Genomic DNA, 70,764 nt, shown 5'->3' on the forward strand with positions numbered 1-70,764 from the left:
ATCCCACAATCTTCTCACCTCCTTTCAGGATCTTTGCTCAACTTTTGGTGACAAGTTTCCCGGGAACTTGAGAAATTTCGCGCGTTCTACGCGTTCAAACAATGAACTGGTTGAAAGGAATTGGATTCTTCTTCCGCTCTCGACTCGACTCGACTCTGACAACAGTTTAGGATTTCGCTGGCAGCTGCCTCATGCCTCATGCCTCGTGGCTCATGGCTCATGGCTCATCCTCATCCCGCATGCCTCTCTTGTCAGCGGCTCATTTCTATTCTTTGGGTATTTTCTTGGGCTGTTTTCGTTACAATTTTAGATTTTAGATGCGGGCTCCTGCTGCTGCTACTGAGTTTCATCTTTGAGTTGTTTTTTTGCGCCGAAAAACTTTTGTTTACTTGGCAAATAGAGAGGACTTGCAACCACCCACTCTTGCAGCCCAAAACACCCACTCGTGCACCCACTTTCAGCCATAGACAAAGTTGCCTCATGGCTGCCAAAAACTAAGCGACTGTTTAGTTGTTTCCCCTCCTCCCTCCCCCCTACAGTCTCTCTCTGTGTTTCTGCAAAGTTGTGTAAAGTTTTTGTTGCAACAAAGTTTTTGTTATGCTTCCTCCTCGCTGCCATCATCGTCATCATCACGGTATGGTTGTTGGATCTGTTGTACTTGTTGTACTTTCTAGCAATTTTTTCACAGTTGAATTCACAGAAATTTGTCACGTTTGTTATTTTTGCGAGACGAGTTTCGGTTGTATTTACCCAACTGATTTTGATAACATTCGTGCCACATAGGAAACCCATTTCGAGCCAACTCTTTGCCCCGTGCGACGACAGATGGGAGACGGGCCACGGGCCACGCCCCGTGAGCCAATGCGCCCATAAATCGCAAACACGAGCATTTTGTCCTTTATAAAGTCTAATCCGCATTTATTTTATGCTCGGCTACAAATCGTCGCTTTAATAGTGTCACCATGAGTTATTGGAGCAGATCCTCCATATCTTGCCCCACCATATGCGTCTCTCTTTGTGCCCTCTTCCCTGCTCTTCTCAGAGGGATCTGCCCCAACAAATAACAAAAATAAATGCATGCATTAGTTAATGTCCAGTCGTTGTCGCTGTCCCTGTCCCCATCCCCATCCCCATCCCCAGTGCCGGCCCCTCCTCACACACACACACGGGGGCAACAACGGCAACCGTTTGAGACGCGGTTCGCAGCAGGATGCAGTTTATAAGCGAACCGAATCGAGCATCCAGTTGCTCTTGCCCCCACTTGCCCCACTTGATGCCTCTTGTTGTTGTCGTCCGTCGCCATCGCCGTCGTTGTCGTCGTCGTCGTCGTCGAAGGCGGCGGCGTCGCTTAAGCCAATTCAAAACGGTGGCCGCTGATCTGCTACTCTGCTCTGGACTCCAGCTCCGATTCCGATTCCGATTGTGATTCCCTCCTTACCCCCCAGCAGCTTCAGGTCCAGCTTCATCTCCATCTCGATCTGGAGCTTCCAACGGTGGACGTTGCTCGCGTATTACATTTCGCGCTCGATAAATCTCCGCTGCCTGCCCGCCCGACACATATTTCATATCAACGCAGATACTCCCCAGAATAGTGGTTCAAAATATGATTGAAAAATGCTAAAGAGGAATGTTGAATAAAGTAAAACTAAGTTCTTTGTATATTCGATACTCGAAGAGAAGATTTCTTAAGTTTCCAACAAGTAAATAAAGGGAATATGTTATAACCAAAATACTCCTCTCAGAAATTAATTCCTCTCCATCACATCTCTAATTTATTCCAGCCCGTCCCAAATCCTATAATTCTAGTTCCATACAAGATTTTTACATTTCCAACTCTAAAGGAAGAAATTTTGGAGTTTCTGAACCTTTGAACCCAAAGAGGGTTTGGGAACTTCTTCACATAATTGGAAAATCAGATGCACTGGTACTAACACTCCTCTGAAAAGTCCAATTCGTTCCTGTAGGTATCCCCTTTTGAAAGGGGCTTCCAATGTTCACCATATCTCAACCCACTGTGCGTAGGAACGTCGCGCGGTTGCGCATCATAAAGCAAATTTCATTTTGAATTATTTTCTTATATTTTCCTTACTTATTCCAGCGATTCTCTCTCTGGTTTTTTTTCGCCCATTTTGGCCAGCTTGTTGTTGAGACGTATTGTGCTCCACAGAGCGGTGGTGGTGGTGGGGCACGGCTCTCTGTGCGGCAGAAAGGTGTTAATGATGATCATCATTATAGTCATCATCATCTTCAGGAAAAGAATCAGCAGCATATAGACTCTGTGTGCTATTGTGTGCATGTGAACATCTGTGTGTGGTGTGTGGTGTGTGGAGTGCGCGTGTGTGTGTATGTCAGCTGCCCCATTGATGGGGCAGAAACGTTCAGAACGTTCTTAAGTAAAATTTAGGAGCTTTTCGGTATCCTGTCTCACTGTCTCCTCCTCTGGAGGACTGTGCGCACTTTAAGTTGATTTGCTGTGGCGATCATAATTCACTCGATGCCTCGAAAGGATAGCCATAGCCCCTTGGACGCGATAACTTAGGGATTTCAATATGAACGGGTATGTCGGCATCTCATGAGTTGAAAATTGTCATAATTTATGAAATTAAACCATGAAAATATTTACTCATCAGTAGCTCAAAGGTAGAGTACCAGAATGCAGATTTCCAGGGGAGTAGCACGAGTCTCTCTCTCTCTCTCTCTCTCTCTCTCTCTCTTGGTTGGTGCCTTCCTCATTAATTCGGAAAGTGAGGCAAAACCTCGAAGACAAAACCAATGTTGTTGCGGTGGATATGCTGCAGCCACCCGAAAGTGGCTAATAAAGCAAATCTTGTTGACAATACTCGATGGTAGGGACTGCTGCTGCTGCTGCAGCAGAACTCTGTCTGCTTTTGGCTGAGCTCTACATGGAAATTTCGCCAATTAACACCTTTTAGCATGTTGGCCAAAAGACGACAACGGCAGTGGTCGATGCAGCACCAGCAGCAGCAGCAGCAGCAGGAGGCGACAACAACAGCAACATCATCGAATGCGTTAATTAAAATTATACTAAAAGCGGCAACAGCAGCAGCTGCTGTTTCTGTTGCTTTTGCAGAACAGAGAGAAGAGGCAGCAGCAGCAGCAGCACCACCACCATAAGAATGAGAAATGTGGCAACACACGAGGCGGCACACAAACATTCGCCTGTCGCTCAGCTATTAATATATATAAAATGGCAAATATACGATTAGCCAACTTTTTGCGTACCCCTGCAACATGTTGCTTCCCGACTGGGGCGCATAGTAAATATTGACAAGCAGCGGCAGCAGCAGCAGCAGCAGCAGCAGCCTGCAACAGCAACAGCAACATCCACCGATTCGATCCGTAGAGGCGATCCGATCCGATCCGATCCAGAGACTGGGGCCAGAGCCAGAGCCAGAGCAACATGAATATCGCACCTTGTAAACTCATTTGCGCGTACGTGTTGAAACAAATGTTTGCGGGGGGTATGAGTAAGTAAAATAAAAAAATTGCCATCCAACAAGCCAAAACAACAGCAACATCAGTGGCAGCAGTTGGTGATTGCAGCGTGACACGAGGAGGAAATCATAAATGCTCTCGAAGAAAGTGATTTCTATGCGTTTTTCGGACTGGCCCAGACTAGACTTTTGCCACGCTTCCATCTCAAATCAATCATAATCAACAGCAACATTTAAGGCAGTGAAAGCTATAGGTAGGAACATTGACATGAAAGATACGCCAATCATTCCAGACTGAAGGGCCCTCTTAAGCCCTTCCGTTTACTCTTTGAAGCCTTTAGGGTTCTGCTAGTCTGGTCACGCCCCCATCTTTAGTGGCACAAAACAACAGCAAACAGACCAGTCCCCGTCCCGCCGGCAACAAATGTTGCATTGGCAATTGCCATAAGTCAGACAGCGGCAGTCAGCGGCAGAAGCAGCAGAAGCAGCAGCAGCAGCAGCAGCGCCCCAGAAGAAACTGCAACTGCAACTGCAGCGCGGTAGCAACATGGCCACGCCACAGGAGTGAATTTCATTGCATGCAGTTTATGTGCGGCCTAATGGGGATGTTGTTGTTGCTGCTGTTGCTGTTGCTGTTGCTGTTGCCCCTCCTGGCGATGGTGATGGTGATGGGAAGCCACCAGCAACACGTCCATCTTCATCATGGACAACGGGTGAGCTCTGCTCTCCTGGCTTCTGTCTCCAGGTTGCTGCTTCCTCGTTTGCCCTGCTGTGCACTTGGCGTTTGTCTGGTTTTTTTTTCGGCACCATGACACCAGCAGAGCAGCCCACAATCCCCGCCCCGCCCCGACCCCCACTGTCCACCGATCCCCTCCACCTTTATGCAAATGCTGCTGCTGCGTCTGCCACTGCCACTGCTTCCACTGGATCCACTGCTGCTGCTGCTGCTGCGTGTCAATGCAAACTTTGCTGACTTGCATGCGAATGTTGCCTGCACAAACATTGAGGTGTACTGCCAAAGTTGTCGTCATACTCGTAGTCGGAGGAGTCGCCGTTGTCGTCCATGTCCATGTTGTTTCTGTTGGTCTTGTCTTGTGCTGTTTGTGTTGCAGCAGCAGCAGAAGCACAAGCAGCAGCATCAGCGGTTGTGGCAGCCACCGCCTGGCTTGTTGGCCTGTGCGACCACAGCTGGGTGTCCTGGACGCTGCCGCGTACTGTTAAGCAAACTCTGAGGCAAAGGGCAAGGGATTCTGCAATGGAAATTGGACTTGGCCCATGGCCATGGCCCAGAGGATTGAACAGAAGCCCCAGTGTGCGTATCAGTGCTGTTACCGAAAATGTTGAAAGATAAAGTTGAATAAATAAAGCTGTTATAGGAAAGGAGATAGCACCTACAGGGAGAGCCCTCTTGGGCGGATTTCTATGAGAAAAGAAACATAGATTGTTATCGTATAAGACCATCTGCCAAAGGATCTTTGTATATCACCGTATTCTTCCCAAAGCTCAGCCTCAGCTTAGCGTTTTTCTGGCCATTCTCCGTCAGCTCTTTTTGGCTATAAATTAACAAAACCCTCAGCACTGATGTGCGTAAGTTGTCGATGCCTCGAATACCTCTTCCCTAGCCCCCAGCCCCCCACTTGGTGTTACATTTTTACGTGCTCCAACGCCCAATGATGGCACACAGAGCGCTGCTGCTGCTGCTGCTGCTGCTGCTGCTTCTGCTGCTGCTGATGAAGAGAGTGAGGAAGCTGGACAGTTGACCACCGGCCAACGCCTACGCAGGCAGGCAGTCGGAATGGGAATCGGAATCTGCGGGGCACTGCAGCATGATAAATGTCCGATCCCCTGCCTAGGTGTAGCACGGCTCTCTGTGTACGTGCCTGACAGGCAGGAGACAGGGGCCTTCCCAGAGAGGGCTCCGCTTACCCAAGAATGTATCTGTATCTCAGGCTGAGCATAACTTTGGGTTACCTTATGGAGTGTGCCTTGTGCCTTGTGTGCTGTGCCCCTCGAGTGAGACGCCTCTGACTGGCAGAAATAGAACGTGTGCCAGCGCGAGTCATGTGGTGAGGATTTTGGCACCGAGCTTTTTGCGCCCCCCCAAAATCAATTAAAATGCCAAGCGGCATGAGTCACACGGCACGCACACAGCCGGAGCAGACCCGGAGACCCATCAGCGCTGAGGTTGGTCCTCAGAAAGTGTTGAAAGCCCTGGCAGAAGGCTGGCCACCTTTTGTTTGGGACCTCCTCAAAGGCTGATCTGACGATGACGACCATGACGACGACGCTGATGATGCAGATGCAGATGCAGATGGAGATGGAGATTGAGATGGAGATGGACCTGGCGATGATGGGCCAATAGCCAGAAATTACTAAGCTTATTGCATGGGGGCATGCGGCATACGGCATGCGGCATGAAACGAGCGTTGAGTTGTGTTGTCAGTTGCATATGGTACGAGTATAAAAATTTGCATACCCAATCATCGAGAGGCAATCCTCACACTTGACCCCGTTTCTTGACTCCAACTCCGGCACGTTCTGTAATCGATCATCAATGCTTAAAGTGGCCGACGCCGCCGCCGCCGCTGTTCATCAAAGATATACATATGTATATCCAAGATCCAAGATCCAAGATCGGAGACCAACAAAGCGCATACCACAGATATCAATTAATTTCAGCGGGCCAGGCCATGCCAGGCCGGCCCAGGCCGGGCCAGGGCAGCGCGTGAAGCGCGGACGTGAAAAGGCCAACAAAATCGTAATAAGTCAATGCCTCTGATGGACACTGAGACTGAGATCGAAGTTCTGGAACTTGAGACCTTTTTCACTGCCTATTGATAAACACACAAATAATTTTGTAGCAGGATGGGGACTCTGTCTCTTGTGTCTCTCTCTCTATCTCTATCTCTCACTCTGCGAGGCGAGTCACAATCATCATCAATCGGTTAAGAAAATATTTAACAAGTGTTTGAATGATTTTGAAAAATGATGTGCAGCATGTGCAGGAACAGCACCAGCGACAGCAACAGGCCAACAGACCAACAGACCAACAGGCAACAGCTTCAGCCTCGAGACCAAAGTCGTCTACAAATTATTGCACGCGATCGCTCATTTCCAGCAGAAATAACACAAACACGGCAGCAGCACCAGCAACAGCAACAGCAAGAGCAACCAGAACCAACAGCACAACAGGCCGACCGGACGAGGTACCAGGAGAGGGCCCGAACAGGCAGGCCCGCGGAGCAGGCAGGCCAAAACTCGAGTTGCCAGTTTCCAATCTTGAATGCGATGTAGATATAGCAAATAAGATATGGCTGGGGCATGTCATGAGGCTCGCGACTGTGAAAACATCTCAATGGCAAAAGTATCACATCATTCATAATTTCATTGCCGTAGAGAAGAGCATGGGATCTCGTACTCGTATCATGGGGATCAAGATCGAGGGCACGGCAGGGCAGGGCAACAGAGGCAACAGGGGCACCACTGGGAATTGAGTTGTTGTACGTTGCTTGCCACGAAAATCTCTCGCTTCAAGTGTTGAATGTTTGCTCAAATAACAACGAAAACAACAACATCAGATACAGCAACCAGGCAACAGATCTCAAGATCTTAGATCTCGCTCTCTGTCTCTCTCGCTCTCTCTTTCTATCGGTCTCTCGGGAGATCTCTTGGGGGCGCGGTGAAATTTGACAAATGAACCGAGGAGCCGAGAAGCCGGAGCCCGAACCCGAACCCGAAAAAAAACGAATACGATATGTATAATACTGATAGCAACCGTGTTTTCAAGTCTGTAGCCCGGAGTGATCATTATTAATGATGACGATTTGTTGATATTTTTGTAACGTACTGTGGAAAGCCCTCCTCCGTCTGCAATGCGATCGCACAATTATAAACCAACAACAGAAATTACAAACAAGTGCAGTCCCCTGCAGACCAGACCCTGTTGCCTGCTGCCTGTTGTTGTCCTCTCCAAATGTCCAAGTCATGGCCACCACCACCCGCCCTCTCACATTCTCAATCGAATGCCCCTTTTCGAATCTCTCAATCTTCTTCGATCCCAATAAGCATGATCATCATGATGATCTTCCACACAAATTGCTTTATCCGAACAGCTGCTGCTGCTGCTGCTGATGGTGCAGGCAGGAAATCTTTGCATAATCTAGGCTTATAATTCAATTAATACTCGCACTCGTCCCTCTCTGTGCACTTAACGCCCAAACTTGAAGTGCAACACTAGAATCCAACCACATGACTGGCAACATGAGTGTCCGATCGTCCGAAGTGCTGCAGATGGGAGATGGGATGACGGCCAAGATCGTCGTCACACTGTCTGCTGCAGATGCTTTAGTTGATCCATCGGTGAATGGGCACAGGTACAGGTACGGGTACAGGTTGATGATGGAGCTGCACCGGAAATCGATTTCGAGTGTTGCCCAAAGAGATCGGTCGGCATTAGCATTAGCAAATGATACTTCTGATGGGAGTGATAGAAATTAAGGCATTAGCAGGCGATTTCTATGGAAAGAGTTAGGGAAAGTGAAAGATGTTCTATCTGAAACATTCCCCAGAATGCAACCGATCTTTTAATTATGTTTGTGCTTGACCGCCAACCAATCCCAGTTTCATATATAAAAATCACATCATGGTTTCTTTAAAAAAATGCTTTTTGCTTTCTATTCTTTCTTTTTAATTGATTTCGGTTCATCATTAATTGTATTTCTTTATAATTTGTGTTAACTAAATGTTAATATTTTTGTTTTAGTTTTCTTTTCTTTTCATTTCGTATCCATTGCGGCTATCATTACTATTTACAAATGCCTGGACAGCTACGACAAAGGATACATCTATATATATTTATATCGATTTTTATACATTTAAAAAACAAGAAAATAAACAATAACAACGTTTCTCATGGTAGGTATACGATATTGATAGGATAGGCATACAAAAAAAAATATATTTTACAGGAGCCTTGGCAAGCAGGATATCAATCTTACAATCTAAAAAAAAAATATTATATGTAGATCCATTTACGAGGGGCGAAACACTTAGCGACTATCGAATATTAAACTAAATTAAATTTAAATTTCATTTAAATTAAATTAACTAAACTGCAGCTTCTTACACTACAATGCAGGAATGCTTGTTTGTTTGTTTGTTTGTCTTTCTGTTTGTTTGCTTGTTTGTTTGTTGGTTTGTTGGTTTGTTGTGTGGGTTCTCATGAGATTGCTGGTTCGATGCTGAATGGATGCTCAAAGCCTAACTGGGAATGCGCTATGGTATCGTGTTTTTTGTTTAGCTGGGATCTTTTCATTTCATATGCAAGCTTCACATATAATTTTGACTAGGAAAGGACGTTTAGTGTTTTCATTCGTTTTTGATGGTGTGCTTTGAGGGGGTGTGTATGCTTTAGATACTTCGAGGAGGAGTGCCCCCGCTAGCGATGGGCTCGTGCTGGCGAGGACTGCTCTAGTCACACCTCGCTGGGCATGCAATGCACACTCGAGTCCTGCGACATCTCATCCATGGAGGATTCTACAAAGAAATATTAGGAAGATTAGGAAGGCTTCTTACGTGTCGAATAGTTTAAGGAAGGTAAGGAAATGATCGAAACCAGTTCAGATCGTTAACTACTGCCACTACTGCCTTACCGTGCGTCGGGTATAGACCCGCTTTAGAGCCGTTCATATGCATTGGATTCTGTGCGTTATTCTGAAATGAATACGTTAACTGCAGGTTAATATGACGCGCAAATGAGCTTCCTTCCGGTTCGCGTACTGCAATCAAAAATCGTTTGTTGAAAGGAGAAAAAAAAACAGAAGAAATTGTGAATACTGGTGTTAGCATCTTATACTCTTTTCTTGGATGTGTGTATTTTGTCTGTACTTCAAGTGTCTGTCTCTCTTAGATATGTGTGCTACTGTACGGGATACAGGACAGGATACAGGATACAGGATGGTGGTTTCTAGTACTACTTTGGTCACTTGGAGGGGTGTGGGTTGGGGGTCTAGGGGGAGAGCATGCTGCACTAATCCACTACTTACTTTTATTCTTACCAGCATGTATGTGTTTTTTCTGACGCGCACGCGAATTCTGGAACCACACTTGCGTCACACGCTTGCTCAGACCGGTCACCGATGCAATGCGCTCCAAATCCTGGCCATCCGGATTACTGTCAATCTGGAAGTTGGCCTGCAGCACTTGCAATTGCTCCTCGGTGAAGGTGGTGCGCACACGTTTCGTTTTACTCTTGTGATAGCCATCACCGTCACAGCCTTCTACAAGAAAAAGAGTAAAGAAAAAATGAGAATTCGAATAAGAATCAGAATCAGACTCAGAAACAGAATCATAAATGGGTATCGTAGGGCAAACGACTTATTGCCACTGGACTTAGGGTCTAAAAGCATTTTGACATCCAACCAAATTGAAAATGTCAAAAAGTGTTTATAGTTTATAGTACTTTACAGACGGACCATCTTGGTGGTCTCTCCGTGAAGAGAGTATTGAGTGGGGGAGGGGGGAACGACATTCTCAAGCCGATCACGTCGCCTCAGCGCCAGAGCCAGAGTCAGACCTGACCTGAGACCTGAGACCTGAGATGAAGAGTTTGTGTTTTACGAGTGTGACACGATTTCATCAGGGAAGAAGGTCGGTCCAGGTCTGGTCTTGGTCTTGGTTTTGGTCTTGGTCTTGCTACTGGTCTGGCGACCGACTGGCGCTAAGTTCTTCCTCTGTTTCTCTGTTTTCACTGTATTTCAAACAGTGAAGCGTTCCAAATTGGCAACCGATTCGGCCACTGAAGCGTGCATCATGTTTTCGTCTTGTTTTTTTCGTTGATGTTTTATGCTCTTTAAGAGTTCTGTTTGGTTTGGTTTGGTCTGGTTTCATTTTGTTTCTGATTTTCAATTCGCTTACCGTCACTTGAGGTGGTGCCACCCTCGACCGTTTCCAGATAATGAGCCTTGCAAAGCACCCGGTCATCCATGAGGGCAAACTGTTCCCCGGTGGACAACTGGCGTCCGCACTGATCGCAGGCAAAGCAGGCCAGATGAAAGACCAAATCCCTGGCACGTCTCACCCAGTCCGAGGCGGAGATGCCGCGACAGCATTTCGAGCATTTGGCGCCAAAATTTCTGCAATTAAAAAAACGCGAGAGCGGATATTGTAATCAGTTTTGCTATAGCCCATAGCCTATATACATATGTATGTACATCGTACGAGTATTCCTTGGAATATTGGATTGATTTTCCAAGCGGAAGTAGTGGTCGGGTCTGCCTCTGCTCTCACTCTCTCGCTCTCGCTCTCTCCAGCGTTTTTCCAAATGAGTTGGCAACTTTTGGTAGCTTATTGTTAGCCTTTAAGCTTATTTTTACAACAGCCCCCAACAATGTATGGGGTATGTGTATGGAGCATGACTCGGACGTGAGTTTGTGGACCTGGACCTGGCTTTGAGTTGGGTTTGGAGCTGGAGATGGAGCTGGAGCTGGAGCCCTGTTGGATGATGTCTCCATCGGGCAATGCACACTTAAAATTCTTAACTTGAAAAATAAATATTTTTACAGCATCTCACGGCGCGTCTGTTTGTTTATTTTCATTTGGTTCGACGTCGACACCGTTTTCCTACGACTCTCTTTCTGTGCCTCCCATTCCTATCTTTCTCTGGCTGTATCTTTCTGTGTATGGATGTATCCGTAAGATACTTTTGCTTGCAAGTTGCATACTGCTGGAAAAGTTTTCATTTTGGCTGCTGCTGCTGCATCTTTGTCGTTGTTGACTTTATGGATTAAGTCGCAAACGTTGTCGAATTGTTACAATTATCTTTGGAACTCTGAAAAAGATGTGTGGGAAAACTATTTGGAAAACACTTGTGCACACACACACACTCACAATACGAGATGGCAAATCAATTGGAATTTCCCAAAACAAAACCCTCGCATACCAAAAAAAAGCAGGGAAAGTTCATTGAGGAACAGATGTGGCATCCACATACTCGTAGTAGATGGTAAACTCACTTGCTGTAGTCGGCCTTGCAGTAGACCTGCCTTTCCCGGATGAAGCACGACTGCTGGCGGTCCAAGGGGCACATGCACATGCAGCATCTCAGGCAATGGGCGTGCCACGAGCAGCCGCCAACCTCGAGAAAGAATCGATCCGAGATTGGTTCGCCACACGCTGCGCAGGAACGCAGCTCAGTCTGAAAAAGAAGAGAGCCGGAAAAAATGGTGTTATTCGATTATTAGTTAGAGCTTCTAGCCATACTACATACTACGAGTACAATGCATATCGATCTTCATCTGTTCTATGCAAATTGTCACGGCTTTTTGATCAGACACCGCACCACGCACAGAACCGGATCGGATCGGATCGGACGGGATCGGATGGGATGGAATGGAATCGAATCGGATTCCGTAGTACGATCTCTGATACACTCTCTATGCGAAACCGTAGCGCCCCGTCGGACTGTTTCTTCTTTTGTTGTGCCTTCAAATGAAATCGTTCAATAAATCTGGCAAATGTCCCGGCGGCTTCTGTTTTATTTCTCGGCTGCAGCATTTAACTTATGTATATTTAAAAAATCTCAATAGCCACAAAAGACCAGGCCAATAACAGCATCGCATCGGAAATCTTATCACAGACGAGTTTCTTTCGCTTTTTTTGTGTGTTTTTTTCTTGGTTTTTGTTGTTGTTTTGTACGTATTTGTATTTTGGTGTTGTTTTGCTCTTTTTCCAGAATTGAACCATAAATTTAAAAATGTTATGCTAATTGTTGTTGTCCGTGTATTGTTGCTGGTGCGACGGCAACTGCTTCAAGTCCCCAGGCCCAGGTCTACCCCCAAAATGTGAAATTTATAGACCCATCTGCGCGATCGATCTTATGAATATTCACGATCTCGCCTGCATGTTACGCCGTTTTAAATGAGTGTTTCAAACAAATTTTATTGCGTTTCATAAAGTACCAAAAGACACCGAACCGAAACCAAAAACCCAATCCAAAACCGAAAACCGAAACTCAACCAAAATCCATATAGACGGAGGGATTTCTTAATTGATTTTTTAGTGCTGCCTCGAGACAGCGATGGCAAGTGTCGATTTCGACAATTATTTTAACAGCTGCAAAATCTGCATCAAATTGCAGTCACTTATTTATGGAGAGCTTCAATTAGGAGTGTATTATCCCCAATATGTATAATTCAACTGGAAGAATATCAAATAAAATATAATATATGTATTTAATGGGTATGCCAAATTATTATTTCAAAGATGTCGGGGATGTTGGCTTAATGGGGGGCTCAATGCTTGGTATCAAGGATTGGAACGATAGAAATAATTGTAGAAAAGAAGATTCATAGGTTACACGATATTCCCATCTCTGCAGAGTTCTCACAGCTCCCATATGTTGTACTTGCCCCAGAAATTTCCCAAAAACTCAACTATCCATCACTACACATAATTAATTTCCCATTAGTCTGTCCACCTAGTAAGCTGCCATTGCGAGAAAATTTCCCATTTAAACTTCAATGATAATTCTCTCTCATTATCCGCCACTTGATGATGCAAAAAACATTTCAATTACTTGATCTGGTTATTGTTGATTTTGATGAGCAATTTCGGAGCGCATCTTTTTTTTCTGTATAAATTTGAATGCAATACTTGAAGCATTTAATTAATGGCCAGCGTTTTACATGTATGTATGTATTTTCAGTCATTAATAAAAAAGTGAGGGGAATGAGAAAGAAAAGCCAAATAAACCGCGACGGCAACGGCCACAAATTGTTTTTCCATTAATCACAACAAAATGGTTTCATTTTATTTTTTTAACATACCCTAGAAGAGGGCATTACGCTTCTGGACCAGATATTTGCAGCGACGGAAGGGAACAGAGGGAACAAAGGGAAGAATTTCCGAATATGTATGTTCTGGACTGAGATCAAATCAATTGAGATTATAATTCAATATAATTCCTCTGTATTACGGCTGCCCGTCTTCTCAAGAATCGTGCAACATGCATTTGCAAGGGTATCCGCCGCTTCGACTCCTTTGGCTAGCTTTCCCTTACTTGCCGCTTTTTATGATTTAAGCGGTAAATTGCTGTTGGCAAAACAATTGTCGTTTAACTTTTAACGGAAGCCGATCTGATGTTAACCTGGCTGACGAATGTGTCTTTTTTTTGCCGGCAACCACAAACGGAAAACTGCCATTGACAGGGAATAAATACCGAGTATAAATTTAAACAAATAAATACATACATATTTAAACAGAAACTTGCGGCCGTGACTAGGCCCAAAGGCGGCACAGCAGATCAAAGGGCCCCGAAAGCTGCGACTAAAGCAATTAATAAAACAATACCCCGAACCGAAAGCGGCCGAAAGGTGAAAACCCAGAAGCCGCTCCGGAGCGGTACTCGTACTCGTCGTAATAGATATCTATGAGAATAATTTATGACAGTCCGGCCGAAAACTATCAGATACAAATGTATCTGCGACAGGGCCCTCTGGGCTGGACTGAAGGGAGGTTGGGCTCGGTTGAGGTTGAGGTTGAAATTCCATTGAAATGTGACAGAAATGTGCAATATGGACGCCATCATCAGTGGCGCAACATGTGTGTATCTGTGAGATACATGTGTGCGTGTGTGTCAGCTATAACTACATCCTAACATGGCCGATGGGCTGCTCATTTCTTTGGTGTGCGCGCGCCTGCCCCCCGGCCCCCGGTCCACGGTCTACGGTCCCTTGCCACTGCCACAGCCACTGCCACAACCGCTGCCATTTAACTTTTCAACTGTGCTGCTGCGTGTGACACGTTTAATGGCAGCAGTAGGCTGCCACTTTGCCTCACTCCCCTAGGGGTCCCTACTCCCAACTCCCATCCCCTACTCTCCTCCGTCCCCTCAACGAGCCTGCGCGTTGACTGAAAATGCCCCTGCCCCTGCCTCTGCCTCTGCGCCAGCCTCTGGCCCTGGCCACAGGGAGAGCCCTGCCACAGCCTGTCACTTTCGTTTAACTTTTCACATTGCGCGCCCGAAAAACACAACCAGGAGCCGCCGCAGCCTTGCCACGCGGGGTGAGGGGCTGCATTCGGGGTGTTTTTAGCAATTTGTTTTCCCAACGCCCGTTATAACACACAGACACAGGCACAGACACAGACACACTCACAGATGCAGATGCAGAGGTTGTGGCAGATCCAGAGAGGCTGTGTGGCAAGGCCAGACATTGACTTGACTGGGACCAAAAAGTACTAGCCCCGTCTTCTGGTGGTTCTGGTTGTTGCCATTGTTGTAGATACATATGCAATTCTTGTTGTCATGTCTATGCCCACTTTTGAAAATATGTCAGATGTCAGACAGCGACAGCGGCAGAGGCAGCGGCAGCGGGACGGACAAACAGACACACATATCCCCGTACTCGTGGAGGGAGGCGACACCCATTTGAAGTGGCATTTTTGGCGAGCATGTCATTTGACTGTAATTTACTCGTGAGTGTCTCTCGTGTCTCCTGCGGTTGACTCACGTGAGTGTTTTTGGGTGTGAGATGCATAAATCTATCTGCCCATGAATTTCAAATGGGTTTCTCGGTTGCAGAAAGTTGAAGCTTAGAATTCGTTGAAAGTTATGCGAAGTGTGACACAGTCGGAAGTAAAGGCAAATGCTTTACTAGGGCACAGATTGAGTTGAAATGAAGGCAGTTTTTAAAGCACTTATCTGTGCCAATGTCCAAAAATTCACACATTATTCTCGCCCAGACCCCTTGCAGCTGCGGTTCGGATCCCAGAGATCCAGAGATGTACGAGTTCGAGTACGTATGTATCAAAGATTTCCCGAACCGATAGGGAGCGATGAATTTGCCAGATCTCTGCGGGTCGTAAAGTCCCCCAGTTATCTGTGGGACTGTGGCTAGTTCTGTTTCTTTTTTTCCTGCCTTTTTTTATGATTATTATTTGCTATGAATACTCGTACTCGCACTCGCAGTCGCACTCGCAGTCAGTGTTATATAAGCACTCCCTTTGACTGGCCCTCATAAAAATTCCACAATTTAAAACTTGCACCTTGCAACTTTTGGCTCGAAATGTCGTAAATAACACTGTCGGGCAGCCATATAAAGGTGGAAAAACAAAAGGCAAAGATAGAACTATAAAAAGAGACAGACGACAGGCGACAGACGATGCGAAGGGCGGCGGGACGCTGAAGAGTAGGCAATAAAATTTACAATCTGCCCCCCCTCCTGGGATCCACAAAACTGTGTGTGTGCGTGTGTGTGTGTGTGTGTGTGTGTGTGTGAGAGTGGAGTAGAGAACGTGATCCATTGGGAGATCGGTAGTTACTGCAACCGGTAGCCGAAAGGGCCACAAAGTATATCATCTTCAGAAAAAGAGAGCTCTCCATCCTCTCGAGGGAGACACGCCTAGAAGATCGATTACCCGTAAAACACACGACAATCCGACAATCTTCACGTCATTGCGCAAATTGAGCGATCATCATCATCACACTCTGAGCCGATCGATGGATCTATGAATCAATGAATCGCCCGATCGATGGATGGATGGACGGATGGAGGGATGACAAAAGCCCTTGACAGACTCTGCTGCCACACACTCAATTGGTTTCTGTGGTTGTGACTTGTCATCTCTTCGCCTTGGCCATCCATCCACCGTGAGAATGTTGCGCTCCCAAAAAAAAAAAACACAAATGAAAGAAAGAAAGAAATACTAAAAAAAAAAATCACCCAAACAAAGCCGCTTGATAGCAACAACATTGACAATGGGTATATCTTTCAGCTGATATCGAAGCAGTTATGACAACAGCTTGAGCACTTGTCACTTGAACAGATTTTGGCGAATGTTTTCCTAAGGCCTTTCGATCTTACGATCGCCCGAGCTCGATCGCTGGTATTTAAGCTGCTTTTCAATACAGAAATTCAACAAAGTACAGCGCGTACAACACCAACAGCAAATTGCAGCGAAGGCTATATAGCCAAGCCGTAATAAAAAGAGCTCAACAATAAAACTCTATATATACTACCAATATTTGTATTGTGTAAACTCTTTTTAGTTGATTTATATGCCATGAAAATTTTCAACGGGCGTCTGTCAAATAAATAAATATATATAATTTTTTCTGGTTTTTGTGTCTGGTTTCCTTTTTGTTTCGGTGACTTTCGAAAAAGGCGTATCGCTTTTTAATTAGAGCTACTTTTTTGTGTTATCAGGCTGCGGCTAGGCGTGGGCTTCATTGTATTTAATATACATCGAATTATGCTAAAATATTACTACCAAAAAAATAACATTTTACACGTCGGCGTTTGTTTGGCGTTAAGTTCAGATCATCGCATCGTATCTGATTGTTATTTAATGACCCCACGAACTGCTCTTTATGAATGGACGCCCACGATCGACGACAGAAAAAAAAGAGAATCATCTGTGGAATATCCATAATACGCGCACGCTCCATAAATTGGATAAATGTTTACAAATATTTCATCGGGAAACGGTTAATGGTAATGTCGCTGACGGGACTGGATGGGTTCTTTTCCTCTGTCTGCCCCTTCCTTGGCATACACTATTACTCGTATATATATCTGTAGTCTATAGCTGTGCCTGTTGTCGCGCCCATTGATCCAATCAAATTGATGGGCGGCTATAACAGATGCAGGGAAACCGACACACAGTCACAGTCACAGCGACAGCGACAGCCAAAGCCACAGCCACAGCAATGAAAAGGGCAGACTTTTCTATAGGAATACAGTGAATACTGACTAAAGTTTAGGGAGATGGTGCTATGTGTGGGATTCATGACAAAATGACTCAATGAACATATGCATATATGCATGCTAATCGGTACTTTGATTTCTAAGATTATCGACTTATTAGTTTGCCAGGCATCCATTCTGTAGCCCAGTGGACAGAAGTTCTATAGAAGCACAACGCTCCCAAAAATGGTTCCCCATCCGCTTTGCGGGTTCCCCCTAAACGAATCCCCACTGTATGCTGCATGCATCTGATGCACAAATCCACTGCACAAAACATGTTACGACTGTATATATGCTGTGTGTGTGTGTGTGTGTTGTGCATCTCTCCGGCAAACTTAATTACCGCTTTATGTCAATGGTCCAGCGTGTTTTTGCTAAATTTATCAGCGTTATTAAATTTTATCACTGGCGACAAAATGTGCATATGCCATTCAATTTTCACAACATATTCGCACATCGCACGCACACCCAGGCCTTCAGGAGAGAGAAAGAGAGAGAGAGAGAGAGTAGAGTGTTGGGGGCCTTTCAGCCTAGGCAAATATTATGATGGCAGACAGCTCGTCGCACAGATAGCAGCTCCGAAGACTGAGCTAGCGGGAGAGAGAGAGAGAGAGAGAGAGATAGAGAAAGAGCGAGTTGGGGGCACTCGGTTGGATGGCAGTCTTGTTGCTGTTGGTGTTGGTGTTGTTTCGGGGCCTAATATTGGCGTAACATCGTAAAATATTTTACGGCCAAATGGGTTCGAGCCAGAGTTGCCAACGTTTTTATGGCGGGGGTCCCAAATACGAAATGTTCTTCGATCTGCAGCTGCCTAAAGCGCTAAGTGGCTCATTGACAATTGCCAAAAAAGTAACTAAAATACAAATGGTATTCTTAAAGAAATAATATACAAGCGATCATTAAAATGCCAAGCCCCAAAGAGACACCAAAAATATTGTGAAAAAAAAAACAAAAATTCAAGTTTACACATAAATAAAAAAGAGTATCTTGGGCTTTGTTTTTTTGTTTTGTTTGACAAAGACTCATCTCATCTGATCTCCTCTCCTCTCAGGAGCGGTAGAAGTTTATTCCAGGGAGGGGGCAGGGTATCATCCAGTATCTCAGAGACCCAGAGTACCCAAGAGTATCCCCCAGTGTTGACAAGTTATTGCCCAAAGAGCGGCGACGACTTAAAATGTCGCACTTTATTACACTACAAAACACAAAACTCAACTCAGACTCAGCCTCAGCCTCGGCCTCAGAGCCACAGACTCATCGAGATGATCTCCGTTCTGGGTTCTGTTCGGTTGGGATATCACTTGGGGACTGGTTGGAGTTTTACAGCCCCAAGATGTGCTGTTCATTCGTGTTGTTGTTGTTCTTGTTGTTCTTGTTGTTCTTGTTGTTGCTGTTGGCAAACATCGGGCTTTGTGTCCCGCTCCCAGCCGCGTCGTTTTATTATAACTGTTGACTGCTGCTCGCATACGAAATAAATTTCATTTTAATACTTTCTTCGTTTTAGTTTTCGTATATTTTATTTAATGGTGGGTATCCAGAGTTGATCCGAAAGTGATTTGCATAACGGACAAAGAGACGGACACTGTTCTCACGATTTTTCCCACCGAAAGATTATCCACTCAAGAACTCGTATACTCCCAGTCCTCATAGTGTGCATAGAGATCGACTGTTGATAGATCGCTCGACTTATGCAGCTAATACCGTTTTCGGGCTTCTATAGCTGCCGCTGGAAATGGAATTGGAAATGGAATCGGAGATGGAGATCGAGATGGAGAGGGAGTTAGAGTTAGAGTTAGAGTTGAAGATGAAGCTCCTGACTGCCACTTCCACTGACCATAAACATAGACAGGTGGCAATGTTCATTTGCATAGACAACGTTTCGATATTAAATTTCAAAGCGAACGACCAGCGTCAACGACATTCCGACAAAAATAAAAAATAAAAACCAACAAAAAGCGCGTTGGAAGGTGGAAGATGGAAGGTGGAAGGTGGAAGAAAAAAAACCTCTACTGGTGGCACTCTGAAAATGGCTCTACGGATTGGCTTCTGGTCGCCACCCGTCTATATCTATTTTCTAGAGAGACCAAAAATGATTTCCTGAACTTGTTTCGTGTTTTAATCGTTTGCGGCTTTCGGCAGCTGCCCAAAAACCTAAACGCAAACCCAAATCGAACATGTAAATTATACCTGTGTCTGTGTCCGGAGCGATACAACCTTTTGTTTTCTGGGACCTCTTTTTAATGGGAGCATGACAGGGAGCTTTTAGGATGTGACTTGTCTTTGAATAGACGAGTAATGGTCTCAGCTTCCTTACAAAACTCCATCTTAGGAAACTTTTCCTTCAAGATATCGATCTATTATCGACTTAAATACAATATTTATTTGGAAATTCATGGAAATATCATCTAATTATGCTTGATATCTCCTCTCATACACATTTATTAGCTCTTAATTAAAGATGATCTCTGTCGAATTTGTTGTGAATGCATAAAGAATGGCAAGTTATTGCGTTACTTTGTATAATAGAGCGCCCTGTGGCTCTGCAATTTGTTAAGCAATAAATTCCACTTAAAGATTTGCATAAAAATTGGGTTTCCTAAATGGACTTGAACCCTACGGCCTGCTATTGGCAGTACAGCAAACATTTCAATTGCCATTTTTTTTTATTACTATATGTGTTCGCAAACTTTTGTTTTCTATTTCTATTTTTTATAAACTTTTTGCTGTATTGTGTGCATAAATTTAGATGGGAATATCATCAAACGGCAGTTGTGCAAATAATTTCTAGGGAGAGAGAAAATCCCCCTCTCTGTTTATTTCTCTCTGGCACTCTACGAGTGCTAATAAATCGCTTATAAATCGACCGCAAGTATCTCAAACGTTTTCGACACGCGTTTTTCTTGTTTTGTATCTCTTTTTTTTGCATCTTTTTTTTTTTTTGCCCAATTCTCTTCGCATTTTTAAGGCATTCATCATAAAGTCGTCTCGACGGGGTCTGTTGAGGGTCGGAGTCCGAGTCCGAGTCTGAGTGAATCCGAAACCGAAAATCCGTAATGCCTTTGTCTCTTCGTCAACATGTCACAGCCACTAAACATCAATAAGTTGGCTTTTTATTGATTTCGTTTTTCATTTGTGAAGTTGTCTCTTTTACAGCTCATCTTTGTGCAGAGTTTTTAGGGGGATTTCGTGTTTGATTTCTTACTTTTTATTGGGCATTGGCCACAATTAATTAGCTAAATCTGCATTTTGCATAAATTACCAAATAATATTTTCATATTTCGACTCGCACGCAGCCACTCAGCCTCCAATGCAAATTTTGTTTGTTCCTCTCTTTTTTTGTGGGGCAATAAATCAAGTCTGAAGCGGTTTTTTTGTGGGCCACCGCCAAAGTTCTAACTGATAATTTATTTGGTCTATGGGACAGAGGTGACTTTGAATGATTTTAGCGGTGCTTTTCAAACGTTATCGAAACTAGTTCTGAGGTAGTCTCTTCCCTTCAGAACTACCACTCATTCCGGCTACTGTTCCACAGATACCCATCGATAAGAGCTGCCCCGAGAGCTGCTCTATTGGCCAATTTGCAATTGTCAAACAATTAAATAACAATATTTTCAGACACACACGGATGGAGCAGGCCAGAGAACATTTATTTTGCCAAACGATGGATGTTTTTGGTAATTTTTTGGGGGCCAAAATCGATTGGTTTGTCGTTGCGGATTGTTAGGCGAGGCCAGGAAATGGGGCCTGAACTAGGACCGGAAGGAGGACCAGAAGTAGGACCAGGACCACGACCAGGACCAGTAACAGCACCAGGAGAATATAACAAGCTCCTCAGGGGGTTGTTGAAGGACAGAGGCCTGTATGACACAGCCCTAAACAATTTAGGGGCGGGTTTTGGGTAGATTGTGTCTTTCTCTGTTTTTTTTTTTTTTTTTTTTTGTTGGGTTCCAGCAGCAGACAGGAGTTCGAATGATTTGTGGCATTTTACAATTTTATTTGCTTCGTATGTCCCTGCCCCTGCCCCATGGCCATGCATCATTTGTAAGCCAACTAAGCGTCCTTTAAGGACTATTTTGTGGATGCACTCAAACGAACAATGGAAGACACTCGACTCGACTCCTCGACTCGACTCTCCTCAAGACAGTTTCTTTTGTGCGGTTTTGTGCCTTTCTGCCTTCCTGCCTTGCTGCCCTCCTGCCTTCTGCATTTGATTTTCATTCGAAGGGGATTTTTCACATTTACCTGCTAAAAGTGCTGCTGCGATTTTGACACGTTTCTCCCTAGAGAATGCCACATAGATCGGGGAAAATTGCAGTTCGCATGCGCAACCCAAGCCCAAACCCAAACCCAAGCCCAAGCCAAGAAGAGGACCAAAAACTGACCAAAAAATCTATGTTTATCTGTGCAGGCCCTCTCGAGAGATCTATTGTCTCTATACGATGTTCGTGGGACATAAACAAAGGTGTGATATTTGTTTCTCTTTTGTCCCTGATCGGGGCAATTGGCTCAAGTCAAGATGCATTTTGGCTTGTCCATTGTTCTGGCTGAAGAGGTCCGAGGCGTAGACTTCTTGTCAGCATTGTCACGCCATACAGACGTCGACGCCGCCCTGACAATTAGACAGATTCCGATATTGGACACTGAACCCTGGACACTGGATGCATATGGGCATTGTCAAGCCAATTATGATCAGTGTATGGTGAAAAATCTGTCTCTGGCTGACCGCTGGTCCAGCAGCTGTTTTCCATCTTTCAAGAGCACATTTCAAGATGCAACTGGCACGCGCTTGGGCCTGGACTCTTGTGTGGGATTTGGCAGACAATACGAGAGTTAGGCGTGTAATCTACCAAAAGGTGTTTTGTTCAAGATTCAAAGGTAATCAGTAGTTTGCAGATATGGCAAGTCGGTGAGAAGTTGGGAATTAGCTTAGATTTATCATGTTTATCATGGGTAGATTGTGGTCATATCATATTTTGTACGATTTCCTCAATCGCTTAATAACATAATTGCAGAAGAAAGGATGTTCCCTAAGGATAGAGCTCTGCTCTATCCATCATTGTTATTTGTATATTCTAAAAGACAGATCTGCAACTTATATTATACCTCTAATATGATTCTAAATTGGCTAAACTAACTTTTAATCTTTACTAAAGACTTCTTAAGGATTCAACTATGAGAATCTGGAGTTTCTAAATATATCCTTCACTTATACTTAAGAATTTCAATCAAAAATCTATTAAAATTTACAGAATTGTTACCTTTTAGCACTCCGAACCCATATATTCCTGCTACTACGTATTTAAAGCCGATACCAAACCACAATTTATATAAATACAAATCAATGTTACAACCTTCACTAATCCCTTAAGCTAAGGCTAAAACCCAACTCAAATCTCCAACTCTTTCCAGAAGAGAAAAGAAAAACACGCCGCCACAGATCATTCGATGAGGATCCCATATGAGAGGAAGGCGTCAACAAGTTTTTACACAAAACTTTGTAATATTTATGGGGGTTTCTTTCTTTTTCTTTTTTCACTTCTTTCAATTTTCTTGTGAATTATTAATGAAAAATCATTTATTGAAATATGTATAGGTATGTTTTTTTATAGTGGCTTTGCAGGCATTCGACATTTAAACGCTTAAATATTTATGCCTTTTTTATATCTCTTTCTCCCGACCATACGTACTACCTAAGAGCTGCCAGAAGAAAGACCCCATATACATTGTTGAATATTCATAAGCAAGCGCCTAGTGGCGTCATTTTCGGATTTGTATTTGGGATTGAGATTGGGATGGAGATGGGGATGGGGATTGGAATGAGAGTAGCAGCCGAAAGAGCCGAACAACTGGGGCGGGGTCAAGATCGATGATGTCAAGAAAAGGTCTTGGGCAACAGAATCGCCCCATTGTTAATGTTGTTGTTGTTGTTGTTGTTTTTGACCGAAGCCAGCGGCTTAGAACTGTTGACATTTGATTTTCGGGGTCTAAGCCCTAGATTTTTTGGTTGTAAGCGGCTCCGACTTAGATCTCCCGCTGTTCTCACACTGACAGTTATCGGATACTCTCCAATCAGATCAGATCGAAGAGTTTCGCCCGAGAATCTATAACACTTTCGGTCCAGTGGGGGCAGAGCAATAAGCGTCAGCACCTTGTCCAATTTGCTATGGTAATGAAAATTACATTCGTCGAACAAAGCCATGGCAAATCGATCATCGCCGAGCATAAATCATGATCAATTCTCTGCAGACTCATGGCAAAATACTCGTATTGGGGTTCGTATACGTACAACCCGAAAAAATATACAAATCCTGTGGGTGGTTCACACAAAAAAAAAGCTCTCACAGCGGGTGCAAAAATCGATTAAACGTTTAAGCCCAAGAGTAGGAAAAAAAGAACCGGATAAAAATGAAATCTTTTTTGTTGAATGAACATTGAATTGAGCAACATCATCCAGGCGACACGATCAATGCAACATCGAGAGAAAATGTTTAGCTAATGTTCAACTGAATATCACTTTTTGTGTGTGGCTGGTGCTGGGACTGGGGCTGGGGCTGGGATTGGGGCTTTGGTTGCGGTTCGGGTTTGGCATCCACTGCAGATACGAGTACTGCTCGTAGATCGAACCTCAGATGAGCCTCGTTTCACAGCCGAAAACTTTTTGTTTCACTCAAAGTGTGGGGTGTGTGATGGGATCCGTCGTTCCTCCGATATGCACCCCCACTGTGCGATCTGTGTGCTTTTCATATTCACCGCGATCCGATGTGGTTTTTGGTCTGTCTGTCGTCTGTGTTTTGGAAACTCATCGTTTTCCAGCGGCTATTAGTGAGATCAGATCGCTTTGGTTTTGAAATTGAATTGGATCTCGATCGGAATCTGAATCTCAATCTGTGTCAGTATCTGTATCTGTATCTGTATCTGGGTTTCGAGTCGAAAATCATTGTCTTAACGCTCCCCCACACACACACACTCACTTCCATATCTAATGGTTGGCGGCCTGACGCCGCCTGTTGCGTTTTCCGGCTCAAATGCTCTCAGCGGGCTAACAATCTATACAACAAACCCATTTTATGGGTCACTGAGAGTTGTCTTACATGTGCACCAATTAAAAAGGAAAGCAAAATCATAAGCTATGGATTGTGCGGGTGGAATATGGAAGGAATATGTACAGATGTGTGGATTTACGTGTGAGATCTCTCATTATAATTTGAAGTGAGAGATTGATATGCTCTAACACAAGTTAAGGATAGTTTTCTATCACTAAGATAAGGTATCAAGCCGTGATTAACCTTCCGTATGGCATAAGCAAACTATTTTTAGTAATATTTAGACGAAATGTATCTTAAATATATAGTTTCCAACTATTTTCAAAAGTTTAAAACGTTTCCTTTTCAATCAATATGAAAGTACTATATCTTGTAATATTCTGGTCTCAAAGTCTTAAAGAAATTATGATTTCCATCAGTTATACATATTTCAAAAATATATCCTATAGGATTTTCCATCTTCTGTTATCTGTAGGATCACACATCGTCCTTCCCAACTCACCTTCATTTTAATTGCCTCCACAATTTTGGCGGTTTTTAATCCAAGTCTTTTGCACAAAATTCTTTAGCCAGCTTTAGTCGAACTGGACCTTAGAGTGCGGAGTTCAGATCTTATAGAGTAGATCTTAGGACGACTTGATCAGGGTTTGTCAAGCGTCCAACAGTTGTCACTGACTTCATAAAATAATTCTTATATAATATGCCGCTGCTATAAAAAAAAACCGATGTTTCCGATGGATCAATTTGCGAGCGTTTGCAACATTTTCATTTGATTAGCACATTCGATAATAGTTCACTCTGCCGTCGGCTGTATGGATGGTAGAGAAGTTGCGGATTTTCGTACTGTGGGACCCTTATCAAGAGCGACGCGTACGCGTGTCGTGATAACACGTTTGGGCCAAGAACGACGGCAATCGTGGCTCAGACGAAAGAGCCACAACCAGAACCAGAACCAAGAATACGTTTTCAGAGCGGATCGGATCGGAGCGGAGCGGACGCGACGTTGTTACAGCTTCGAGGCCACTGCGTAAACTGCCGGTGCTCTAGCCTCTCGGATCTGACGGCAGCATTGGATCTGTGATGTCTGTGACGACGACGACGACGACGGTGACGATGACGCCCGGTTTCCATATGCCCATAGCATACTGCAAACACCACCACCACAAGCACGCACACATTCACATACAGGGCACAACACCAGCACCACCACCAACACCACCACCACTGCAGCACCAACTCCGAATTTTGACTCGAAAACCCGCTCAACTGGTTCTCGAGCCACAGCTGTCGTCTCGGAGTTGATGGTGATTGGTTGCCATGACTGCCTCTGGCTCGACGGGCAACGCCCCCTTTCGAAACGAGTTTCCGCTTGTCGTCCCCCATTTTGAGTGGATTCGAATGGCTCTCGCACCGCACCACCAGAGCACCACTGCACGGCCAATTGAGTGCGCCGGCGCGTGCCGGTGCCATTGGATGGGTGGTTGTTGCTTTTGCTGTTGCCACACTCTGTCTCAATGGATGGACGGACGGAGAGCGGAACTCGGACGCGGCCGCACTTGACTTTTTTGGGGTCAAACCGCTTGACGGAGAGGCGGCGGCTGCCATGCCAGTTGACAGTTGTGGATGTTGTTGGATACTTTATTCGTTTTTTTGAGTATTTTTTCATTTAATGGAATGCCAGAGATATGATAGTGGAGTAGAGCTTCCTGCATGGAGAACATTTAAGTTGTGGGAAATTTAATTTGGGTAACATTGGAAGGTGGGAAAGTTTGAGGGCAGGGGATAGTGGATAGATATGTTAGAAATCTGATAGATGGAGAAGAATATCAGTTAAGAGTTACAATTCCTATGTTCTATTGCTGAACATACATTAATTTCCCCCACTTCAAAGCTTGGGAAATCAAAAAGTCTGCTTTAAATTTTATGTATCATCTCCCAATTCCAAAAATTATAATTCTTAGTCAATTTTAAATCGAAGAAGATCGAAACTACGTACAAGGATACCAATCGATTCGATAGATTCCGAAAATCATATGACCCTCAGAGATCAGTCTGGAACTTTAATCCCTAAAAGCATTGTTATCTTGAAGCTGTTCCATCAGTTAACCTGATGGCCCATTGGTTAGGCTCGATCTGCCAAGATGCTCAGTCTGTGACCAGAAATATTTTTCAGCATCTTTTGCTCTGTACTCGATTCTCTTTTGGAGTGTGATGCCTTTTAAAGCCGCTTGGCATTCAATTGGCATTTTGCTGTCGACTTCAGCCAGCATCTCCTCCCACAACCACTCCATTTCCCCTGCTCTCCATCTGCATCACGATTCTCCTTCTCCATCTCCTTTTTTTCGCTCTGCTCACGTTATTTAAGGATTAACATCATTTTATGCTGCCTCGCAATGCCTTTTTTGCAGGATTAAATGCTGCCGTCTGTTGGCAGTTCTCTCAGCCTCTGCCTCTGCTTCTGCCACTCCTCCTTCTCCTTCTCCCACACCCCAGTCCCCTTTCACTCCTTTGAATTGATTGCATTGCACTTTTTCCTGTGGCTGGTGTTGTTGTTGCATAGTTTGCGCTGATGCGCCGCCTCCATGGGGCAGGCTCCCTTTCGTTTCCACGTCCTCGTGAGTGCTCCCTCTTTCCTGGCTACAAAGTGATTTTTATGGCTTTTCGTCGGGTTTGTATGGGTGCATCTGTGCATCTGTGTGTGTGTATGTGTATGCAAATGTTTGCTCTTGTGTGTGTCTGTGAGTGAATGCACTTTGATGTTTCCGCATTACAAAGGCGGCACTTTAATGGCCTGGCCCCTCGCATGCATGCTCGTATATCAAACGAGAGGAAAGCTTGACAGCAGCTCAAAGCTTTAACACGCATACGCCCCGTGGTGGCCCCTCACAGAAAATATGATGCAAAAGATAGACAAATAAATAATATAGTGCAGGCTTATCTGGGGATACAAATGCCTAGATTTTCGATAGAGTAGTGCCAAATTGTTTGATCGTGCAGATATATATATATAGTACATATGTAGTAGAATGCAGAGATATGCTATGTAGATGATATACTTGGGGACAGCTTTGAGAGAAGATAAAGTGGAGCAAGTTGTGGTTCTCCACATCTTGAGATACTGAGAGGTTACAACCAAAGTTTCAACGATAGAGCCACAGCATCTATAAGAACTAGTAATAGATTCTTTCGATTTTATCTAACATCTAACAGCCACATCGATGCGCAGCCTTTCACTTATCCTTGGCCACATCTGCCCCTAAAATAACTCGATCCAAGAGGCACTAAATTGATTAACAGTAGCCCCATACCACAATCCTTAACCTCAGAGCAAAAGAAAAAGAAAGACAGTTCAAGCTGTCAACGCTTCAGCCTTTCCCGGAATGCCTTCCATTTACATGCCATAATTTTCAAATGTCACCCGTTTACAAAGCCTTGACCATTTGATTTCGACCGCCTCTGGCAGTAGGGTTTTGCCCTCTTGTTGCCCATTGTTGGATCGGAACAGGTTGAACCTCGGGCATCGGGCATCGGGCCTTGGGCCTGGGGCACCGCCACCGCCAAGAAGACTACCGCAAGAAGACTACCTGCACCGCGAACCCTAAATGAACTCATCCTTTTCATTTCTTTCTTTGTTCGATCCATAGACCAGCGATATAATATTTATTTGGATCTTTATTGAGCTGCAACCTGTCGTTGGGTCTTGGGTATTTCTCTTTCTCCGTCTTTACGTCTGTCTGTCTCTCGGGGTCTTCCCATTTTGCTGGCAGATTTATGTGCTGCTCCTCCACTAAGATATCATCCAAAGATACCATCGAAGGGCTGGCTGCCCAAAGATCCAACTCTCTCACTGTCTTTAATCGGTGAAAATTTCAGGGTAATTTGTTGGGTCTGCTCTTTCTCTAGCCCAAAAACTGTTGGTGGCATGTTCGTTGGACTGCTGCTGCTGCTGCTACCTATCGCGCGTGTTATGAAGATGTTAACCCCTGGACTATGTCTTAATTGTCAGGGGTTAGAGCCACAGGCCGTTTGGGCGAATGTTCCACAGAAATACACCTATACTCGGCCCGCGTCTGTTTGCATAATGCCTGTCCTGTTCCTGTTTGCTCAAGTTTTATGACCGCTTTGCTAACATGTGCCATAGGACATCATTTTGTGGTAGTAAAACGACAGTCGAATGCGTTCTCAAACTCCATAAATCATCTGAACATGGCCGTACCACAATTTATGTTGAATGTCCTCTGGGGGACAGCAGTCTTTTACTAAATGGAGGACCCTTTGTTTTTTGGATTTCCGATAGGAAACTTAGCGTTTCCTTCACCACCCCCACACCCCCCCAATTGCAAAACTCAATTTTCATAGCTTTTTTTCTTCGTTCTCCTTATACATTATAGTATATATATATGTATATATATATTTGTAATAACTCTCTAGTGTATATATAAATTAAAATAAATAAATACATTTTTTTGGTTGGTGATTTTTTGGTTTTTTTTTTACTGTTTTTGTTGTTGTTTTTTTAATAATAGTTATCATTAGCATCATCATCAATGATCATTATCGTTATCATTAGAATAATCCTCGTCGGTAAAAACTCCGCTCTTTTGTCTGTCTTTATATCTCATTGCATGCTCGGGTTGTTCGAGTTGTTCTGGTTGCTGTTGCTGTTGCAGTGGTTGTCGTGTTGTATAATTAGTTTTTAATAGATCGGGTTTAATAGATCGGATCGACTTATCATGATGCGCAGTAATAATAATAATAATAGCAATAATAATATACTGTATAACATACACTATTTTTAGTTACCTTTCCGTCAGCCCATAGGTTTTCGTATCATTTTCTTTCTCACACTACCCATCCTTCATCACCACCCATCATCCCATCCTTCGTAACATTCCTATCCTCCAACATGCTTTACTCGTTCAACATTTTTTGTGGTTTTTCTTACTTTTCTTTCTATAACAAACAGAGCAACAAACAAGGAAATGCACAACAGGAGCAAATGTTCGATACTTCAGGATACTTTGGTACTCTTCCTACCATCTCCATCCTCTAGCGATCTCCTATCCATCCATCCATCTCCTATCCATATCTACTCCTTGGGGACTAGCCAACAAAGCGTTTTCTGTGTTCATGTGTGGTACAATACGATTTTGTGCTTATTTATAATCCATTTATCATTTTGTTTCGGTTTCGGTTTCAGTTTCGATTTCGAGTTGGTTTGTTTGTTTTTATTTGTTCCGAATCTTGAGCAGTTTTTTTGTTCACTAACTTATTTGGTACTTTGTTTGTTGGTATTTTGTATGTTGTTGTATTGCAAAGTTATTGGTTATAATGCTATATATATATATATATATATGTATGTATATGATTTATCAAGCTGAGTTACTAATGCACCTTATTTCGAAAGCTATTCATATTGTGACTCATACTCGTACTTAGGTTAATGTTAAATGGTTCATGGTTCATGGTTTATGGCTCATGGTTCATCCACTTATCATCCACCAACTCTATCCGACACCGCTGCCGCGTACCCGCGTGGTCTGTGGTCTGTGCTCCGTGGTCCGTGGTCCATGGTCCATGGTTCTCGTCATAAGAGTGTTACTGTCTATGGCCACTACGTGATTGGAAATGATAAATGATCAATTGAATTCGACCGATACGGATTACGGATTACGGATTACGCTCCCTAACCTATTTAACTTATCACCTATACTATATAGTAGATACTCGTAGTCGCACTTTAGATTGTGGTTTGTAAATTATTGTTATATACATTTAGACATACGATACAGTTCTAGTAGAAGTTTCCGAGTGAGTGGGAGAGAGAAGTTCTGCCATTGCTTTTCGAGTTCGTTGTACAAAAGCAAATCATAAGCCTTACAGTAGATAGATATAGTGTGTGTATCGGAGCGATCAGGCTTGGCTTTGGGCAGCGCAGTTAGACCCACAAAATGTTTGAATATGTGGAAATAGGAAAATGATAAATGAAAACGAAAAGGCAACACAAGTTTTGTAACTTTAACTAATCATGTGGTTTTTCTTTTATTATATTTTTCGGTTTTCGCATTTTTTGTGGATTTTTGTTTTTTTTGTTGTTTCACTTGCCTATATATCGTATTATTAGATGGTACATATACATATGTAGTTTATACGCTAAGCTAATTATTTTGTTTAACAATAAATGTATAGCTGCTTGGCTCTCCATCGTTTCCATCTTTCAATCTCCAATATCTTCTCCATAATCGTTCTTAGTTTTTTGTTTGTTTTTTAACGAAAGTTTTTTTTGTTTTGCTGCAGCTTCTTTGCATTAAGGAACAGAAAAATTATAAAGAAATTCTATTTCGAAAGAACATAAACGTAATAATAGCGAATAATTCATGAATGAAAGAAATAGTTAACAAAAGTTTGCAATAACTTAGAAAATTAGAAAATAATAAGAATTGACTTCCTAAATCATAGATATATTTATATAATATACTTTTTATGTAATAAACAGATTTAGTTGATTGTGTTCTTGTTGTTGCTGTTGTCGAGACTACTTTTCGTCGAAGAGCTTTACACAAAATTTTGCAAAACAAAATTAGATATAAGACTCTTGCCCCCAGTTCTGGCGGCAGATACGCGTATAGCTCGAGTCCCAGGTCCAGGTCCAGGTTCAGATGTCGCGTCAGTGGATGGATTGGAGTGGAGTGGAGCAGACTGGAGTAGAGTAGAGTAGAGTATCTCTCTCTGGCTTTTGCTACTGCTTTCGGTTGAGATTTCTAACATAATTAAAACGCATTCAATTAAACACACCAAAGCAAGACGACATTTAGAATTGTTTTGTCTTTTGATTTCAGTTTTTGGTAGCAGCTTTGAAAAATAATTGATTTAATATCATTCAATGGGGGCCGGGCCTTCTTCTTCTGGTAGATTCTCGGTCATGGCATGGCTTGGATGGGGTCCTTCCTTCTCTCAGTGTGTATGTGGGGTCAGGTCCCTTCGAGATCTCTCTCAGAAGAAAAGTTTAGTGTTGGTTTTGGAATATACCAATATACCAATCAGCGAGAAAGGGGCTGGAAGTCAGTGTGGAGTTACGTTCGTCTGCAGGTCCTAGTCCGTTTGTTTTGTTTGTATTAGCCGTCGTTGTGTGTGTGTTTAATTATTGCTTTTCCGGGTACTCGTTAGTAGTTTATTAAATACTATTTTATAATGGCACAAAATATACAGCATTCATATTTCTCATCTTTCGGTTATCGGCTATCCTTTCATCTGTTGCTTGCGTACAATACTCCTCCTATATATATACATATATATATATATATATATGGAGGCTATATGCTATATGCTATGTTGGTTTTTTTTCCCATTTTTGTTTCTGTTTCTATTTCTGCGGAAGATTCTGTGTAGATTGTGGTGTGTGTTGTGGCCTGGTTTGATTTGCTGACTCTGATTCTTCAGTTATAAGTCCCTGCCCAGCGCTCGCTGTTTCCAACTGCTACCAATACTCTTATTTGCCCCACAACTATCTGCTATCGCTCTCTGTTTCGGATCTCCTTCTCTGCCACAGATCTCTGGCGATCGCCTTTTGCTCTCCTCGCTTTCGCTTGCGCTCTGTTCCTTTTTCTTTTCCATTTCACTCCCTTTTTCTTTTTGTCATCTACTTTATGTTCCACTAGATTAGGTTGCTATTTATCTTTATCTTAGGTATGCCGTTATGTGTATGTAGTTTTTGTTTCGCTTTATCTGCTTTTTATCTGGGGTTTTTTGTGGGCATCCTTCCGGTGGATGGCTTTACCGAGGACGCGAACCTTTGTAGTTGGGATTCGGATGACGGCTAGGATGACGTGCTGCAGGGAGAACGGGACATTAGCTGGAAGATCTTCTGCGACTGCCAAAGACAACTCACCTTGTATCATCATTGTGGGATACATGCCGGCCATCTGCGCCATCTGCGGCCTGATGTCGTTAGACGGCGAGCGTCGGCTGTTGGGCAAGGCCACCGATGGCTGCAAGAGAATCATTAAAATATATATGGTGAATCCGTTTTAAAGGCAGATTAATCCCACTTACATGTGCAAAGTACGTCTGGCCATACTTGAAGTACACGCCCGACGCCCCATTCGGATTGAATCCACCGAGGGCGGCACTCAGCACCGCCGCTGTGGCCTGTTGCCCGGCTGCTCCGGCTGCTGCTGCGGCGGCGGCACTGTGATGCAGCTGAGCTGGAATGTGCGAGGCGCGTGGTCCGCCGGCGCCAGCATTGTTGCCGCCGCCATTCGAGCCACCGCCGCCGCCGCCACCTCCCATGTAGATCGAGGGTGGTGAGGCGTTCATGGCAGCGCCCGTGGCCTGATCGAGGACGACATAGCCGCCGGTATGGCTGACCAGCGTGGAAGCTGGAGCGGCATTCGGGGTGTTGGCGGCACTGTTGTTGTTGCTGCTGACAATACTGTTCGGCGAATTGTTGCTGCTCTCGTGGCTGCCATTGCCCCCGCCACCTCCTCCTCCTCCGCCATTGGCGCTGGGCGAATTCCTCTGCGAGACGCTGCGCCGGTAGTCCGTGTTTATGGACTTTTGGCTACGGAAGCTGGCGGCTGCCGCATTGAGTCGCACGGGCGGCTTGGACTCGTAGCTAGAGCCCCCTCCGCTGCCGCCCGGGTTCGAGGGCGGGGCGTAGCTGGGCGGTGGTCCACTGATGAGAGGCAGCTGATTGGGCTTGCCCTCGCGCTTGTTCATCACATGCGGCGGCGGTCCGCGATGGTGGTAGGGCGGGGCTGACGAGGAAAGGGGTCCACCAGCGCCTCCTCCTCCACCGCCCAGGCTGATGCTGGGCGAGGCACGGGGCGTAGGCTCGTTGTTTGAGTTCAGCAGCGGAGTCTTAGCGCCCGACGGAATACCGCTTAGTGGCACCGAATGCCGAGGATTGTAGCCGCCCGGATGGTACGGCTTGCGCGGGGGACCGGACGAGCCGCCCCCGTTGTTGTTGCGCTTCTCATAGGACGTGGAATAGCCACCCTCGTTGCTGCTCTGGTAGTAGTGCGGCGTGGAACTGTTGCTGTGGTAGCCACCACCGCCGCCGCCGCCTCCTCCTGCGCCGCCGCTGCTGCTGCCAGTGCTGCTGTTATTCGGAGCTGGCGGAGTGCTGAACAACGGCGCCTGACGACCTGGGGCAGCGGGCGTACTCGGAGCCGACTGTGAGGCTCCCGGATCCACGGAGCCCGCTCCCGCCGGATAGAAGGGACCCGCCGTGATCAGTGTGTGATGCGGAGCCGACTGGGATTGGGACAGTGACTGCTGCTGCTGCTGCACCAACTGTGCTCCTGGCTGAGATCCCGCCTGGCCGACAGCTGCTGCTGCCGCCGCATAGGGGTAGATGTTCGTTGGGATCGGGGCCGTGGCGTGCTGCGCTGGCAGAATGTAGCAATGGGCGCCAGCCGCGGCCGCTGCGGCAGCGGCATTGAGATCTTGACTGCCCGCCGCTCCGCCATGAGCCAGGGTCAGCGTCGGGAGCGCATGATATGTTGTGGTGCCTCCAGAGGGAGCAGCGATGATCTGTGTTGCGCCCGGACCCGGATGATGGGCCGCACTGGCGTGACCCACTGACGTCGGCGGGTAGCTGGGATTGTAGTGAATGGAGCCGCCACCGGGCGTGCGCTTCACCCGGGCACCTCCACCACCGCCCCCTCCTCCTCCGCCGCCAGTCATGTAGGACGGGGTCACCACTTGTCCCCCGTTGCCGGCCTGCTGCTGTTGGTGGTGGTGGTGCTGCTGGGCTGCTGACACCGTGGGCGGTCCAGCCGCTAAGGCAGTCGCATGCCCCGGCTGACTCTGGCCCGGCAGTGCCTGGGTTGGGGCTCCCTGTCCGCCTGGCGGCTGGGCAGTAGCCACCATTGGCGCGGTAGCCACCGCTTGCTGCGGCACGTAGTAGGGTATCGGGTGGTAGTACGGGTAGGAGTATTGGAACGGATACGAGGCCATCGGCAGCTGCTGCAGCTGCGGGCCACCCGGTTCGCTGGAGTAGATCAGCGGCGCCTGGTAGATGGGAGCCCCGCTGGGACCTGCGGCCGCAAACTGTGCTCCCGGATAGGCCGCTGCGGCGGGCATTGGCATCACTGCGGTGGCCGGTCCACCCGGTCCCGCCTGGTAGATGGCCTGGGCCTGGATGAGACCTTCGCGTTGCTGCTGGGCCGGATCGAAGACAGGTATCATGTAGGTGCCGCCGGACAGCTCACCGCCGGCCTCCGGCGAGGCGAACAGCGTTTGTCCGGGCGGATGGGTGCTCGTCGTGAGTTGGAAGAGCGGCTGGGAGCCGGCACCGGCGCTGGTCACACCCGGTTGCGGATAGGCGGCATACACCATACCCTGGGGCACCGCATAGATGTTGCCGTCGGGCTGTGAAAGAGAGAAGGATTAGCTTTAGCAGAAATTGAGACAGAGACAGAAAATGGCATGCTTACCCCCTGCTGATATGTGGTGGCGCAGTAAGGAGTCGCCCCGTTCGGGGTGGTTGTGGTGTGAAAGACCGTGGAGCCATCTGGCGCCTGGTAGCTCTGCGTGTACGTCCAGGTGGTCTTTGGCTCCTCGACGGCCACGCCCTGACTGATGCACTGCAAATGACTGACGGTCTTAGCCTCGCACTGGCTGTAGGGCGTCGAGCTGGGCGACACAGACTGGACATCGCAGTTTATCTGCGCGGCAACGACGACTGGCAGCGGTGTCTGACTGCTGCTGGGCGGCATCTCGGCAGTGCCCGAGGACGACGTGGACGATGCAGAGGTGGATGGTGCCGGCAGCGGCTCATCCGGCTCCTCCTCCTCGATGGCGGCTGCCTCCATTTCCTTCTCGACGGCGGCACAGCAGGCCGGTATATTGGGACTGGTGGCCTGATTCTTGTACTTTTGCACCTCAATTCGATCGTAGTTCTTGGTGGAGGTCGAGGTCGTAATGCTCAGGCAGGCCGTGGCACTGGCCAGGCTGCTATCACAATCGTCGCCCGGCTTGATGCTGACGACGTCATTGCTGGGCAGTTGTTGTTGTTGCTGTTGCTGCGGAAGCTGCTGTGGCAGCAGTGGTATCTGCTGTTGTGGCAGTTGCTGTGGGATCGTCGGCTGTTGCTGCTGTGGCTGCTGCTGTGCGAGCACCGGCTGTTGTGGCACCAGCGGCTGCTGTGGGATTTGCTGTTGCTGCTGTGGAAGCGACTGCTGTTGCGGCTGCACTGGGAGCTGTTGCTGTTGCTGCTGCTGCTGCTGTGGCAGCGGCTGCTGTTCGCTGACCATGTAACCAGATTCGTAACCCTCGGAGCATTCCATACCCGGCGACTGAACCTCCTCGGCGTAGCTCTCTGTGGAGCTGCAGGACAGCTCATTTGTGGCATACACCTGCTGCTGCTGCTGTGGAGGTGGCTGTTGCTGCTGCAACTGTTGCTGTGGCGGCTGCTGGTGATGCTGCTGCTGCTGCTGTTGGGGTGGCTGAGGCTGGTGTGGCGACGACCTGCGATAGTTGGAGTAGCTGCCGGAGTTGTTGTTGACCGACTGGTACTGGTTGCCCGCATGTTGGAGCGCCTGATTGGGCGGCAAATTGGACGGGTCGTAGTGGTAGATGGAACTGCAAAATCAGAACGAAACATTAGAGATCTGCAAGCTGACGTTTCAATAAATTGGGGTTCAGTGTCATTTGGTTTTTCTCGCTCGGCGACATGCAACGTTCGAATAGACAATATACAAAAAAGAAACAACCAAGTATAAAGTATAAAAGGAAAGTACAGTCAGCTCAAGCGGTCTGCTGACAGGTTTGCCACAGTTTTTGAAGTGTTTGTGTGAGTGTATATAGGTGTAGGTGTGGGTGTGGGTGTGGATGTGTGTGTTAGCACGACGATACGGCAGCGGCAGCGACAGCGACAGACACTTAATATTTTGTAAAGTATTTTAAATCGAAAAAAAACACAACATCAACAGAATGGCATATTTTGGTTGCAATTTGAACGAACAACAATTAGTTTAAGACAAGTGGCAACACTGGCAGACACTGGTACAGTACACACATCATTCCATTCATTCTATCAATCATTGCATCACTGAATGATGTGATGGGATGTGATCTGACAATATGGAGAGTGGGAGGGTGAAGAGTGGAGTTCTCTGGAGTGGAAGTGGAAGAGAGCGCCCTGTGGTATGTGAAGAGAGTGAATTTGGTGTTTTTGTGGTGTGGAGCGATGATCGTGAGAGCGAGAATAGCGATAGAGATTGAGATTGAGATTAAGAGAGGGTGACACGAATAATTATATTCGATAGCAGTTGGTGTTTTGCATTTGGTGTCGGTTTTCGATTAATTTATCGAGTAGTTTTCGAGTTTTAGGCAGATAATTTACAAAAACAACATCAACAAGTCGTCACAGAACAAATAAAAGCTAGTTATAATAGCATATTTCACACGTTAATAGTATTGCATATAGTATGAAAAAACAAACGTTTATATAAATATATATATATATATATATAAATGTATATATAAATATTAGGAATACTCTATATGGTTTTACTAAAATGGCTAAACATTTGCGAGTTCTTGAAGCGAATATGCAAGGTGGTTTTGTTGATTATATATCCTCATGTATATCCTGAACAAACATTTCAACAAAATATGTGCAAAGATATAACAAAAAAAAAACAACTAATGACCTTTTTTTTATAGAAATTAATATAAAAAGTAAAACCGACTAGCGGGTATTGCTGATACTCGACAACAAGAGTCGCCGAGAGGACACGTGCCTCGACATCAAGATACCCGGTAATCAGTTTCTAAATAAGCATTATGTATCTCTATGATTACTGATTCGATTATTGGATTTGAATATTGAGCCTGAAAGCTATTTGAATATAAATATTTCACAAACAAAACATATCTTAAATCTTTGGCATTCTTTGAGGACACAATATTAGGTAGATTTAATGTAGATACAAACACTCCTTCGTCTTTCGATACAATACTTCGAATATATACCTATAATTAATCTACCAACTCTGGCACTAAGCCGCCTGTCTGTCGCTTTGTTATGTTCTTCTGTTAGGATTAGTGTCGAAATCGAAATAAAACTAGAACAAAACGTAACGTAAACGTATAACGCATAACGTAATATAACGTATAAGGACCAAAAGCATTGCGATAATTGTTTGTTGTTTTATTGGAAATAAATAGGCTTAAAATTTTGCAGCGAACTTTGAATTTATTTCTAGTTGTTTGTGTGGTTAAAATTTTTTTCGTATTTTTTGTGGTTTAGTTTTTGTAAATTACCCGTCTGCATTGACAATTGGTTGGAGGGTTTGCGGATCAATGAGGAGGCTGCCAATTGGCACATTCGAAATGTCTGTGACGGCCCACACCAGTCCCGATGATGTCCCTGAGCAATTGGACGCCGATGACGCCGACGAGGATGAGGACGAAGACGATGCTGCTGTTGTGGATGCTGCTGCTGCTGCTGCCTGCTGCTGGTACGAAGAGGAGCCTCCGCCGCCACCCCCTACCAATCCTAATCCCAATCCCATTCCCATGCGATTCGGGAGCGGCTGACTGAGCTCCGGTGTCTGCCGGTCGCTGCCGTAGCCGGTGGGCGAGGGCGTGACGGAATCGGAGCGCACCGACTGGGTGCGTGTCTTGTAGCTGGAGTTGGTTGGAGGGGGGTAGGAATTTTTGGTTTTAAATGTTTCGTTTTTGTTTCGTTTCAGTTTGTGATCGTTTTGTCGCGGGGGATTTTGGCACACAAAAATGTACGGTTTCGGTTTTCGGTTTTACGGTCATATATAATTTAAGAAATGGAGCGAGAGCGATTGGATTGGTTGGGCATGAGGATGTGGAATCGGCCAGAAAGGTATGCTGCTGCAAGTACTACTCACCCACTGCTGGAAGGAGACAGCCGCCAGGCAGTGCTGTTGCTGCCGGTCGAGTCCTGCTTGGCAAAGCCCCCGCGTCCGCTTTTGATCGAGTTGCTGGAGTCGCCGCGCGGCAAAGAGTTGCCACCGCCATTGCCTCCTGGACCACCAGCACTGGGCGGTCCACCATAGTTGCCAAAGTTATGGGACTTGGGCACTGCCCCGCCAGAACGCATGCCATCACGTGATTCCGTCGACTAGGGAATGGAATTGTTCTTAGTTTAGGGGATACTTCAAATATAGCTATCGCATCGTACATTCTGCATTTGCAGCATCTTTCCATTGGGCCGCTTGGGCCGCGGTGGTTGTGACTGCTTCTGCTGCTGCTGCTGCTGCTCCCATCCGCCATAGCAATCCTCATCGCCATAGTCCTGAGTGCCGGTGCGACTGAAGATGCGACTACGCGCCCGATCATAATCCTCCTCGCGCTCCTCAAAGCTCTTGGCCTTCCGGTCGAGCATCACACGCTCGGGACAGAGATACGGCGACTGGCGTACCTCATCGAAGCTGTGCGTGTCCCGCTTGAGAATTGACTTGCGTACATCATCGCGCACTAGCGATTGGAAGCGGATCTGCGTCGAACAAATTGAACAAACACATCCCACTAGAGTTCATATACATTTTGAATAGGATCGAAGTTAGAGCCCTACCTCGGGTATGCGTGTACCCTTTGTGGCAGCCACAATCACGCACTGCTGTGTCTCCGTATCTACATTGTGCTCCATCCCGAAAAACGCGGCCGTGCGATGGATCAGCATACGATTGTACGAGGAAGCTGGTGGAAAACGGAACTCACAATCGTGTCTACAAAACAATAGAGAGACATTAATGAAAACTGGATGGCACATCTAAGTGGCACACTAACCCATTATCCTGTATGAAATCGATAAGATCTTTCTCGATTTTCAAGAGTATATTGCGATCCTTGGGATTCTTATTGAGCGTATCGCGAAAGAACATCAGCAGATCGGTGCCGCCAAAGTCGGTGTAGTGCTCGCTCGAGTTCTCTGATTGATGAAAGACTAGAATCAGTGAGTGACATGAGCCGGATGATGGGCCACAGTTTCGATGCCGCAAGAGATGCCACTTACCGCGCGATATGAAGCCCGATGTGTTGTTGCTCGAATTGTTTGAATTGCAATTGTTGGGCATGCCGCCACCACCGCCGCCGCCGCCACCGCCACCGCCTCCTCCATTGGCACCACCACCGAAACCGCGTTCGCGTTCTCCTCCCCCATCAATGCTGCCGGACGAACTGCCACCAATGTTCTTCAAGCGGGGCTTGTTTCCCTTCGAATTGGTATTGGCGCGATGCTTCTTGCCACCGCCACCGCCTCCGCCTCTCGGACCCTCGTAGTGGTAGTTCTCCTCGTCATGGTTATTGCTGAGATTACTATTCTGGCTGGACATCTCATGGCGTTCGTGGCGCTCGTGGCGATCAGCCGCCTTGTAGTTCATTCCCGAATTGTAGATGACATTCGCTGCGGCGCTGTTGTTGCTGTTGCTGTGATGCTTGTTGTTGTCCAGCCCATTGGCCTTCAAATCCACTACGAATTTCTTGTTATTGTTGTTATTATTATTATTGGTGTACTCCATGCCACTGCCATTGCTGTTGGTGCGATTGTGCTGTCCTCCGCCAGATTTCTTCGGAGGCGACAACTTTGGGAACTCTGCCTCATTGCTGAGTGGCATGTTCTGTGGCGGCTTTGGCGGCGTCTGTTGCTGCTGTTGCTGTTGCTGTGGCTGCTGTTGCTGACTAGTGACAATCACGGCAGGTGTCTCCATTAGCGGGGAATTACCCCGAATTCCGGATGATTGTGCTTTGCTGTTGCTGTTATTATTATTGGTGTTGTTGTTATTGTTATTATTGTTGTTGTTGTGCTCGTTGGGTTCCCCCTGGAACTGCTGCTGCTGTTGTTGCGGCTCGGAGGCAGCTCTCGGCGTTGGCGTGCGTGGAGGCGATGTGGACTCACGCATGGCATGACTGCGTGTGAGATGTTTGCCCTTCATGTTACCCTGTAAAATAAAAAGAGTGTGAGTAAGGTAAGGGGTAGCAATTAGTTTCAAATTAGTTACAAAAATGAATGCCAAAGTTGAAGGGAAAGGAGTAACCTGTGTTCATAGCCCTGTTCCATGTTCCATGATGCAATTGTTGGCTCATTCAAATGTGAAAACACAAGCTGTCGCCGCCCCATGGCATACATTGGAAAACGGAAAAGGTTAGAGGCGGAAAACTACTCCTTTCTGGGTTGCCTTTTGACATTTTTGCGGCACGTGAAGGACAGAGAGAGTCAGGCCCAGGCGTCAGGCATTCAGTCATTCAGCCATCGTTCAGGTTCACTCAATGAGTCAGTCAGTAAGTCAGTCCATCCATCCATTAATTTCGTTCTTTTACTATTTGTTTGCCTCTCCATTGATTTTCCACCCAGCCACAAATCTAACGACTGACAGACGACATCACACTGACATCATTAATCAGTTGTTGTTGAAGTCACTGAAAGTCACTCGAAATTGGTGGTAAAGTCCTTTATTAACACTTGATAGGGAAACGCTTCAATGGAGAGCACAAGAACCCTCACTGTCCCGCCTGTCCTTTAGGAAGCTCTACGGTTTGGGAGTTATCCCCAAGCCCTATTAATCAATGATTCCCCAACCCCTAATTATCACTACTTTCCTGAGGCCCCTTCCCTTCCCCCAAGCCTTAATTGTCATCTGCCAAGAGAGCCCCAAGAGTCCTGTTAGGCTTTCATCTTGAAGGAAGAAACTTTGTTGCCCTGGCAAAATTCTTTGAATTCAAAAACAGATTTCCCGGAATCCCAGGAACAGAACTTTTAATGTTTTTTTGTGGGAAAAATCAATAAATCGACCTTGGGAACCACGCAGCAGCAGAGAAGCAGAGCAGCAGTAGCAGCTCCAAAATTTGTGGCCGGCCCGAGCGCACATAAACAATGATTGACGATAAATCCTGCATGAGCGGAGTTAACTAAGGCAACCACAGACCTACTGCCACCCCCATAAACACACAAACACAAAAACACACACACACACACACACTCACACATAAACCTTGAACTTTGTTGGCAGAAAGAGCAGAGAGCTGTCTGGGATTGTGGAGGGGAGGGCCAGGCAGCAGGCAGCAGGCAGCCAGCAATCAGAAACACGTTTACCAACAATTGCTGCAACTCTTTGGGACTATCATCGTCCGTAGGGGTCGATTGGGGAATTTCCAGGCATAACCGATTCCGAGTAATGCACACAAAAACACAGACACCCCCCGACAATCCCTGTCGCAACTGCACTCTCCCACTCTCCTAGTTCCCCAATCCCTGGGTCGCATTTGCACTCCCACTATAGTACCCTCCCCCATTTTCTCCATTCAGATTTTTGCCAGTGACCTGACCCACTTTAATAGACGTTTTTTGGGCGTGTATCCTTTGCTCGAGAGTTCAGTTCATGGCTGCTGCACTTATGTATCTGCATCAAAAGAGACAGAGAGAGAGAGAGAGAGAAAGCACAGAGTCGCGAGTGGAGAGCAGAGAGCAGAGAGAGAATGCAACATTAGTTGACACCTGACTGACCTGACCTATATATTCCATTGCGATATCTACGAGTCTTATATGTGTATGCACTCCTCTTGGCCCCAACGCATCAGACTGACTTGCGGATAGATCAACGCAAACAACGGACTGCATTCCTTTTAGCAGATAGCAGGGATTCTGAAAATTGTTCTTCTGTGAAAAAAACTTACTCGTCGATTGCCAAAACTATTTTGTCTTCCCAAATTGGCAGCACCGCCGTTTCCGTTTCCGCTTTGAGAATCTTCACAGTTGTTGTTGCTGTTTGTTGCACTTGCTGTTGCCGTTGAGCCTGTGGCCACAACCGACGATGAGGTGATGGCTGCCGTTGCTGAAGATGGAGCACCTGATCCAGATCCAGATCCTGAACCTGAACCTGATCCCGATCCTGTGATTGTTACAGCTCCTCCTCCAGCTGCTAATCCTGTTGCTGTTTGAGGGGTATTTGGGGCAACTTCGGCAGCGTTGCTGGCACTCGCACTGGCAACAACTACAACGGCGGCCGCAGCGGCCGCTGATGATGAGGCAGAAGCGGCAGAGGATATATTGGTTGGAATATTCGTAGCTAGGGCTACTTGAGATTTTGTGGAACTCATAATCACAGTTTATGTCAAGTGTACTACAAAGAACAGAGAATAGAAGCTAGCGTTAGTTGGGTAATCGAAGAAGGTATAATAACAGATAGGTACATATTAGAGCCCTGCATTAACGGGCAACCGAATCGATTCGGTAGGATTCGGTATTCGTTTCGTCCGTTAACAACTTCGAACGGACTAAACGAACAGGTCTCGTCATTTTTATTTTTACTGTGTCAGATCCGAAAAGTTTGCTTTTTTCTCTCTCACTCTCCACTTAATTTTCTAGTAGAGAGAAGGAGAAAGCAACACACAAATGCTGGTTTTTTTTGCTTCGCCCCTTGCCTTAAAATATGTATAGTATTTTTGCTTTACACTGAACAAAATTGAGCAAGAGAATGTTTCTCACAAAAGCCAAACACGGCCGAAGGCACACGAACTCCGTGTTATGTTTGGAGTCATTTCAGAGACATACGAACGAAACTTCCTGATATTAATCAGCAGTGCTCTCACTCGGTTTTTAGTGATTCGAATCTGACTGAATCGTAATGATGATCGAACGCAAGAAATGATTTTATGAATAGATGGCTCTAGAACACAGGCTCTATTACATAAATATAAAAATAGGGCTAATAAATAGTTGAAATTAAGAATAGAGGTATTGAATACTCATAGAGAAAATCGAACGAGAAGTTTATTGAGCAACTTTATTGGAAACCTTTCTAATTGAATTCCATTTCCAAATGATACTCGAAATTTCTAACTTAACTTTATTAGAATCCCAGTCTTTACAGAATATCTACTTTAGTGTAAGAATTGGCTGATTTTTTAATGCAGCTTTGCAAACTACGGAGAAGTCCAAAAACAAAAAGAAACAAAAATATTATTAAAAAAAAAACACCCTTTAGACCTTTACCTCAATGAGTGTTTTAGACTATTGCATTTTGTTTATACGGTTTTTATGTAGCTCCCAAAACAGTTGGTTTCCAGGTTTCGCCTCCTCCTTTCTCCTCCTGCTTTCACTTCCTGATTTCTCCCTCGCACGTTTGATTTGTTAGTTCTTGTCTTTTCTCAGAAGAATTTATGCATAGATGGCTTTTGTTCTTACTTTTTGTACGAGTATTTTTTTTATACGAATAAAATCATATTTGTCGAAAAGATTTTGCGGCAGTGAAGTTGATAGAATATTTTTTGTTGCATACAAAAAGTAGAGTAGAAACGAAGAAACTTCGGAACTGCGAAAAAGTCTTCAGTTTTCAGAATTGCTTTTAGATAATTTTGTGCGACTTAGTTTAGGTTTCTCTCTTTAGTATTTTTGAAGAGACAAGGCTTTGCGATTAGGTAGATAAATAGTTATTGTTCTTTGGAGTTTCGTAGCAAAAAGTGTTGTTTGAAAAAAATAAATAAAAACACTACTTTTCGTATTTCTTTTAGGTTGATTTTTGTTTCGATTTTAATTGAATTTAAAATTGGATTCTTGTTCATTTGCTTTAAGTTTTTAGTTTTTATAACGTTGTTTTTTTTGTTGTTGTTTTTTTTTTTATCACATTTACACCATATCACCGAAAATCAGAAGCTCGCCCACTCACGCGCGTTTTGGTTTGGTCTCTTCTTGCACTTCTATTCGATTTTCTCAATTATTTGTTGTTTAAAAATTAATTTATGCACTAAACACTTAATGGCTATATTCTATAATTAATTTATAAATAATATATATACTATATACTATATATGTATGTTGTTTGTATGTATGTATATTGTATAGTTAAAAATATTTTAGTTAAAGCTTTTCTTTCTCTTTTTTCTGTTGTTGGTTTTTGCTGTTGATTTTACTTCTTCTTTTGTTTATTTCCCTTTTCTTTAATTTTTTTTGTTTCTTGTTTGTTGTTTAGCTTTTCAGCATTTGTTTTTGGTGTTGTTGTTCTTTATAGAGTTCTTGAGGTTTTGTGAGGATTTCCTTGATTTGTTGTTTGTGGCACACGTTTTTATTCTTTCTGTAAGTTTGAAGGAAACCGTTTGAGTACAAGTTGAGGGCTTTTCCACGAGAGTAAAACGCGCACGCGATACACACAGAGCGAGAGAGAGAGCAACAGAGAGCGGGAGAGAGAGACAGAGATGAAGAGTGGCCACCAAGAGAGGGCGAGATAGATTGTGTAAACCCATACGCACACCAATAAGCAATATGACCTTGTTTACGATTTATTTTGATATTCAAAACTGCAGAGAGAGAGAGAGAGAGAGCGGGAGAATATTTCCTGATGCGAATATTGCCCTCGGCAGAAAGATTTGCATGATTAAAAGGGTGGATACCAGCTCTCTCTTTTGTGGTGGGGTATCCTTAAGGATATGCCCTATCCCTGGACTGGTTTCTGGTTCATATTTCGCTGGTAATTATGTATCTTTGATTGCTACACTTTTTAGGTAGCTAATTTTGTTCCCATTCTCCCAACAAAAGGGTTGCTGGACAGCCAAAAATCTTCTGGGATTCTGATGCTTATCTTTCGAGTTGAACGGACTTTTGCATAAATAGATTGAGTCGGTGTTTGAGGGTAAGGACAAGAGATTCGATGAACAAAAAGCGAATTTGCATAGAAAAAACTTTGGAGGGAGATCTTTGGGAAAGATGAAAACTATCAAAAAGGGTCCATAAAGTATGAACTCTTTCGAACGAGCCCTTTTAAGACAAGACACGTCTCATCCTTTAGACCAAGATTCGAAGTTAGGCAGTTTTAAACCTCTCCAGAGCCAACAAAAATTTCAAAACGTTCTAAACAGCTTTATTTCAAAGAACAAAGGAAGTTCTGTGCCTGCTCTTACTATTTTAACCTTTCCTTTAACAAAAATCCACTTAGTTAACCTTTTAATATTTTCCCTTTTGCTTTTGCGTTTGTTTTCTTTTTTCTTTTGCCCTCTTGATGAGTATTTAATGGAATAACAAGCACCAAATCCGCAACAAATATTAGCAAAAGCACAAAAAAAAAAAAGAAAGGAAAACCTATAGATGAATGAAGGTCTGAGTGCACCCCCCACAAATCCCCCAAAACACGCCTACTATTCCACCTGGCCAACTCGCGAATGTCATGTCAGTCGCATTGAATCTCATATTCTGGGAAATACCCGCGAAAAAAGCGAAAAGCGTGGAATGGCAGAGCAGCGGAATAAGAATAAGATTTGGAGAAGAGGAGGCGAGGCCCAACCGAAGAGGCAGAGGCACAGGCAGGTGACAGATGACGTAGCCGCCTTAAAAAGAAACACTCATACGACGTGTGGCACACGACCAAAACGAAGCTGACGATGCCTTCGTCTTCGTCTGCCGAGGGGAAAATAGGGAAAATGAGGCAAAGGCAAAGTTTGCCAAAGCAAAATTTGGGACAAAAGTCAGGCAAATGCATTCTGGAGAGGAGCTGCGGAGCAGGGATAGAAGATAGAGCATGAGTCGGACTAGAAGAGGAGCAAGAGGGCCAAGGGAAGAGGAGTCCAGTGCAAGTGGCACGTTGATGGCCTGGCCTGGCCTTCCTTCGTCTGTTTACAGCTGCTCTCACACACGGTAAAAGCTCTGTTCTACTAGGAAATGTGTTGCGGGTGTCTCACAAGAGAGAGAGAGAGAGAGAGAGAGAGAGAGCGACACACAGTAGAGCTCGGGAGAGAGAGTGAGAGAGAGCAAAAGCTCTAGGGCGCTTGCGTGGGAGAAAGCACACTCGCGTTCCTGCACTTTAGGAAGCTCCGGAGCAAGGCAGGAAATGCAATGGCAAAAATGGAATGGGCCACAAAAATGAGGCACTGAAAAAACCCCAACAGCAAAGACAACCACATAGACGAAATGGGGCGTGCATTTCGTCCGCAGAAGAGAGAGAAATTATTGTAATTTGTTGACATGCCTGATGATATGTTCCGCCAAAGATCCATTCCGCTACCTCCTCTAAATGTCTTTTAAAACGTCACCGAATTGAAAGATTCCTCCTCATCCACGAAGCGAGCCGAAACGAAACGAAACGAAACGAAAGCAATCCCGAGCGCACACACGACTTGGTTCGTTTCGTCGTTCGTTTGCAATTGTGTGTGTGTGGAAAGCGTGTAGCACAGCCTGTGACTGTGTGTATGTACAATATAATACACCAAAAAGAAGAATCCACACACAAAAAAAAAGTGGAAAAAAACGACAGAAATTTTCTTCAAAATCGAATGAAAATTCCTTGGGAACACAGCCACTGAAAAATCAGGGAACAACTGTATTTTTTGCGTGCACAAACACCTTTCCCTTTGTGCTTTGTTTTTCGAACATTTCTTTTTTTTTGTTGCAGTTTTTTACTCTTTTTTTTGTGTGCACATTTTCTGTTGAGCTTTTTTTTGTGCACATTTTTCGTAAACGTTTTCCCCTTTTTGTACACTTTTCTTTTGCAAACACACATATGTATGTATGTATATATTTTTAAACACTTTTTACCCGGCACTGGGGGGTTTTTTGTCTTTCTTTCTTTCTTGTTTCCCCCCGATAGTTCTTTTGGGGTTCTGTCTGCAGTTTCTTATCTTCTTTATTTGGATGCCGTTTTAAAAATCCGTTTCCAAATTCCGATTTCTTTCTGCTTTATTTATTGCTTCGCGCGTGCCATTTTCCATCAGCTTTTCTACCCACCCCACCGGACCACCACCCCAATCCCCCACATAACACTTTGCCTCTCTCTCTATCTCGCTTGGTTCGTGCTCTTTCCTTCTCGCTCTCTCTTTTTGTTATTTTTGTATTTTTTCACATAAACTAATTTCTTGGGCCTGCTGCCCCGCTTCCTTGCCTCCGTTCTCTTCTTGCTTCATTGTGAAAATGTATTTTTAAGCTCCTTCTGCTGCTGCTGCTGCTGCTAGTCCGCTTCTTCTATCGTGTGTGCCTGCTGCTGCTGCTGCTGCTGCTGCTGCTCCTCTTCTTCTATAGAATCTCTGTGGTGGTGCTGCTGCTCCGCTTCTTCTATCTGTGCTGCTGCTTCTGCTGGTGCTGGTGCTGCTGCTGCTGATGGTCTTCTGGTAGTACGGATGACAATGACAACGTTGACGACGGCTGCGACTGCGACGACGACAAGCACTGCGCTCCGCTGGCAGACATTATGGGAACACGACCGAATGGATACTGGGCACTGGGTACTGGGTACTGGGGCATCGCATGCTGAAAGTCCCACAGAAAAGCATCGCACGCTCCGCTCTCTCTTTAACGGGGAGCTGCTCTCTCTCTCCCCTTTGTGCTTTCCACTTACATATATGTAGAAAAGGGTGGCAAAAAAACTGAGAGAGAGCGAGTGCGTAAAAGCTTTGGCGGAAAACAGGTTAAAGCGTACAGTGTGGTTGTGTCTCCCCTCGCACTCGCACTCGCTCTCTGGCGCTCACTCTCTCTCTCTCTCTCTCTCTCTCTCAGCTAGAGTTCGGTTTTGATAATGTCCCATGGCCCAGAGCTAAAATGCTTATTGGGGTGGCATTTGGCCGCTCTTCTACTACCCCCTTCTACCCCTAGTTATTCTCTTGTTGCTGGTTGTCCTTCTTCCTGGTGCGTATATACCAACTGCAGTTGTTCTTGTTGTTCCATCCTCCTTCTCCTTCCCCTTCCCCTTCCCCTCGTCCTTCTCCTTTGTTTTACTCCGCACTTTGTTTCCTCTTCTATCTCCTGCTCTGTTCGTTCTTTGGCTTCCAAGCAGGCCAACATAAGACCTTGGACATGGATGCGCTTGTATGCGTGTGCGAAAGAGAGACAACACACCGAGAGCCAGGGAACAGGAATGCCTTCGGGTGGGGAAGGGGAGGGGGGTGGGGGTAGCAGGATAAAACTTTGTTAAAGCTGAGGAGGATTGAGGATGGGCTAGATTTGTATGCTTTACCTGGGAATCATCAAAATTCAATTTTAATTGAATCTAAATACCGAAAAGAGAGTGACATTTTTCCATCACAGCAATCGAATTCTGGTACTTCAAAACGTTTTTAATCAAATTGCTTATGTGAAAGGCTGCAAGCAAACGATGGGAAAATAGTTGCGATGTAGAGAAAAGAAAACGAGTGAGAGACAGAGAGTCCTGATGACTGGATGATACCTTTTCATGTGTTATATGGCAGTAGTTTTTTAAATTGGTTGAGATACTTCCATATTTTAGTACTTTTCAATCGACTATACCCCTACAAATTGAGTGGACTTTTATTGAATCATACTTTTTCGTAGTTGAGAGCCATAATTCTTTAGTCTTTAAGGTTGTGAATGAATTTTTCCCTAACAAGTTCAATATTTCCCATTTTAAAAGCTATCTTTGATACCCCGAAAACGAATACATGGTTTCACTTAAATATTGTCATACTTTATATTCCACCAATCAAAAAATCAGACTTTTTTACATCCATTCGCATATTTGAAGCCATCATTCATACCCTGTATCTCAATAAAAATCTCACCAATTCAATTACCAACATAAATCAGTGCCAAATTGACCAAAAAAGTGGCCATCAATTGAAGCAATCTCCATTTCTCCCCCTCTCAACCCTACCACCCTCTGTCCTATCATCCTGTCCCCCTACCATCCCTCTGTATATCCGCTTTTCCCTCTCCCTACGTACTCATACATATATATTTTTCCCTCCGCCCAACTCCCTTCCGTTTCTGTTCGTTTTCGTAATCCACTTTGGATATCTGTCAATTTGGAGACTGAAATTGCATTGGATTTTTAACTGGAAAATGCAAGTTATTTTATTTTCCCTACTCCATCACTATTTTTCCCAGTTCATACTGTAACTAGTTTCCCTCTCTTCCACTGCTCCTCTTTCTGTCTATTTCTCTTCTTTTTATCTTCATTCCATTCCCCCTTCTACCACGTCTCCTACTCTAATATTCAAATGATAAATGATAAATGCATTCAACATTTGAATGGACCGGGCGGGGGGGAAGCTTCTAGAAATTCCGTACATTAAAGCAGAGAACATGAATTCGAGTATAGAGAGTATATAGGCAGAAAGCGGTGACAAGAAAAGTAAGACGGGGTAGAGAAAAACAGAACGAGGGGAAGGGATGAGGGGATGCAGATCCTTCAAAAGGACAGACATTGTTACAGCTTATACGAGTATAATAACAACCCAGAAATAATCTTCATCTCTCTGCCTCCGCTCCTCGCTATATAAAAGGTTCTCCTCCGCCCATTTTCAGTGGCTTTGGTAAAAGCCGCACGAGTGCATCTCAAAAACTTTCAGATAGAGTCAGGTGAAGCATGCCCCAGATTCCACTACTAACACACACACACACACACACAGATATCTGAGAGACCTCTTTCAACCCCAAAGTATGCAACATAATTGTTGGGCAAACAACGCAATAGAAGCGAAAACATGGTCGAAAGGGACCTTGAATTCGAATTCAATCAAAGTTTTGGTTTTTGGTTAGATTCCAGAAGGAACCCGTAGCTGTCTGCTGCAGCACCATTCTGGCGCTGAAACTGCTTCTACCCCTAAAGCTCTTTCTGCCCCGTGCCCCGTGCTCCTCCTTCTCCGTCTTCCCTCGAAGCTCCTTCTATGCCTCATGCTACTATCAATTTCCTCCTCCTTATACACAACTCTCTCCCTTGAAATTAAAAAATAATTTGCATCGATTAGGCATCGGTCTGTCCCTCCCCCTCCCCTTTGGGGCATCATCGTCTTTCTCCTCTCCTTTGGGCCTCTCCAGAGGGGGAGGGGGCTGGGGATAGGACTGGGGTTGGGGCGAATGCGTTTACCCTCAAATGCGTCGTAATAAATAATTTATGCAAAATGCCAACCCCCTCCCCAAAAGCTAGGCGGAACGAAATGGAAACGAAACGAGACGAAACGTAGCAATGTACCGTTGTTTCTTGGCAAGAGGCTGCACGCGAGAGAGCACGAGACTGTTGCTCCTCTCCCGCTAACGTTTTTCCGCTCTCTCTCCCCCTGCCTCTCTTTCTGTCTCTCTCGGGAGCAGCAGCAGCACGAGCACGAGCGCTGTAACGGTTAATGTAATTGCATATTCGTAAATGTCGCGCCTTTGCCTGCAATTACGACATCTATTTGGGTCAACACACGCAGAGATTGCTCTCAGCGGGAGAGAGCGAAACGAAGCGAAGGAGAGCCCAGCGGAGAGAGAGCTCAGAGCTTGGAGAGCTTAAGCTTGCCGCCACCGCTGCCGCCACCGCTGCCGCCACCGCTGCCGCCACCGCTGCTGCTGCCGCTGTCGCCGTCGCGTCGCTGTCGCACGTGTGAGCTTAAAAGCGCAACGCATTTCGAGGCCAAGTGCTGCTGCTCCAGCGCTAAGGCTGCTGCTGCTGCTGCTGCTGCTGCAGCAACAGCATCAACTGTCACTTCCGCAGTCAACTGCAATCCATGCCCCGAAAATAGGGGGCGGGTGGGGAGGTAGGCTCCTTTAGGGGGGAGTATGACCAGTGGGTGTGGCCTAGTGGATGGATGCCCCAGTTTGTTTAGACAGAAAGAGAGGGAGATAGCTACACACACGTACCGATAGAAAGAGAGCGAATGATGAGCCAATAGTGCCAGTCATTAAATCCTTTAGTGTTAATCCTTGCGGGCTATATGCCCAAGCAAATCTAATCTAATTAGCCGACAAATGCCAAAGAACAGTTAACTCTTGCCATAGAATCCCCCCACACCTCCGCATGCGATGGGGGCACGTTTTATGGCGCAATTAAAATGCTAAATGCTTTACGACATCGCCTCCTGGGGGGCGGGGGAGGGATTGGGAGGCCCTTTAATTAATTTGCACCGTCGCACAGGCTGGGACATGCCGTGTCGTCGTCGTCGGCCATGAAAGGTGTTAACAATAAACGCTTGGCTAAGGCTAAGGAGGCACACGGCACAGACAAGCACAGAGACTGGCACAAACGTGAGGCAAGGACAAGACTATAACATCCTTTCACTCTACCGCTTGACCCAGACAACAACAAGAGTCAGACAGACAGAGAGTGAAAGAGAGAGACATGGAGAAGAGGCTCCCCCCCGCCACAAGAGAAGTCTTCATTTGGGGGCTCCTTACAGGTCCCTGCAACACCCTGCTGCCTCCTGATTATGCCCCGCTTTGATGGATGTCTCTTGGCTGTCGTCCTCCTGCTGGGAGGCCCCGCAATCATGCTGGCGCTTGTCTGTGGCTCCTCCGCCTCCGCCTCCGTCCCTCGCCTTTCCCTTCCGCTTTTCAGCTGACACATGGCGAAAACTTTTAAGGCCAGGCCCGAGAGCAACATTTCGAGTCCTGCGACACACTCACTCACTCACTCACTGAGAGACAAGAGCATAAAAAGCTAAGCTAAGCAGACAGTCAGATAGAGGGAGGGCAAGACTAGGATGATGTCCTGTAAAGGGGCACGTAATTGGGGAAGAAAGTTAAAGCTAAGTTTTCCATCTTTAAGTTTCCCGATACTCGGACTTATAAGTGGAAATCAACAACCCATTCAAAATTAGAGAAATTCTCCGAAGGAGATGAGAACTTTTCATCATTATAACTGTACAATCATATAATTTCATGCCAAATCTCTTTTCTATATCTTTAAAATTGTAGATACTTTGAAAGAAGCCCGATCTCCGTAATCACCACAAGAGTGTGCTACCCGAAATTGATGGCATCAGAATAGATCCAGGTATTTATACAGACACAGTTCTCTAGAGCTATCTCACTCTCATTTCTGATACTCATACTGTGTCGGTGAGACAACACTTCCATTCCTCCCGGATCTTTCAATGAAGGAAAAACCCAAGCTTAAGCCCAAGCATACAAGTTTTCCGAAATAGACGAGAAGATGTCCTGTAAATGGCAACATCAATTGGAACTGGAGAATACAAATTTGAAATAAATACAGCATCAACTTTCCGCACTCTCTCTCTCTCTCTCTCTCTCTCTCCCTGAAACACCCCTCCTCAGCCACTATCTTTCATTTGGCATATGAAAAATTCTTGTTGCATACACAAAGGGGCACTGGGGATACAGCATTTGGGGCCATTTGATTGTTGGGACACTGTCTACGGCTAGGACTACGACTACGCCCACGCCCTGTGCGACCTGTGCGAAGGAGGAGATTCATGCCACGTAGCCAAAGTCACCTGCGGGAATTATGAAATATGCAAAAAGCATATGCACGGAGGAGGCCTCTAGGCGGCCTCTGTCGGGCCCTTGTTCCCAAAGAAACCTGCCACACAGCACTCTGTCTCCCCATGACGGAATAGAATAGGCGGAATAGGCATCACAACTTTGTCTGCGGCAGATGTGAGACCGGGACACGCCTTGGGGCTTGGGGGCCAAATCAAAACGAAAACTGGCGTAACCGATGCGATGGCTATGTGATGTGATGTGATGTGATGTGTCGTCTGCTCTTATCACAGACGATTATTCATAAGATGCAACAAAAAAGAAGAGGAGGATGCCAAATGCTAGAATGTATTTTAGAAATTGTTAAATAAAATAGCAACAAATAGCAAATGGCATGAACAAAGGCAATAAATTAATTTACACAAATTCCTACACAACATTCTCTCGGATGAAAAATTTTTCTTTAAGTAAAATATTGTGTGTGTGTGTGTGTAAACCTCTGAATCGAACGAACGAAGCGAATCCGAGCGAAAAAAACACAAAAATTACTAACTAAACAACGAGAAGAAAACCAAGACACCGACATTTTGTTTATAGGACGAGAGCTTCATCATCTTCACCATCATCATCATCATCATCAGCGTCATCATTACGGTCTCATTTAATGGTGTACACCAGTAAATAGAGCAAAATATCCGTCGAAAATCGATCAAAATATGCAAAAACATTCTAAATTACAACTTGCGAAGTTTGATTGATTATCGGTGAAAAAAATAGGCTGATTGTCACAAATAACTCTATTACGAATCTCACGATCGTATTTCATCCCGATTTCACATGATCAGTGCATTCATCAAAAAATAGCGTCTGTATACTCTTTCGAAAGTTCCATAGTTTCATTTTATAGGATTAACAGGGTTCTCTAATAAGGCAAACATTTTAGAAATACCATAATAACATCTTTAAGGGCATTCAATTTCAAAAATCTCTGAAAATCTGATGAAATCTGAGAAACATCATAGCACTTATTGCAATAGAATAAACTTGCAGAAACCCCTAAGAAGCTTAATTTCCCTATAATGGCAGAGTATTTCTCACGTAAAGCAGTTCATACACCGCTTACAAGAAGTTGAAAAACGTACTCTCGCTCTAACTCATAACCTTTCCGTGAACTGTTCTCTCCCTTTTCAGAAGTTACTGCGATACTCTAGCCAGAACATGAATGGCATACCCTTGCCCAGGGTTCGTTGTGGGGTTGGCCCCAAGACATATTGAGAGAACGAGAGAGAGAGACCCAACTGACGACATGATCGCTACGCCACCAATGTAAATGAAAAGGCTAGGAGGAGGGAGCGACTAGGAGTACGATCTGGCGGCGGCGGCCGCGGCTATAGCCAGGCTGGTCGGATGATTCGCAAAATAGATTTTCAATAAAAACCCACTCGAAAAACGCCGACAATGGCGGACGCAGGCCAAAGAGCCATTTCGAATCTATTTTAAACACAAACAAAAGCATTTCTATAAAGCCCCGCAGCAGGCCCCATCATTAACAAGAAGAAGAGTGTTACAGAAGATGTCGCGACCATCGGCGACGGGGAGCTGCAAAATAATATGTCACCGAAACTTGTGGGTTCTGTTCTTTCTAATCGGCACTGGAATCGTTTTTCATCGAAATTTTGTACACATTTTTGATAAAGTGTCCTATCATATAGCAAACAGATTTTTCCACTAAAAAGCCTGAAATTTGAGACCGCTCCAGCCCTCAACTCACTCACATCCCCAAGTGGCGCCTTTCGGGCTCCATGTTGTGGTGCAACAAAAAAAAGAAAAAATGCAGCGGCAGCCGGCGCTCGGCGACGATCCGCTGGAAGACAGCGATTCTACGCATTAAACTCACAAAATTAGTCAGCAGAATGCACAAACAAATTGCATTTATTGCTTGGAATAGTTTTTCGCTATCTAATTATTGTTTTACTTGGAAAAACTCACCTTTTTCAGTTCTGCTGCTGGCCATTGTAAGTTTGCTTTTGGTTGACTGGCGACTCTGTTGATTGATTGACTTCACTGCCCGTGCGGATAAACTGGAACAGGGGGGCTGCTGGATATTGTTGCAGTTAATGGCTGGGGCTGTCCGGTGTTTGCGCCTGGCCTTTTAGTTTGTTTAGTGCTTTGTAGCAGCAGCTGGCGCTGCTTTTCACTCGAGGCCCTGTATGTTTTTCCACAAAAAACGGTGTGACCGCGGAGTTATTGATAAAATATACCGTCCGACACTCTGTAATGTGCTGAAATATACCGTCTCATTTTCAAAATATACCGCAAATATACTGCTCATGGATAAGAATGCATTCCATCATATTCCTCCATTTTGATATTCGGTTGAAAGTTAAACACTTAGCTAACTAGTATTTGATGTGGCCTGGGACATGGCTCTAAGTGGCATTTCTACACGATTTCTACATGATTGGATTAGCACAAAGAGGTGAGTCAATAACACGTCTTAAGAAACACTGGAAACAACCGAAAATACTATGAAAATACCACAATAAAAGTAAGCAAGGTGTGTGAGCTGGACATGGTGTATAAGCAGTGACCCTGAAATACCTCTGGCTCTCAGAAATATACCGAAATATTCTGTCTTATTTCCAAAATATACCGTAAATATACCGAAATTTATCCCATCCTATAGTTCCAAAAAATTCCAAAATGATATCTTTCACCTGAACTGCGCTAAAATTCTTCGAGTTTCATAATATTCGTGTGTGTTTTTAATGGGTTAATCGTTCTCTCTCCATGATCGGAAATTCCTCGATTTTGATATTCGGTTTAATATTACAAGCTGGCTAGGACTTTTAGCCCTAAACACACAGCTTAGTCCGATTGACTGATACATTCGTCTACAAGATTGGTTAATTTTAAGTACTTGCATTTATTTGATTGTGTCTAAAATAAGCATTAGTTCCAGCAACTAGTCTACATGAGTAAGCGCCATCTATTGGTAATTACATGAACTATCTCCCCATCGGTATTGATTCGTTTCTAAAAAATGTTTTCTGAAAAGTACATGTTAGCGCAAACTGTTAACAAAGAACCTCTGTGAAGACTCTGCTATGCAGAGTGCGCCAGAGTTTGATTTACGATTAAAATTATTTAGTTGAATTCACATTATTCCTGTATTTCGACACAATTTGCATATTTATTATACATTTAAATACAATTCGCATTAATATTTCGAGAAAACATTTCAAAATAAGGCAATTCGCAACATAATTTTCGAGTGCAAGAGTGCTATGAACAATTTTGGATTTCAAGAGTTTTGACTTTGGTGCGACATATTTAGTTTAGTTTAGTTATTTATGGATGTATTTAGTTCAAGTTGGTGGTACGGCAGTAGTTAACATAATTCTTGGAATACATTTCGCGCCGCAACATATTTTTCTTTCGGGATTTTCTGCACTTAAGCGGAATTTTACAATAATAATTTATTTATGCTTCTTTTCGATTTCGACACAATTCATTTTAGTTACGGCTCGCCGCGGTGGGCAGACAAATCTTTTTGCTTAATTTTAGTTGGTAATAATCCTTCATTTCATAGATCTTCTCTTCCGATGAGTGCGTACTGTTGGTACGTTGGCTTTCGTCATACGATTTGTTCAATATTTAATGTTGTTTAATGGCTTATCTAAACTAGCTCCAATCGCTTCATCTCCTTGAAGAGCTCATGGCCCATTTTGGCTGGACTCCTGGTCACAATGACGCCAGCCTTCTCTAGGGCGGCGATCTTGTCGTTGGCGCCCCCCTTGCCGCCAGAGATGATGGCACCGGCATGGCCCATACGACGTCCGGGTGGCGCCGAAACGCCGGCAATGAACGAGACCACAGGCTTGGCCTTGATACCCTGTTAAAGATTACACAAAAAATCTGAAAATATCCTTCATTTTGTGCGTAAACCTCGTTCCTTACCGTGTTGAACTCCGTAAGATAGTCGGCAGCCTTCTCCTCGGCCACACCACCGATCTCACCGATCAGAATGATGCCCTTGGTGTCGGGGTCCTTGAGGAAGACCTCCAGGCAGTCGATAAAGTCAGTGCCGTTGAACGGATCACCGCCAATGCCCACGCAGAGGGTCTGGCCGAGACCCACTTCTGTGGTCTGGTGCACGGCCTCGTAGGTCAAGGTGCCCGAGCGAGAAACAACACCGATTTTGCCGCGCTTGTGTATGTGACCCGGCATGATGCCAATCTTGCACTACACCGAAAAGAGAGAGACAGAGAGTATCGTAAGAAGAGTCCAACCGGTTCATGCGTCAGACGGAAAGGAAAGGAAAGGAAAGGAAAGAAAAGAGATAAGCCGCATAAACAATGACAATCAGAGGATAGGGACCGGACCGGTCCGAATCGATCGATTGAACTTTGCACCAGTGTCCATTACGGGTTATCTCTTTGGGGCGCCTCTGGCACTACGAACCTGTTCGGGCGCAATGATACCGGGGCAGTTGGGTCCCACCAGGCGGGATTTGCTCTGGCTAATCAGGGCATGCTTGACCTTGACCATGTCATGCTGTGGAACACCCTCCGTGATGCAGACAATGAGTGGGATCTCAGCATCCAGAGCTTCGATAATGGCAGCCGCGGCGCCAGGTGGTGGCACATAGATGACAGTGGCATGTGGATCCGTTGCCTTCTTGGCCTCAGCGACCGAAGCGAACACGGGCAGACCGAGATGCTGGGTGCCGCCCTTCTTGGGGGAAATGCCGCCAACGAGCTTGGTGCCATATTCCAGAGCCTGCTGGCTGTGGAAAGTTCCCTGCTTGCCGGTAAAGCCCTGGCAGATCACCTTCGAGTCGCCCGTCAGCTTCAGGTTGCCTCGCGTCTTGTTGTACTGCGAATTGCAGCGGACGCCGGCCACGAAGCCATCTGAAAGAGCGAGACAGAGTCAATCAGGAGAAAAGGAAAAACATTTCCATTATCAGTTATCAGTTGGGTATGGATGTGGCTGTGTGGATGTGCTGGTTTGTGTGTGTCTGTGTTTAATTATGCTACAACTTTGTTTGTTCGATGGGTCACATGCGGACCTTGAACGGTCGCACCTCCCCTACCACCCCCCTCACCAGACAGTGCACCTTCAACAGCAGCTGCTGCTGCTTCTTCTTGCCTCCAGCCACGTCGTTTTCGCTGGCATATTACGACAGTCTATTAATTCCAATTGAATCAGATTAATCCAAATTAGTCTCGGGATTACAGCTACCTGTAATACACGGCTTATGTCTGCTTTCCTTTTCAAACCCCATAAATCCATCGAAGTTATATAATTTATGCGGGGTTCTGCAGCGGCCACTGACCATGTTTCGCAATAGTTGTATCTCTCGATTCTTACCTCGCACTTTCAGCAGCGCTCTCATCGATGCAGCCATTTTATCTGTGTGTTGCGGTTGTGCGATAAAAGCTGTGCAAACTGCCTGCTAATGGTTTTAAACGCGTTTTAATTTTAATTCAAAGAGAGAGGCGAGCGGCTGTTTTTATTTATCGATAAAATATACGGTCCGACCATCGGGAATATACTGAAACATACCGTCTCATTTGAAAAATATACCGCAAATATACTGAAGAATTCAACTTATATTTTAGTTTTCTTTCTTCCGTTGAATATTACTAGCTATATAGCACATTTAGCCGTGCCCACATAATTTTAGACCATTGATGAATCAATTTTCTACACAATTGGTTAGTTTTTAGTCCTTGCTTTTACTGTATTTTGACTAAAACAAGGTTTCAACAAAATAGTTCAACAAAAAAAACAGTCGCAATGTTGCTAGTATTTGAAGACATGATGCGTGTATAGGCCTTTGGGCACCCTATTTCGTTAATTTTATATGTAGATCAAACGCAATTTATTAAGACCTTTTCTCAAATTGACATGTTTTTTACTTATGCATGTGTATTATTAGTATCTTGTATCGATCCTCATACCTACTGAGCCTTGTAAGACAAACGTATTCACAATTCTATAACATCCATTTCCCCCAGGGTATGTGTGCATGGAATTAGCAACATGTTTGTGTATGGAATGAGACTCATTGTTGCAAAAGCCAAACTGCGGCGAATCGGGTATTGCCTATATTTCAAGCTATAGATGCCCACTTAGCTTTATCCCATAGATGAATACATTTTCTATTTTCTAACATCTTTAAATTGCTTGTAAGTATTTTATTTTGACTACAATACGGGTTTCAAGTAAATGTTGCTGCAACTTTTGTGTATGGAATGCGCACCATTTGTGCATGGAATGGGACTCATTGTTGTGAACCGGTAATTACAGATTCTACCCGATTCAAATAAATACCAAAATATACGGTCTCATTTGAAAAATATACCGAGTGGTGCGCGCCAAATTTGAATGTGAGCGACAAGGATTTGAATGTTGTCAACCGGGCCTTTATCTATGCCCACATAATGTTATACGATTAATGAATCAATTTTTTACTTAACTGGCCAGTTTTTAGCCCTTGCTTTTATTGTATTTTGACTAAACAAGATTTAAGCAAAAGAGTTAAACAAAAAAAACAGTTGCAATGTTGCTGGTAGTTTAGCAACATTTGTGTATGGAATGGGACTCATTGTTGCTAAAGCGAATTGCGGCGAACTGCGGCGAACTCAAATTCGATTCAAAAAACGACAAATTCTTTGTGCCGTTGAATAATACTATCTATATGGAACATTTAGCCATGCCCACTCAATTTTGTACGATTGATGAATCAATTCTATACATGATTGGCCTATTCGAAATACTTGCATTTATTGGATTTCTATATAACATTGAAAATTAAATTAATAATTGTTAAAAATACCATTTCGCACTAAAAAACACCACATGGGAGCACGGCGAAAACCAGTTACAGTATGACCCTCAGAACAGCACCGAAATATACGGTCTCATTTTCAAAATATACCGAGTGGTGCGCGCCAAATGCACATTTTTTGAACGGAACGACAAGGATTTAAATGTTGTCAGCCGGGCCATTACCGATTCAAAAAATTCATCAATTTTGATACATAAATAAAAAAATGAAACTGTTGGATGGAATGGATTTCCAAAGCCAAAAGTTCGATTTCAAAATCCAAATCGAAATCCAAAATCGCCTCTTCGCAGCACGCAACATATATTGCGATGTTTTAGACTAGACAATGTTGCAAAAATCAAGTTTTCATACCAATTTGAAATTTTTTGTCACCGAAGAATGTTGCAAAATTATTAATTTCATACAAGTTGCATAGAAAATGTTGCCACTTAGTTCTACATTATTTTCGGTTGAAAATATAGATGTCTTCAGGTATTTTACCAAATGAAGTGTTCCACATTCTACATACAGTGGCGCCGCCGATTTTGTAGTAACAATTTACATAGTGTAGATGCCATGTAGCACAATTCAAAATAATTGTTATATTTTTTGTTTTCAGATATATGGACCGACTTGGGGCGGACCTTCTTGTGAGCCCTTGATTGACTGGGAGCGATTTGGCGATCATTTCACTACGTGCTCATCGTGGTATTCAATAGGAATAAAGAAATGTACATCTCTTGTTTGTTTGTAATTTTAAGAGTGCCACGCCTTCTTGCGATCCGAAAGAACTCCCTAATCTTCGGCATACATACCTTCTAGAGCTGCCATGATGTACATGTATATTGGCCAAAGTAGAATCCGAATTTGGACCCTCATTCGTAGTTGTATGTTTCATTCCTTCCTTCATTCCTAATGTTTATGTGCCAAAAAATGCAACAAAAATACACAACTGAATAACAACAGATGGTAATTAAGAATAAATAGATGCCTGATCATAAGGTTTGGCAGTTTGGCATAAGGAAATGATGATTCTAGACAAGTATACTTCTTCCAATATATGTACCAATATACCATATACCCATACTGTTCATTTCCCCGCACTCTACAAGTTTCCCTAACACTTACCAATTGTAAACACAATAGTGAGGGACATACTAAAAAGAGTGATACAAACCTGAACTTGTTGAGTGAGTGAGTGCAACAGGTCCGAGATGTCCTGGCAACGTAGGGTAAACAGAAAAATGGAGCTCAAGTTCAGCTGTTGCATTGGCAACGAGGAGTTCGAAGGAATGTTTTGTCGATACCCAAAACGGACAAGGACCACACAAGCTTGCCATAACATAGGAAATTCCAAGAACAGATACATAGATGCAATCCAGCAATGTCGCGCTATAAAAACGAAAACTAATCAGAGAAAAAAAAACACCACTAAGCACGAGGTCCAAGGTTAAAGGTATTTTCGGACCATGGGGAATACGGAGAGCAACGTGACCAGTGGCGTCAAAAAACAGGCGGGAGTCTCCACACAGGCCCTCTACAAATTTGTCAATCTCAAGGGCGGCGGCCTCCTCGTGGACATGATGAAGCGCGCCTGCCAGACGAAACAGTTCGCGGAGATCGACCACGCCATCAAGACCAAGGTCGAGCCCTTTCTGTACAACAAGGGTGCAGGACGGTATTTCCCCATCTCCAAGCTGGTGCTGCTGCGCAATCGAGACCGCCCAAGGACGCGACAGCTGCCCGAGATCCGGGCCCTGGAGAACCCCGACGACGACTTCAACATCCACGACTATTGTCCCGAGGTATCGGAGGCAGAGTACATCTCCAATCCGAGTGCCTACAGATTCGTGTGTTGGGATCTAAATGTGAGTTTCTGTGCTCCAGAAGCTTCCCCTATTTATTCCCCTTCTGCCTTACAGGAGCGCGGAGCCGTGGGCGAGACCATCCTTCATTTGTGTCTGCTCAACGCCTCCTCACTGCACGCGGACCTCGCCAAGCGACTGCTCAAGTTCTACCCAAAGCTGATACTGGACATCTACATGAGTGACGAGTACTACGGGGAGAGCGTCCTGCACATAGCCATAGTGAACGAGGATCCGGCAATGGTCAAGTATCTGTTGGATGCCAATGCCGATGTCCAAGAGCGGTGAGTACCAGTCGAACTTCAAGGCGTAGCGATATGACCACTCAAGTCTATTGAAATTAGTTGCTGTGGGGCCTTCATGTCGGCGGAGGATACAAAATTCTCGCGCACGGATTCCCCAGATCACGAGTACGTGGCTCTTTGTCCCATAACCAACTACGATGGCTACGTCTACTGGGGCGAGTATCCTTTGAGCTTTGCCGCCTGCCTGTCGCAGGAGGAGTGCTTCCGCTTGGTCCTGGCACGGGGAGCGGACCCCGACTTCCAGGACACCAATGGCAATACCGTTCTCCACATGCTGGTCATCTACGAGAAAATCGAAATGTTCGATGTGGGCTATGAGGTGGGCACCAACATTCACGTGAAAAACATCCAGAACCTGACCCCACTCACGCTGGCTGCCAAGCTGGGGCGCGTGGAGATGTTCTTCCATGTGATGAGCATCGAGAGGGAGATCTACTGGCAGCTGGGCAGCATCACCTGTGCCGCGTACCCCTTGCTCATGATCGACACGATCAACGAACAGACTGGGAATATCAACAAGGACTCGGTGCTGAATTTCGTCGTCTTTGGAGACAAGCTGGAGCATCTGGAGCTGTTGGATGGCGTGGTCATAGATCTCCTGAAGACCAAATGGGACACGTTCTGCAAGTCGCGATTCTATAAGCAGTTCTACATGTTCGCGTTCTACTTTCTGATCTCGCTGTTCAGCTTTATACTGCGGCCAGGTCCGGATGCCAAGGAGGAGGATGAGGAGAATGCAAACAGCACTACGGCTAAGAATGATCTCTATAGAAACGATAGCTCCGATGTTCACCATCAACAGAGCAAAAGGGGTTCTTCCCTTAGCACCGAGTACAGTTAAGTATTGCTCGGATATGGGACTTCCATCAGTAACTCTTTTGTTTCTTTCCAGAAACCTTTTGGTTGAACTTCACGGAGTATTACGATCCTAATGAGGTGGAAGTCTTGCCCGCCTGGTGGGAGAGCTATGCCCAGTGTCCGCTCATGAATCTCGAATCCGATCTGGCCAAGCTCAGAATCATGGCCGAGATGATCAACTTTGTGGGCGCGATCTTGTATCTGCTTGTGGCTCTACGGGAGGCTAGATTTCTGGGCTATAAAATGTTTGTAGAAAACTTGGTAAGCACCGATATCTTCCGACCTCAATCGATAGCATTTATCTTAGGCTTGTATCTCCCATTCCCATAGATGACAGCTCCCTCGAGAGTCATGTTTCTGTTCTCTTGTGCTTTGATGATGACCATACCCTGGTTGAGGGTCTCCTGTCTCACCGAGATCGATGACCATGTCACAGTTTTCATAATGCTGACCACAGCTCCATACTTTCTGTTCTTCTGTCGGTAAACACCATCTACTACCAAGTACTATATAAATTGCCTAGCTTTAATCCTTGAATCCTCCTTTCACAGTGGCTTCAAGACCGTTGGTCCTTTCGTGGTGATGATATATCGCATGGTGATGGGCGATCTGCTCCGTTTCGTTTCCATCTATTTAGTCTTCGTGCTGGGCTTCTCGCAGGCCTTCTACATAATCTTTCTCACCTTTGATAATCCCTCGACGCCAGAGGACCAGGATGCGGAATCGAATCCCATGCCCTCGCCTATGGAGTCCATTGTGGCCATGTTCCTGATGTCGCTGACAAATTTCGGGGACTACTACGGGGCCATGGTCTCCACCCAGCACGAGTACGAGGCCAAGATCCTGTTCTTCCTTTTCATGGTGATTGTTAGTGTGCTGTTGGTCAACATGTTGATCGCCATGATGGGTAATACCTACCAGAAGATAGCCGAGATACGCAACGAGTGGCAGCGCCAGTGGGCCCGGATTGTCCTAGTTGTGGAGCGAAGTGTCCCGCCAGCGGAGCGTCTCAAGAACTTTATGCACTACAGTCAGCCCATGTCGGATGGCAGAAGAGCCCTGGTTCTGCGCCTCAATATGACCGTAGGCTTAGATCTCTTTCTTTTCTCTGCTCAGAGATGATATGCACAACCTCTATTTTGCAGGACGAGGAGAAGGAGGAGATGAAGGAGGTCCAGGAAATGAAGCGTATTCATCAACGCTTCTCCAATAAGCGGCAAATGGAGCGGGAGGCACGGGCCCGTCGCCGCCAGCAGGAGTACGAGAAGTTCTTTGGCACCGCCCGCAAGTCGGAGAGTTCCGAGAACAACAACTTCTGAGGTCCTTCTTCCCGGTCCTGTTCTGTCCTGACGACCCCCGAAGCACTTAATTAGTTCAAGTTTTATTGAGCCTTGTTGAAATCTGTTCGGTTTGTGCAATAAATTGAGAGTCGACAGTCCGTTTCACAGCAACAGTTCACTGAAACCGCCTTCAAATATCGAATAGATGAATGTAGCAAACAATTCTATTTTATAGAGTTCCGTTTATAAGTCCCATGAAGCAATGAACCATGCTGCCCAATCCGTTCTATCCACCCTCATCTCATGCTCGTAAGACACCATAAATGTTCCGCTTTATGACTTGGCAAACAGAGCCAAGTCGCGGCAAGTGGCGGCCATTTGAATTAAGCCAACATCTTTTATGGGTCTGGGCCAATAAAGATGGAGTCCAATGGAGCGGGGGCATAGGACAACATCCGCTTATCGATTTGCACATGATGATAACGATTACGTAATTGCAATTGTAGCAGCGACACAGCAGTGAGGAGAGGGAAAATAATGAATAAAAGATGAAGGCCGAAGGTTGAAGGTTGGAAGAAAAAATATTCGCAAACAAAGGCCTGACACCTTGCATTGTTGTATCCGTATCGCGAGGGATATCGATGATTGACATCAATGGGAGCACTGCCGGATTATGCGTGGGATCGGCATTGGGATCGGCATTGAGATCGGCATCGGCATCGGCTGGTATCAGATCCTCGAGGGTCTCCCTCTAGATCCCTCTCTGCCGGAAGCGTTTAGCAGGCGCCTTTGTTCGCGTTCGAGCACAAAAGAATGGAATGAAATAACGATAGAGGGTAGCCGTGGCCCTAGAGTTCTATACGAAAGTGTTAAAGAGCAAGGATCACTCACTACTCACTATCTGAGCTGCTCTCAGAGGCCCAGCTTGCCGCAGCTTGACTTTAATTGAGTTTGAATAGAGCAATTTAGTTCCCGCTGTGTTGCCGGTGCCATAGCCATAGCTATAGCCAAGTCTCAGTTTTGATTTTTGCGATCCCATTCGATCCGTGCAAAAGTTCCCAGCCCAAACCCCTTCTGAACACTTTCCTTCGGGTGTGGCGCTAATGATATGGTGTCCAACCCTTGACGATCACAACAAAAGGGCTTCCAACAATAACCATTTGAATATGTCACAGTGTGGCCAGAAAGTATGTTCCCAGCTTTGGCGATTGGCGTTGGCTTTGGCATCGGCTTCGGCTTGGCTTTGTGTCCCGGGTGGGTCCGTCCACATGTAATTACTGAACGCACACAGTCTGAGGTGTCGAGTTCGACGGATAATCATATGTTTTGGGTTCAGCTTCGGTGGCAGCTGTGAATGGTGTGGGCACGCCCACCTCCAGGCCCAGATCAACGCCCACTTCCTTTATTTTTTCAGCGTAAAACATTTCCCTGACCTTCTTGACTAGGAATAAACCCCTCTGTAATGATCATTCAAATTGTCGAAAATATATTTGTACATGGAAACCAATTTGTAAATGGAATAGTCTGGAATTCCTTGTCCTTCTTGAATATTTACTCTTTTTCACTTTCGGGATTATTCATTTGGGGAACACAACTATTATTGGGAATAACTACAGAATAACAGTTCATACAAAACATTAAGAAATGAATACATCTTACCCTAATATAATCATCAAAATTTGCACAATTTTATTAGTTACTGGAATGCTATGGCGAAATACTCTTACGTTCGATACATGGAAGATGGAATGATACCATTTCATACCATAATTACAATTTACAGCACGTATTTCGTAAACTGAGTAGAGAAAGATTTATAGAGTAGAGAGTAGAATCTTGTTTTCTTAGTCGACTTGTGAAAATTTCCAGCAATAAAAAAAGGTTGGGAAAGCTGTTTAATTACGCCCCTCCTCGGCCCACACAAACATTGTAAAACAATAACAATAAAAACGAGCTGAGCGCTGGAAGGGCAGAGGCAGAGCCAGAGGCAGGAAAACGTGAAATGCTAATGCGAACAGTTTTTCACATTCTGCTTATTCCTAGAAACATACTATACTCGTACTGCCCGGAGCCGCTTTATGATCCTTGAGCAACATCGTTTATAGCGCAATTTCGGCGAGGGGCGTTTGCCAAATGACTTTTAAATGCCGTCTGTGATTCGGCCTTAACTATCGTAATTGTTTTCCAGGGTCTGTTCTTTCTTTTTGGCTTTCACAGCCCACAACAACAACAAAAACAACAGCAACAAGAAAAACATCCTGAAAAATGTTTCTGAACTCAAGTTGAATCCTTTGGGAGTTGGTTTTGGGCTTGGGCTCGGGATCGGGCAAAGGTAAATTGTTCAAGAAGCATTCAAGGAAGAATTATGGACTTTTCCCAGGTGAACTGCCACTAGAACTCAAAGAAAATTCGATTTCCCCTCAGCATTGACTGCCTTTTTCTTTGCTCAGATTTCTTTGCGTTCTGTTCGTTTGGATACTCAAGAGTTTGTTTAAAGTAAATTATTTATGCAAATCAAAGTACAAAGGACAAAAGTTTGCAATTTATTTTTCTTTTTTGGCAATCGTTTATTTGGCTTGTGGGTGGGCCGCCAAAGGGGGAGGGCGGTGGTGGCTATTGAGCAAGGGTTAAGGGTTTGACCTTTGTTAACTTTGTTTGCATTTGGGCTTTGCTCTTTGATTTAACACTGTCGCTGCCCATGGAATGGAATGCAATAGAACGGAAGGGAAGGGAGAGTATTCGGGGGGTGTTGCTCCACTCACCCATATGGAAATGGAAATTTATCTAGCACCCAAAACGTGAAATTGATGATTTTATTCCCGTGTGTGCGCTCTCCTTTTTTCGGGGTAAACTTTTTAAGCACATTGATTTTATTAAATGTTATTTTGAGTGAATTTGATTTTGATATTTGTGTGTGTGTTTGGGGCTGCCATTGCCATTGCCATGCGGCCTGTCATTTGCATGCCTCGACACTTGTGGCTGCGATTTTTCCTCCATTTCAGGCAGTCATTGATTATGTGTCAATGGAACGGATAGTTCGGATGGAATTGAAGGATTCGATGAAGTGCCCAAAAAAATAGTATGATAAAGGGGCAGAAAGGCAAAATGGAGGACTGCCTTACATGGGTAACCAAACGGGTATTATTTAAAGCCAGAACCGGGAACTACTTCTAATGCCGTTGAGGGTATTTCTAGGCACAAGTCACCCACCAACTCTCACCTTCAATATATTGATTTGACTCCTGCCCGTGGAACCGCTCCCTCACTGTTCTCCCTCACAGATCCCATAGGTTCAATAATACGCCTCGTTTTGATTGAAAACCACTTGAATATTGAAAGCAGCAGAGGAGCAGCAGCCGCCACAGCAGCAGCAGCAGCAGCCACAGCCTCAGCCACAGCCAAAGTGAAAAAAAAACAAATTCTAACAAAAAACCGCAAAGTTTTAATTGAATTTCCTGAACAAAATAATGTTTTGCCACTTGAGTCTCGCGGGAGGACGCTAAACAAACAATCAGCACAACAACAACAACAACAACGACAGCGACAGCGACAACGACGACGGCGACGCCGCCAAGTCTGACTGACTGAGCGACTGAATGACTGAATGACTGATTGATGGGGAGCCTGGGATGGGATAGCAGGGGGCACTCTGATATTCCAAGCCTCGGTCTTGATATGCATACATACTTGGAATGAAAATTCAATTCGCCAAATCAAATCACTTGAGTGAAAATGTTTCATTCGACCAAAGAAAATAAATAGAAAATAGAAAATACAAACAAACAAGCGAAGGGGCCGGGCCATTCCGTCAGAAGGAGGGTGTTTCCTGTGTCAAGGTGTCTTTCAGTTGCTTAAAGACCGCTTTGATCTCTGCCAACATTAAACGCGCTCAATAAAACCCTTTGACTTTGTGGGAAACCATTTGCCAAATGACTGAAATTAATTACGCGAAGAAGCCGCACCTAAAAAAGTCAAAGGAAAAGGAGAGGAAAAACAGCCAAGTGTAATTGAAATTGAGTTTGGGAAAACGAAAGGGAGACGGAGATGCTTTTGGGGGTGGGGGGACTTAAAAGGAAATACTGCAGAGGTTCAAGAACGAAATGGTAGCAGTGGCTATACACGTCAATTCTATGTGTTTTAGTTTTTTATCAGACTGGTTTGTGTATGGATAGCATAGCCAACCCCCGGCCCACTCGCCTCGCTTGCTCGCGCCGATATACTTGATCGTAATAAACATTTGTGTTCCTTCAAATTCCGTGCTTTGTATCTGCTGCTTCTAATTAAGTTCTAAAACGCTCTCAAAAGTGGGCGTCCAACACCAGCAAAGATGATTGCAGGTTGTCAAACCGATTCCAGTCATCGGGGGTTGGAAACGTCATCGTCATCGTCAACGCCAACGCCAACGATAAACTGATTTTGACAGGCGCTCACCCATCAGGTGAGTGGACCTCATTTGGCTGTGGTTTTTCCGGGGAAACGCCCCACGACCACCCCCATGAAAAACCGATGTTTGGCCCTCGGGCTACAACCACAAGAACCACATTTTGACACAATTTGGGCAGCTAATTCCTCTCGCATTACACGGAGGCTGAACTCCCAGACCCAGGGCCAGACACCGTTCCCGAGTCGCAGACCGTTCTGGACTCATTCCAACTGTGCTTGTTGGTCGTAAACACACACCGTGGGATTCGGCACGCCGACCAGGAACGGAACTTGCCTCTCCTCCGCTGTGTAGGCCACTCCATCTCCATGGCCGGGCCCGCACTTGAGTGGAAGTCGCATCGAGTGGGCACTTTGACGGCGACGATTTGCCCCGAGACGAGCGACAACAAAAATTAGACCTACCAAAGCACTTCAATAGCATAGCTGCCCGCCACCACCCTACCACCACCCCTCCACACCCCCTCGGAGTCAACCCCTAAATATGCAAAAATGAGAAGAAATGAAATATGAAAACCAAGTATACAGAAATTTGACTCAAGGATCGCGTAGCTCTTTAAGTGGCTCGTTTCGATTACAAATGGGAAGAAAAAAAAGCCTCAAGTTTGAGATCCTAGCCAGGGAAAGGTACGAAAAGGCAGAACAGAACAGACCCGTGAAGCCCTAACCCTAACCGCACCGTACCCGTACCCGTACCCGTACACGTTCAAGAAATTAACATCGTTTAGTCCAAGTGGCTGATGGAGGAACTTTTCTGAACAATGGAGGAAGGGAAGGAGGTGGAATCAGAATCCGAATCCGAATCCAAATCAGAATCAGAATCAGAGATGTGAACGGTTCCTGGTTAATCTGTTATGACATCTAGGACCTGGTACCGTAATGAGCTCAAATCGAGCATGGATTATGAGTGGCCATCGATGGCCTACGCTCTGACAGCTCCGACAATTGGATTTGCATTCGATTTTCCCACATTCCTTCGAACCCAGAGCGGAACGACCAAGTCATGCGGGCTTACACGTGTTTTCTCCACCAATTATCCCTCTAGCAAATACCGCAAATTGTTAGGAAAACTGAATTGCTGAATGCTTTTGTCCAGGATGATATTGGAAAATATATATTATCAATAACAATAACTGACCCCGGAAATAGTCCACTGCAAAGCATTGTTTATTGAAATAGTACACAACAAAATGCATTCCTAGAGTTCCCTTGAACTGCATAGAGCGTAGAACAATGGGGGAAAACGGATACAAAAGTTGTTCCTCCTCGGGATGGGATTGTGCAATATCCATGACAGAACCGGTTCGCGTCAGGTGAAGCCGAAACGGAAGTCGACAACACATGTGGGCGTCCTTTTCCTATCTATAAGGACAGTTTTCCATTGAATATTATCTTGTTTTGTTCTCCTAATGGCCTGAGCCACGGATGAGCTGAGAAACAACAATTCTGAGACAATTTGGCCATTTCTTGTCGCATAATCACGCCTGGTTCTGAAAATGTAGCTCGGGTATGTTTTCCCATGCTCCCCATGAATAGTTTTCGTTGATTTTAGTGGAACAAATTGGTAACTAGGCTGTGATTTGGCATTTCGCTATAGAGATGAGGTATATGTTTAGATAAGATATTGAGCACAGGTGAAGATATATATACATAAAAATATCTGGTTAATCTCTTAACCGTGATAAAAGTCTGTAAATTATAATAAATTAATAAATTTAAATATGTATTCAAATGGAATACACTTTTCATGTCTCTTCTTCTTCCTGCACATAAATATGTCCATATATATCGTAAATTGTACAGCCAAATGTTTTCATTATCCCAACCAGGTCCTGCCTGCCCCGACGTGACGCGACTCGCTCTCTCTCTCCATCCCACTGCCTGATAAATATGCCATAATTTTTCATTTTTCCAACCCAAAAAGAGCACGAAGCAGATCAGCATCGGAAAAGTGGAAAAGCGGGTGAAATGAAGGAATATTCGTGAGCATGCCAAAAATGCTCTTAACTAGAATGACATGTGAAAAGCGCTGAAATCTGTGAAGCAATCAAATGGACACGTCCGCACAACGAGAGGAATCAAAGAGAAAATCTAGTGGGTGGCAGAGCATTGGATGGGGAAATTCGATTCGAATGCAAAATGAACAAAGGCGGAACTAAATACGTGAGAAAATCCAGCTAAAATGTTTCATTTTTCTTCATCCAATGCCAGGTGTCGTGCATACAGAATTATATAAGTATAAATGGAAATCCGATTGCAAAAAAGATGCATACATACCCATACATACATATGTACATATATACATTAATACGTACATCAATAATTGAACAATTCAATCATTTGGAATAAAAGGTAGAATGTAACCTCGTTTGGCTTTTATTTTCGTTTCATTTTTCTCATTATCATTTATTCATTGTGATAATTGTTGAATATCACATTGCTCGATTGTTACTGAATTTAATTAAAAAAAAAAAACAATACAGAATGAAAGAATGAAAAAACGTATATTGCAAAAAAGAACCAGCTCCCCAAATGAAAATTGAATGACATGAACAACAATCAACAATCCACAATCAACAATCAACAATGGCGCGGGGCAAACAATGAAACGCGCGACTCTCTGAGGATAATGAGAATCAGAGAACTGAGAAGGAGTTGAGCTGGGGGTTAAGCAGGACAGTGAGAAAGGTGAAAGGATAATGGTTAATGGCAAATGGGTTCGGGGCTTTCACATAACTGAATAATACCCAGTAGAGAGTCTAGAGCAGAATCTACCAAAATGTGAACTATAAAATTACGATATACATATGTATGTATGTATGTATGTATGTGC

The 70,764-nt window shown here is 44.8% G+C and overlaps 4 protein-coding genes across 7 annotated transcripts; 1 reads left to right on the top strand and 3 right to left on the bottom strand.

The window, feature by feature from the left end:
- Nucleotides 1-8,430: 8,430 nt before the first annotated feature.
- LOC6595874 (LIM/homeobox protein Awh) lies at nt 8,431-24,893 on the bottom strand. The gene is made up of 6 exons (XM_026989775.1): nt 24,740-24,893; nt 11,468-11,649; nt 10,371-10,588; nt 9,512-9,733; nt 9,107-9,232; nt 8,431-8,990 (listed from the first exon to the last, which is right to left on the bottom strand). Exons 1-6 carry the CDS (start codon nt 24,743-24,745, stop codon nt 8,929-8,931), a joined length of 816 nt encoding a protein of 271 aa, XP_026845576.1. The 5' UTR covers nt 24,746-24,893; the 3' UTR covers nt 8,431-8,928.
- A 6,492-nt stretch (nt 24,894-31,385) lies between these two features.
- On the bottom strand, nt 31,386-54,550 carry LOC6595857 (protein encore). Of its 4 annotated transcripts, none has more exons than XM_026989914.1 (12): nt 54,338-54,550; nt 41,893-42,338; nt 39,236-40,160; nt 39,010-39,151; nt 38,795-38,948; nt 38,402-38,716; nt 38,109-38,341; nt 37,510-37,875; nt 34,677-35,823; nt 32,290-34,611; nt 32,126-32,225; nt 31,386-32,066 (listed from the first exon to the last, which is right to left on the bottom strand). In XM_026989914.1, the coding sequence occupies exons 2-12, from the start codon at nt 42,313-42,315 to the stop codon at nt 32,011-32,013; spliced, it is 6,183 nt and encodes a 2,060-aa protein (XP_026845715.1). In that variant the 5' UTR covers nt 42,316-42,338; nt 54,338-54,550; the 3' UTR covers nt 31,386-32,010. The 4 variants fall into 4 exon arrangements, with proteins under 4 accessions (XP_026845715.1, XP_026845714.1, XP_026845717.1 ...); XM_026989913.1 differs by having other exon boundaries at nt 39,010-39,166; XM_026989916.1 differs by lacking the exon at nt 37,510-37,875 and having other exon boundaries at nt 54,338-54,549.
- Nucleotides 54,551-55,685: 1,135 nt separating this feature from the next.
- On the bottom strand, nt 55,686-57,817 carry LOC6595855 (succinate--CoA ligase [ADP/GDP-forming] subunit alpha, mitochondrial). The gene is made up of 4 exons (XM_026989415.1): nt 57,722-57,817; nt 56,813-57,261; nt 56,309-56,593; nt 55,686-56,243 (listed from the first exon to the last, which is right to left on the bottom strand). Exons 1-4 carry the CDS (start codon nt 57,756-57,758, stop codon nt 56,028-56,030), a joined length of 987 nt encoding a protein of 328 aa, XP_026845216.1. The 5' UTR covers nt 57,759-57,817; the 3' UTR covers nt 55,686-56,027.
- A 2,829-nt stretch (nt 57,818-60,646) lies between these two features.
- Nucleotides 60,647-63,646, top strand: LOC6595854 (transient receptor potential cation channel subfamily V member 6). The gene is made up of 7 exons (XM_002021348.2): nt 60,647-61,051; nt 61,106-61,332; nt 61,393-62,189; nt 62,246-62,472; nt 62,542-62,693; nt 62,763-63,294; nt 63,357-63,646. The coding sequence occupies exons 1-7, from the start codon at nt 60,653-60,655 to the stop codon at nt 63,528-63,530; spliced, it is 2,508 nt and encodes an 835-aa protein (XP_002021384.1). The 5' UTR covers nt 60,647-60,652; the 3' UTR covers nt 63,531-63,646.
- Nucleotides 63,647-70,764: the final 7,118 nt, after the last annotated feature.

Source organism: Drosophila persimilis, unplaced genomic scaffold, assembly GCF_003286085.1.
Source record: "Drosophila persimilis strain 14011-0111.01,24,50 unplaced genomic scaffold, DperRS2 tig00000431-arrow-pilon, whole genome shotgun sequence".
Lineage (NCBI taxonomy): Eukaryota > Metazoa > Arthropoda > Insecta > Diptera > Drosophilidae > Drosophila > Drosophila persimilis.

What these genes read in the sequence shown, in the direction of transcription:
- LOC6595855 (XM_026989415.1), bottom strand. Translation starts at nt 57,758, where the DNA reads ATGGCTGCATCGATGAGAGCGCTGCTGAAAGTGCGAG. An exon ending in AGCGCTGCTGAAAGTGCGAG is followed by an intron (nt 57,262 to 57,721) that starts GTAAGAATCGAG and finishes TCGCTCTTTCAG; the next exon opens with ATGGCTTCGTGGCCGGCGTC. An exon ending in ATCTTACGGAGTTCAACACG is followed by an intron (nt 56,244 to 56,308) that starts GTAAGGAACGAG and finishes AATCTTTAACAG; the next exon opens with GGTATCAAGGCCAAGCCTGT.
- LOC6595854 (XM_002021348.2), top strand. Translation starts at nt 60,653, where the DNA reads ATGGGGAATACGGAGAGCAACGTGACCAGTGGCGTCAAAAAACAGGCG. An exon ending in AATGCCGATGTCCAAGAGCG is followed by an intron (nt 61,333 to 61,392) that starts GTGAGTACCAGT and finishes TATTGAAATTAG; the next exon opens with TTGCTGTGGGGCCTTCATGT. An exon ending in AAATGTTTGTAGAAAACTTG is followed by an intron (nt 62,473 to 62,541) that starts GTAAGCACCGAT and finishes CCATTCCCATAG; the next exon opens with ATGACAGCTCCCTCGAGAGT.
- LOC6595874 (XM_026989775.1), bottom strand. An exon ending in TGCAAGGCCGACTACAGCAA is followed by an intron (nt 10,589 to 11,467) that starts GTGAGTTTACCA and finishes TTTTAATTGCAG; the next exon opens with AAATTTTGGCGCCAAATGCT. An exon ending in TGGCACCACCTCAAGTGACG is followed by an intron (nt 9,734 to 10,370) that starts GTAAGCGAATTG and finishes TTTTTCTTGTAG; the next exon opens with AAGGCTGTGACGGTGATGGC.
- LOC6595857 (XM_026989913.1), bottom strand. Translation starts at nt 42,315, where the DNA reads ATGAGTTCCACAAAATCTCAAGTAGCCCTAGCTACGAATATTCCAACC. An exon ending in GCCAGACGTACTTTGCACAT is followed by an intron (nt 32,226 to 32,289) that starts GTAAGTGGGATT and finishes ATTCTCTTGCAG; the next exon opens with CCATCGGTGGCCTTGCCCAA. An exon ending in TCCCACAATGATGATACAAG is followed by an intron (nt 32,067 to 32,125) that starts GTGAGTTGTCTT and finishes TTCTCCCTGCAG; the next exon opens with CACGTCATCCTAGCCGTCAT.